This window comes from Coffea arabica, chromosome 5c (genome assembly GCF_036785885.1).
Source record: "Coffea arabica cultivar ET-39 chromosome 5c, Coffea Arabica ET-39 HiFi, whole genome shotgun sequence".
Lineage (NCBI taxonomy): Eukaryota > Viridiplantae > Streptophyta > Magnoliopsida > Gentianales > Rubiaceae > Coffea > Coffea arabica.
Window position 1 is genome coordinate 41697004 of NC_092319.1, and position 72089 is coordinate 41769092.

The following is a 72089-nucleotide window of genomic DNA, read 5'->3' on the forward strand; positions in this document are numbered from 1 at the left end:
GGAATTCACTATTATTTGACCATTTCAATATTCTTTTTTGGCACCTTTTACCATACTAGAACTACCCGTTTGGATTAGTTGTTTTTGGGGGTGTTTTTAAAAAATTTTACTGTAGCAGAATTTTTATAGTATATTTTGAAATATTTTTTAAATATTAAAAAAAATTAGATTACTTTTTGAAGTACATTTTAGAATACTTTTAGAGTATTTGAAAAACTCAGCAATCCATTTAATGTAACTTATCTTTACGCCTCACAACTAAAATGGATTGATGGGGTTTTCCTGATCTATGACTTTTGAGTTCAACATTTTGCCGACTTGCTAAATTTGTTAAGACTTAAGAGAATTGTCTTCACTTTGCTTGAAATATGTTGCTGTTGTTATATGTGTAGGTTATTAGTCAAGATATGGAGACTAAAGGACCTCATTTATAAAATCTAACACTTCTTTAGGCTTTGTTGTTCTAGGCCCAATCAGATATCATTATACTTACTGTTATTTGATTGTGTGGCCTGAGTTCAACTTAAGTAAATTATTTGAGAGAATGTTTAATGATTTGTTTGGCTTGTTTTGCCTAGCAATGAGTCAAAGCCCGAAGAGTGAAAGAAGATCGGAGTTATCTCTCTGTCTGTCCTACGGACCTGCGATGATTATTTATTAGCTTCATTTTTGGATACATATAATTGGAGACATTATGCGCGCCCCTTGCATTTTAAATAAGAGGTTTTGTTTGTAAAGACAGTGAACAATTTCTATTTCAATGCTTCATATTATGTATATTGGACCTATTATGTGCTTCCTAATTTTGTCCAGCTATGGTGAGTTGTATTCTTGATGACACTGAATTGCAATTTTCACTGACCTCTTTAATTCAATAATTCTTTTTTACTAATTACATGCCTCCTAATTGTATGGCCCCAAATAATTCAACATCCATCATCACAACAATTTGTCTGTTAAATGGACCGGATTGGACAATTTGCATGCTTTCACTGTGCATTGCACAGAGTTCCCCTCCCAGTCCATAAGAAGGAGACGATGAAGCCCTCATTAAACATATAGATAAAGAGGGGAAGCTCCCTGCCACCTAGGATGGTCGTCCGCCCATGTGTGGCGTGGGGATTGGTCAGTGGTGATGATGTGGAGCTGATGCTGGACCGGTTTGTCTCCTTTTTTTTTTTGCCCTTTGATCAACCAAACGGCGTCGTATGTGGATGAATCTTCAACCACTTTTTTCTCCGCTTTCTTTCTCTCTCTTTTATTCAAGCACAGAAGCATTTGTCTATGTCAACAACTCTAAAAGACCGGTTCTTATTGCTATTATCCTCTGGACAAAATTCCCTCTTCTTTCTTTCTGTCTTTTATTCAAAACATAGCAGCATCAATCAATGTCAAGAGCTCTTGAAGACCGGTTCCTAGACAAAACTCCATTTTTTCCATGAGACCCAGAGGTCTCCCCTCAATTTCTGGCATTTGATTGTACTTGGCAGAGATTGCAATCTCAATTGGAAGGTCTAGATTTTTTTCTTCTTCTGAGGAGTGGGTGCTTAGGATTTGATGGACGATGGGCTCGAGACAGAAAATGGCTGGTAATCTTCTTCCCCTTCTATTCCCGGTTCTCCCTCTTGTTCTTCTTCATCTTCCTCCCTCCCTCGAGTAGTTAGGGCTAATTTTTTCTATTTTTCTGAAAATTTTCCTAATATTTCTATTTTCTTGGCTAAAAGCAGCAAATCTTTTTTTTCCCATCTCCTTCGTGTCCTTTTGTGAAACAATGAAGAAGGGGAAGGTCAATATTTCATCTCTGCTATCTGGTGCAAATTTCTTGAATGCAGATATGGTACTTTTTTTCCCCTTTCTTTCCATGATTAATGTCTCCATTTCATTTCTGTTTTATCATTGATTTTTTATTTTTAATTAGAAGAAAAACTTTTGATATGGTCTGTGATGATGAATAATTGATGATTAGCTGGCTTTTAGATATTTATTTACTTGGTGTTTTGTTGTTCCCTTTTTCGTTCTTGCCTTTCTTGGATTTTTCTGGAGCCGGGAGAAAAAATGGCCACCCGTGAAAAACAACTGGTAAGGAAAAACATAAGTTTTGTTGTATCATTCTAATTTAATTTTTTCCCTTCCACTCCCAATTTAGGATTTGATGGACGATTTTTTTTTCCTTTTTTTTTTTTGTTCTTTTGGTGTTACTTTTCTGAGTATATTATTAGTTGTTGTTACAGGAAGGAATATGAAGACTTGAAGTTGACATCTCTAAGAAGTAGTTAAAGCTGGTAATATTTATTTGTGTTCTACTATTTATGCTATAAACCATAGTCTTTTTCTATAAACAGTTTCTCTCACCTAATTTAGCCTATTTTTGTTTATTGAGGTTTTTGTCAGCGAAAGGATAAAGGTGAAAGTGATTGGAAGAATGAGCAAATTTCTTCCAGTGTTTTGTGTTTTGGGTTTTATTGTCTTTGTCAGAGTAAATTAGATATGAGTATCTTTTTCTTCTCTATCTTCTTTTTTTTCCTTGGCTGGTGAACATGACGAATCTGTTATTTAAACTACCTGGTATTCTTGGTAATGCCAAGATTTGGGAAGTTGTATGATGAAACCTTTATTTCATAGTCGATTTTTCTGGTTTTGTGGTTTTAATGTGCAAAGTGAAATCATTATTATGACTAAATTCCTTGAAGATGTTTTCACCAGTTCATGATTCATGAGATACATAGTTATATGAATTAGATAAATGAAGTTTCAAAAGCAAAATCCATGTAATCTACTATGAAGATACCGTCTTTGCTCTTTTAAATTATTGAAGAAACTTGGCTTGATCTTTGGCTGGAAAAAATATGTTCAGAAAATAGTATCCCTATGCTTCATAGTATTGACCTTTGATGTTGGACCCAATTTTGCATTTTTAGAAAAAAGAAAAATTGGAAAATAATGCATAGAAACTTCTCTAGAATTTACTTCCACATATATATACAGTATTTTGTTCCCTTTGGGGAAATTTCATCAGTGACATTATTTTTATTGTTTGATTTTTGTTGGTAAGACTTGCTTTTATACTCTCTCAGTAGATTTCTTCTCTTGTTTCTGTTATTGCTAATTTTTTTTTTATGAATTCTTCTTTCTTCTAAGCAACTTTAAAGGTTCTTTTCTCTATATGAATATGTTATTATTGGGGTACATCTAATCCTGATCCTATTTCTGTAGCAGGAAATGACCATACTTCGGGTTTTGTGACCGGTGGATCTGCTCAATTGCATGGTGCTGCCTAGACAAGTGCCTCACCCTGCTCTTCAGTATCAATTAATGATATTTCCGCCAGCCCTAGGCGTGCCTTCAAATGCTGAATGGAATGGGCATCAGGTAGTTTGTTTCTGACATCACTTCTCTATTTTACACTGCATTTGTCTGCTTGATGGCATTTATTGTAAGATTCATGTGTTTAATGTCCATCTGATGTTCAAATTGTGGTGGTATCTGACAGATAGTGTTATCTTTGCTTGCTGAACAGCGTATATGAATTTCATCTGATACATTAGATGTCACAGATGCATTTAAAAATCTGTCACTGTTTCCAATTTGTGCTTGTCAATGTGTAAGGTTTAACATATGGGGTAATAGTATAGTGAACAAGTGCATTCTTAGTTATAATTGAGGTGAAGAAACTAATTCTTATCTTTTTGTGCCGCGGTAAACTATCTTTTTACTCACCTTTACTGTGATGAAGATCTTCAGATGCTGTGTTTTTTTTTTTCAGGACTTTGAAGTTAACAGTGATTGTTGTTCTCTGTATCTCTTTTGAAAATTGATAGGAGGCTCTCGTTCCCATACTGCATACAAAGTCATCTTTAACTGCTTTGTTGTTCCTTTTTTTTTATGGTATATATGCATAAGCAAGAAATAGTGCTTTTAAAGTGGATTTATTCCGGATGTATTTGATCTCCTTTAAAAAATGTTCCCATGGCATGAAAACAGAAATCCATCATTAAATAAAAGGGGTTTGCCGACGGTTAGCTCTGCATGCGCTCCGGAGGCCAGGTCTTGTCCCCTATTTGTAACTTGTGATTTGTGCTAATAATATTGAAGTATTGTTTTAAAAAAAATGGGGGGTTTGTAGAAACATTTCAAACAATTAGAGATTAATATGGAGATAGGTAAGAGAAAATTATTGTGCTCAATTTGCAAAGAGGAAATAAATCTCGATTTTTGTTTGAAACACTATGAACCTCAGATTATGTACATGCAACTAACCAAAAATAAATAAATACATAAAACAGAGACAGAAAACAGTGAATAGATTCATAACTTTCATCATGCATGTGAAATTAGTTGGTAAATTGAAGGTGTTAATTATTGCACGAAGTATTTCCATTGTAAATATAAGCTGCTAGATGCTTGTTACTGCCTATGAAGCTCAAGTTTTTATATTTAGTTTTAGCTCTCTGGTACCAGTTTTTATTGCTTACTTCATGTAATAATGTCCGCACTTGATTTTTTTTAAGACTGATGTTCCTCCAACATTATCTGGAGGGTTGTTTTAACTTCCTTGCAAGGATGTCTCTTGAAATGGATTATGTTTGGAATAGATGTGTTTCCATCTGTTTATATGAATATGTTATTATTAAGGTACATCCTATAGTGATTTTTTTCTCACAAAAAAAGCATGTTATGTCTTTGTGTTTGTTTTCCTAAAAATTTTTCTAAACTTCTCAATCACTATACGGAATGCAAGTCATGGTTTTCTTTTCTTTTTTTATCTCTCTCTTATAAAGATTTAGCTGACCTTTTCAACATATTTTTTTAGTAGATTATGTTGGACTTGGAGAGATGGCTGTGTTTTTCATTTTCTTTCTTCAAGTGGAAGAAGATGTAGAAGAGTGAAGACGAAATGATTGTGATTTTAATGGATGTTCCAACATTATTTTATTCACGAAGTGATTATTAACTTAATAATTTTTTTTATAGTTTCCTTTTTTTCCCTCTTCTAAAACTCGCTTCTTGTTTTAATGGCAGTTATGTGATAGAAGAAGAATGAACAGCAACTATTGGTAGGTTTTTCCTTTTAGTTATTTCATGTCTTTTCTTCCATGCAAAATGTTTGTTAAACTCCTAACTCACAAAGGGCATTCCTTATCCCTGGGTTTTTAAGAACTAGAGAAGTAAGCATTTTTCATGTTTGTTTTTTTCTTTTGTCTCTTTTATCTTGTGCTTCAATTATTTTTTTTCCTAAACATCTGGTCAAGTAGAAAAAATGGAACAAGGCTTCCTTTTATGTGTATGTGCGGTTAAAAAGTAAATGATTATTTTGAGCAAGATAATGAACAAATGATAAATTGTGAGATTGGCATTTAATGGATGGGAAGATGTCTTGTTGGATTTATCTCATGTTAGAGTGTTCCAATCCTTTCTATCAAAAAAAAAAAAAAACTATTCCCTCTTCTTTCTATGCAGCAAACAATTTTTCCCTCTTTGCTGGTGGATGAAATATAAATTCCTATATCTGCAACAAAAATATTGGGCTCAATGTTGAGAAAACTAATTGATTCCCATTTAAAAATTTTTCCTAATCCTCTCCTACTCGAGGCTTCTGTCTCAAAAAATCCTTCTGTTCTTATCTTTCTTTCTTTCTCTCTAAAAACCACTGGATTCTCCATTCCTGTTTTATGTATACTTTTTTCTCTTGATTAAATTTTCAACTGTAATTTTCTACTACCTTTACCCCCATTCCATAGGTATTTCATAGGTAATTTTCTTTTATTTTTTTTGGATTTGGATCAACATTGTTTGATTAAAGCCTGGAATGTCATGCTTGCTTTGCTAAGCATGCTATCTACAGAACTTATTCAATGCTTGGCTTAAAACCTTAGGCTGTTAACAGTTGAAGTAGTTAATTTCAAACCATGTGAAGTGTGTGAAGTATATCCCAATTAACCATGATTAACAAACTAATACTGACTGTGACAATCAGGGAATAGTGTACTTGATGAATCTGCTTTGAAACCGGTGTTCTTAATAATATTGAGATTAGCAAAACCTTATAACCAACATTGGACTAATTTTGAGATTTTACAAAAAAAGATAAAATGGACAGCAACTCATAGAAACTTATTTATTATTTGCCTTCCCTATATATTTAGAGTTTTGCATTCCATTTCAGGGGTTTTTAATGGACACATGTACTTGTGTTTTCTTTCTATGGGAATAGAACATATATCAAAAGTTTGATTAAACAAGTTGTTGCAAAAGCCTCAACAATCCATGTAAACCCTGTGAATATTGAATAGGAGCAATGTTGAAATTAATTGAAGACCAATTTTTTAGATGAATATTGCCTTTACTGTTTTTCTTTACACTTGTGAATATTGCCTTCACTATTTTTCTTTACACCTGAAAATTTTATAGATTCTTGATGCTGGAGTAATATGAACTTTATTGGAAATAAAAGCTGAATTACATGACCTTATTTAGAGTTGCATGTATTTTGGCTTTTGGGTTGGAGTATGTCATTAGAATATAAAGACATCCTCTCTGGTGAAGTTTCTGCTTCTTTTTTACGTTTTAGGATCTTCCTAGCCTATTTGATTGCATGATCATTTTATTTCCTTTTTCACCTTATCTTCCATTGGCATTTTGTGTAAATTGCGCAGTTTCATGATCAAGTTGTAGAAAAGTTTACTTACATATCATCTCCAGGGATCTAGCACATCTAATACTTTCACTTTGGTAAGAACTCAGGTTACCCAGCAAGACACTTTAGCTTACCTGTAAGAATCTTTTCATTTCTGGACTTTGACAACTACTGTACCCAAAACAAGGTACCCAAAAAAAAAAAAAAGTTTCTTGCTTGTGAAATGGGTTGATAAATAGAAGGGGTAACGAATTTTGTATGAGACTATTAGTAACCAAAAGTGCAGATGTTTGTTGAATTTGTCCTGTGATTATTGGCATCATTCAAGGCTCTTGATTTACTTTGAACTTGGTTTTATAGCAGTAAACTAATTTTGATGGATTATATCTTACTTTCTTTCTTGTTATAATACATGGCAGGTTCTCAGTAGTTTCTTTCAAAAGTTGCTCATTCAATTCTGGGACGAGTACAAATGACAGAAAGTTGTTATTTTTGGTTAACTTAAAATATGTATTTATCGGAATCATGGAAGTTCAAGTTCATGTTTCGAGATTCTACAATACTAATTTTAGTGTTTTATTTATTTATTATGAATTCCTTGACTGTGAACAAGTGTCAAAGTTTACACAGTTAGACAAATTGTAAATGCAACTTTTTATAGTTTAAAATCATTTACAATTGCAATAATATTTTTTTCCATAGAAAATTTATCTTTAGAGGGCAATAATTAGGTAAGATTAAAATTTCACACCGTTCATTTTTTTGATCCTTGATTGCATTACAGACATTTTGTAAAAAGGGCATAATTGGGCATGTAAATTTTAGAACTGTCCACCGCGCATTTGCGCGGTGATCCCCTCCTAGTTTATATATGAACAAGGGATTAATTAGGACAGGGTGGTTTTTGTCCAAAAACTCTCACTGGTAGAAAGTGGGACACTTTAGAGTTTAATAATTTGTAACGGTCATGCATTGCTTTTAAGTGACAAAAGAAGGCAAAGTGGTTTTGACACCCAACATTAGGGGCAAACTGATTTTGAGAGGGCTTTAAAGGAGTTTACTACCACTTAAGCTATATGACATAGCTAAACTCTACTGAGATTATACCTTCTAGTAAAACTCATGGTTCGTGTTCGTAGAGCGTCCTATGCATAAATTTTTGTACCTAATGATCCGCGTCTCTTCCTGTCCACGAACTTCCTTGGACACTAACTCCAGCTGGAGGTACAGAGACAAGATCTGCATATCTAAAAGCTACTGTCACCTTACAGCTATCATAATCGTCAAGCAAACTTAAAAACATATCTAAGTGTGCCTTAGTTCAGTAGCAAACCCAACTGAGTCACAATTACTCGTAGTTTTTCACTCCACCCTATCTTTTCAGGACGTATGAGGTTACAACCAATTCTATCCAAGTGTGGAATCTGTAGGTCACTACAAAGTTCAAAATTACCACCCAGACCACGCAAGGTAACTTTTCCAAAGATACCAATCATCTACTCTAGTCAAACAAAATTTTCAACCTAAAACAGGGTTCAATTTATAAGCTACACACCATCATCCACTCCCAGGACTCTGTCCAACCAATCCCTAGCCCCATCAATGTCGGACAACTAAGAGGCTGATGAGGGATTACAAGAGGTTGCCGTTGGACCCACTTCCGCTATCAGCATTAAGGAGGTTTCACCTAGTAGCGAGTCTCGAGTTCCCAGATAGTAAGCTTCCATACCTTCTTTAATTACACAATTAACAATCTCATTTAATACAAATAAAACTCAGCAACCACATGGTAGACGACCATCCCAACAAACTCAAACGCAGACATAAAACAAAAAGACCAAATCATCAACAAAGTCTTTTGAGTCAACGACCACACCAACAAAAACCAAATCAGCAGCCAGCAACAAAGTAATTTCAGCATCTAAGACAATATTCCCAAGTGATTTCAGCAAAGATTCAAATCTCCACACACAGTGGCATCCACTCAATTCCCAAGTCAATCATGAAATTCCTCCTCCTTCAAATGCATTTGCCATCACCCTCGCATGGTTCCTACACCAAAAAAATTGGAACAAATAAGGCACTAGAAAACATTGAAAAATCCCCACAAAAATGAAGATAAACAACCACCACTAGTTTTACCTTTAACTGAAATAACAATGGTTAAATCATACTAAACTAGAAATATCTCATCTAGGGTGGGGGGGGGGAGAATGATCATCTCATTTTTGCAGCAGACATGGAATGAGCCTATACGGCCACCGATATCTGTAAGAATCATGTGCAACAACTATTTCAAGGGCTTTCTAGTTGAATAACCACACCATAACAACATGTTCTGCTCAACCAAACAATCAGTAAATCAGCTATCATGAGCCAACCATCTGTTAATTTACACCGTATCAGAATGAGAACCAGAATCAGAATATGATTCATTTACCATGTTGTGATCAGGCCGATTAAAACATGTCAATCTAATTGGTTTACAACTTAAAACCTTAAGACCAATTGAGACGGTCCAAACTCCAATCCTTAGGCAGCGTGCCCACATTATACCAAGTATTCGATTAGTTATTGCCCTGACAATTTAATTTAGCAGTCTCCACTCCCTGACAGAGGCCAGTTATTAAACTTGATAAACAACAAGGGCTCGTATCTTTTGCACATCTTATTTCTTTTTCCCCCACTTTTTACGAGGGAAACCCAAGTGCAGTTAATAGACAACAGCAGAAACCAAAAAAGGGCCAAAAAAAAGTGAAATTAGCAATATGCAGAGGAAAAAAAACTACCAAAATCGTGTCAGTCTGCAATGGGTGGTGGTGGCGGCGGCGGCGGCGGCGGCGGCGGCGGCTCCAGGCTGGTTGAAGGAAGAAATTAGGAGCATAGCGTTAATAATAAGAATTGGTTGCAACTAGCAGGTAGAAGTCTAGGTGGTATTGGTAGGTGGCAATGAAGGGTTAGTGAGTGATGGACTCGTGGGTATAAGAGTATCGAGAATGGAGACGAAAGAGAACGAGAAAACAGCGGATTAAGTTAAGGTGAAAGGTGGAAAGAGTGAAATTAGTGGAGTGGTGTAACTACAAACCCTATTACGGTAAAAAGACTTGTGTACCACGGTTTCCAATCATGAGAAAATCTCAGCTCAGCTCCTTTAAAATTCAAGCCCCATTTGGTGAGCTGAGGATGAGCTTACCAAAAATTGAAACCAGCCTTTGCTATGGGATCTTTGCAGCCCTAAAAGTCAGTGAATCTTTCAAGCTTTTGTTGTTATATCCAATTATGACACTACCGTTTAATCTAAAGCTTATTTCTTTTTTTTTTTAACAGATTATGACACTACTGTTTAATCCAAAACTATACATAATATTTTCATCAGTCCATATGAGACAAATCCTGTGTTTATAGGCCAACCATGCATCTTCAGTAATGAAACCAAATCTGAATTCAACAACTAAAAGATTCTGCTTAGGACTCCACACTCCACCCAGTACATGCTTAGGACTCCAAACTTACTTGCTGCAACCAAATGCCAGAAGCATTGTCAATATTGACAACTCCAAAATCCAGGGCAAGTTGCAGATTTATGTCACAATCTCTACTACGGTACAACTCATTTTTTGCCAATATATCTGGTGAAAACCAAAAAGTTTTCTTTTTACTATAAGAAACATAATTAACACCTAGGCCAACTACTTACTGTTTTCCATCCAGCAGGCAATGCACAGCCATTAGTGGCAACCAAGGCAAGAAAGTAACAAAATGGACAAACAACACATCCACACCATAGAAGCCGAAAAAGATCAATATAAAGCTACGATGGTACCTTAGGAATTTTAAGCCTGCAAAGGTTGACTCTCCTATCACCCCCAGCAGCAGATTCATACACACACGCTTGGAATTCCCGCACATCACCAGTATTGAAATCCTTGGCCACAAAGGTCAAATAAAGCTTAGCACCCCCAGCTGCATTGAGAACGCAATTCAAAATCTTGCCTGCTCTAAAGCCAGTTTGCTGCCAATTTAATAATTTTTTTCAAAAAATCATAGTTAAAAAAACAGCGGAGGAAGAAGAAGAAGATTAACATAACCAAAACGAATAAACAGACAAAAAAAAGGCAAAAAGCGTACATACATTTTTCTTGTTATAGTGAATAACAGCAGTATTCACCCTGTTCTTAACAGATCTGTAGAAAACGCCACCAGTCTTCAAGTCTTCAAGACAGTTAAAAAAACGGCCTCTTGTTTTCTCCAAATTAAATACCTGTGCAATTGTAAATGTGCAATTGTGTGTATGTATATAGGCATTTATAAGCTCTGGATTCAACAGATTGTATGGATGTGTCATAAAGAAAAAAGGTACGAAATTGTATACCACATCATAATATTTCTCCAATTCTTCCTCATTTTTTATAGACCATTCATCCAAAAAAGGGTCGAACAGGAAAGCGTGGTGTTCGGACCAGTCGGACTCGGACTCGGACTCGGACCCTGACCCCGACCCCTCGGGCTCGGATTCGGACCTGTCAGAATCGGCCTCGTCGGACTCGGTGCTGCGCACGTACTCGTAATCCTCTTCGGACTCGTAATTGGCGTCGAGGTCGTCAAACTGAAGTCCATCCCGGTTTAGGGATGACATTTCGCTGGAAGAGGATGACTTTCCTTGGTCGGCGTCTTTGTCCGCTACTTCTTCTCCGTCGATTCCTCGATCCTCCGCCGCTGGTTGATAAACTCCAAGTTCTTCGTCGCAGGAAAGAAACTTTCCCGAAGCCAACTGAAGAGCAAACAAACCCTAATTCTTTGGATTTGCTTTAAGAGCGATTTCGAGGGGCTGCGAATCCGCGATGTATATATAAACGAACTTCCTTGGTTCCTAATATTTTGTATTCTTTTAGCCCCTGACTCATAAGATGGATTCTTCTTGGGCCCCGGGGTATAATCTAAAATACTACAATTTGGTGCTACACCTATCTTGGATTGCTTTTATGGCGCAAAGCTGAGTCATCTCTGCACAGTGGCTAGAAGTAATAGGAATAGGACAACACAGCTAGGTGGGCCGGATAATAGACAAAAATGAAAATTGTAACTGAAGGCAGGCTAGAACGGATAATGAACAAGAGGCCCACAGTTTAATTTTAGAACTTCCCTAAAATAAAGCCCGTCTTGACGGAGGAACAAAGATGCCACTTTCCTTCTGATTTAATGCTTTTTTAAGTATCCAATAATTTATTGTCACGTAAACTTTTTCAAATATTCTATTATAATAACAATACACCTACATTCACTAAGTATTATTTATTAGTTAATAGCAATGGATTTTATTTTTTTTGTTGAATCCCATAGAGTGTTTTATAACTAAAAATATAGATATAGGTTTACATTTTTTTTCTTTTTCCTATTCTTTTTTTTCTAAATTTTCTTTACTCTCTTAATTTCTTCTAGTATTTGTTAAATTTTTATTGTTAATTAAAAACATCAATTACATTGGTGAATAAATATTGATTCCCCATTAAAATAATAGTCAATCAAACAATGAGCTTACGATATTCATTAGCTCATTCCAATTAGCCTTAATCAAATGATAAGTATCACTATGAATAGTTTTGAAACTCATTCCTTAAGGAACCAGATTACCTAATGCCTTCTAAGTACACGAAATAAATTGACTTGTGCTAAACTTGATTGATGGTATATAAATTTTTCGTGAAGATTCATGAAATATGCGATGCCATTCTCAAACTGAGTTTTGTTTTTAACTTAATGTTTTGAGAGTATGCAAAATGAATCAATGACCAATTGTTAGTAAAGAAAAAGAAAAATCAATGAACGATTGGTACTTAATATTATATTAGTGCATAAGATACATTCTAGGTCTGTGAAATTAATCAAAATTATGGTCTTTTGTAAAAATATTATTCATGAAAATTAAGTTTTGTAAAGAATATTTATGATGTGGCGATTAGTTATTTGGTAATTAATTTCAATTGGCCAATTACTGACATAATTTTAGTTCATATTTTAAAACAGGAGGGTGTGCAATTAATTAATTGACACAACTATCCTTGAAAATATAGTTTTTACTCTGGGGAAAAATTATATGCTCTTAATAATAAGGGTATAAATGAAAGTTTAGAAAATACTAAACATGTGTAAACACTAAATGATAATGCTCATAATCTTTAACTTTATATATTGTATAGATAGTATAAAAAGGTTTAATATTTTTTTATTGAAAGTAGTTCTACTAGTCTGAATGCATGTCACGTGTATTTTTTTTAAAGTTAAATTCAATTTTGGATTATTTTAAAAGTTTGTTTTTTAGATGTTTAGCTTTCTTTCTAATGTTTAACTCATTGAATTTTTTTAACACTTCGTTCAGTTGAACTCCCAGATTTGCAAGGTCAGCTGATGGCGTCATTGCAAATCTATCGGACGATTCAGGATGTGGACTTATGTTTACACTATTTTTCAAAACTTGACTACGTGGTCGTGTAATGATGGAGCTTCTTCGTTTAACTATGTTTACAATTACCTGAAAATTTAAAAAATCCTTTTTAAACTTCCCTCTTGATTAACTGTTGACAAAAAGAAAAAAAAAAAGAAAAGGATGTGAGTTAGTAAAAATTAAAGTAATTCGAATATATGTCCTATTGGGGGAGCCCTTTTTGTGCCAAGGGTTGGCCTAGAATGAGAATGCATCCTCTAGAGTAGCACTATACAATACCTGACGAACTTGATCAACTTATTGATATTCGAATGAAAAGTAATTTAAAAAATTTGATCAATTGTAGTGACAAGTCCATTTAAAACATGGTTTATTAATCTCATGAAAGTACTTGGAGCATTTGTTAAACTAAAAGGCATCATAAGTCACTCATAAAGACCATACTTTGTTTTGAAAGCAGTTTTTCATTCATCTCCTTCCTTTATCCTTATTTGATGATAACCAGATTTTAAATCAATTTTAGTGAAAATGATTGCTCCACACAATTCTTCTAACATATCATCTAACCTAGGAATAGGATGACGATACTTAACAGTAAGTTTATTAATTGCATGACAATCTGTACACATTCTCCAAGTCCCTTCTTTCTTAGGCACTAAAATGACTAAAACTGCACAAGGACTAAGAGATTCACGAACCTGTTCCTTTTCAAGGATGGAATCGACTTGCCTTAGGATTTCCTTTATTTTCTCCGGATTTGCTCTATAAGTTGGTCGATTTGGTTGAATTGCTCTAGGAACAAAGTCGATTTGATGTTCAATACCTCGAATTGGAGGTAATCCTTTCGATAGTTCCTCCCGAAACATATCCTTGAATTCCTGCAAAAGATGATAGATTGCACTAGGAAGAGAATCGGTTATGCCTAGTGTGTAAAAAGAAAAATAATCAGTTTCCCTGTACATAAGTACTATGAGAAGACTTTGTACATTCAAAACCCTATCTATCTCACGCATACTTGCATAAAAGTTCTTTTTTTTTCACTTTCAAACTCTCGGCCTTACTGAATCTTTTTCCACTCGAATTTTCTTTTTCACTCAACTCGGCCTCTACTTTCTTTTTCCCCTTATTCTCTCTCGCATTCGGTTTTTTCTTTGCCTCTCTCGACTGCATTTTCTCTCTCTCTTTTCTTAGATGTAATTGTTTTTCATACACTTGTGTAGGTGTCAAGGGTGAAAGAGCGATTTTGAGATTGTCCATAATGAACTTATACTTATTAGTGAATCCAATATGATCAACCTGTTTATTATACTCCTAGGGACGCCCCAATAAGACATGACTAGCATGCATAGGAATTACATCGCATAAAATTCGGTCCTTGGATGGACCAATAGAAAAAACAATTAAAACTTATTTGATCACCTTGACTTCCCCCCCCCCATCATTTAACCAAAACAAACTATAGGGTTTAGGGTGGTAAGTCCATAGAATGCGCTTTTGCTCAACAAAATCGGCAGCTACACAATTAGTATAATAGTCACTATCAATGATCATAAGACATATCTCATCTCCAATTTTGCATCTCGTATGAAAGATGTTGGTCTGTTGGAGATCATCTTCTTAAGCTTGTGTATAAGCACTCTCATAGTCACTATAGCTCGAGCTATGGGGTCCTTTTCTATTTCAACCATGTCATCATCCTTTTCTTCTTTTTCAAACGATGGCATATCAGCGTACTTCTCATCTTCTTCGCTTTGTCACACTCCATCTTTATTCATGTACATGATGTTTTGGTTAGGGTATTAAGCCATGAGGTGGCCAATTCCCTTGCATTTGAAACATGCTTTTGGCTGGTTGGTAGATGCATTTGCCTCTAGAAGAGTCGGCCGTGGGGCTGGTTTAAAAGAAGTTACACTTGGATTGGAAATTTGTTCAATCCACTTGTTTTTCCTTTCTCTATTATCTTGTCTTGGCCAAATATTGGATGTTGGCAATTGATTTCTTCTCCAAGGAGTGAAAGAGAATGTAGTGGTTTGGCAACTAGGTGTTTTTATAGGCAAGGTTTGCTTTTCCACCTTCTCTGCATAAGAAACCATTTGTTAAAGTGCAAAGTGATCTTGAAGCTCAACTTTCTTCCTGATTTCAGAATTTAATCCATTAAGGAATCTCGCCATGGTTGCTTCTGGATGCTCTTGTACATTGGCCCTTATCATCGCTACTTCCATTTGCTTGTAGTACTCATCAATCGAATTAGACCCTTGAGTGAGTCGTTGGAGCTGATTGTACAAGTCCGTAGTATAATGGAAGGGTATAAATCGTTTCCTCCTCACTTGCTTCATTTCAGTCCAAGTGTCAATCGATTGTTCCCTATTTCTTCTCCTTGTGGCACACACTTGCTCCCACCAAATAGATGCATAATCTTGAAATTCAACAACTGCAAGTTTCACCTTTTTCTCTTAAGAGTAATTGTGAATTTCAAACACTTGCTCGACTCGTCTAACCCAATCCAAGTAAGTTTCAAGATTATTTTTCCCATGAAAGGTAGGCATCTTGGTATTGATGGAACCAAGATTGTCATCGGTTCTCCTAGGTCAGTCTCAACCTTCCCTTGCTCCCCTTTGGTTTTTTCTTGATCGAAATGAGGTGTTAAATTGATATCCCTCATCATCTGCATAATGATCATCATTCTGAACACTCGAAACTCTATTGTGTGTATCTCCGGTACCTCGCATCTCAATGGTAGCTAACCTGTCGGATAATTGTATCATCACAAATTCATGTCTCTTCGCTCGTTTTCGAAGAGTTTGGAGCACCAGTTTGTTTGACACGTCTGCCTCAAGTGGCTCAGGTATATTCCACTCTTGAGACATATTGTCAAACCTGCAAAACAAGTATATCCTAATCTACCTTGCAAAGCACTCTTGAATCACTCAAGGAAAACACACTCACTCCCAATTTTCCTTCTCAAAATTCTTAAAGAAAACTCAAACTCTCAAAAATTTCAGAATTAAGAATTCAAACCAAACAACTCAAGACTTAACAAAAAATTGAATGAGTAAAAAAATGTGACACTAATAACTCCTAGAAAACTGGAAATTCGACTCAAATAGTGAAGACGCAATTTTAAGTACTGGAGTAGTGACTCTGGATGTACAATAGGTTAGTTAATTCACCTTGATTCCAAAGAGTTGGAGTAATCCGATATACCAGAATTTCAAGAAATTATTAATTGCCCTATAAGCAAGTAATAAGACACAAAGCAAAATTTTGCAAATCCTAAAAATCCTAGAATTCGTACCTTGTCTTGCTTAAAAATTTAGTTTGCTGTTAGGTAGGTGTTTAGGGGTAATGTCACGTGTGGTAGGTGGTTTTTCGGTGGTAAAAAGTGGATTGAAGGGGTGAAAAATGAAAAGTTTAGGTTGTTTAAGGTGTGCATACACAAGGGTAAGGATTGGTAGGTATGAACAGATGCGTTCACACTCGGTCCATCCTTTCCAAATATAGAAATTTAATCTTATCAGATTTTGGAAGTCCTTTTCAATTAAGATTTGGAATCTTTCTTTGGATATGATTGAGACTTTCCAATTAACAACTTTCAACCTTAATCCAACAAGAATTTGGAAACCAACAACAATTCGAATTTGGAAACGATTTTTTTTCTTTTTGTTTTGTACAAGAACTCCAAGATTCACGATATCTTGGTTCAACAATCTCAAGTTATAGTTCACACAATCAAGATATTCAAGAATGTCAAGAACTTCAAGATTGATTTCAAGAATTTCAAGAACTGATAGCGGATATTGCAAACAAAATTCTCAGCAATTAACAATCAAGAATTGAAAGATACGTGACACATAAACTAGAAACCCTAAGTTGGACAGCAAGAAATAGAAACAAACAAGAATGTTTTTTTTTTACTCGGATGAACAGTAACGATTAACAATAACATGAACAGTATGCTACAGTATGATGAACAGTATGTGCTACAGTATTTTTTTTTTTTTTTTTTAAACAAAAGACACAAACTAACAAGATATGAACAACTTCAATTGAAAGAAAATTAACCTGATGCTCTGATACCAACTGATGAACAACCCTAGGGGAAAACTATCCTAGAACCTCCCAACTCGGTAATATTAGAGTTGGACCTTTTCTCCCAACAGAAATTGAACTCAATTGTTCTCATGAACTCAAGATCTCTAACACACGAAGGTAATCAGTAACCTTAAGCAAATGATGATGGATGAAGAGACACCACAACTAGAGAACAAACTAATCGATAAAGTTTGATTTGAATCCTAATCTATGAACTCAAGAATTCAAGAGTAAGTTCGATCAAGAACTTGAAGGAAAAATACTCACGATTTCTGGTTGTAATTTTTCATCCCTAATTTCCGAAAGACAAAAGCCTTATATAGGCGTGTAAAAGACCTAAACTAAGCTGCCAACAAAACCTAATCCGACTTGGAATTTCCCTTGCTAAACTCGGCCCAAGTCCAAGTGCAACTTAGGAAAACCCTAATCAACTTAACACAAATAATAACATTGGTGCTTGACTAAAGCAAGCTTATGACCAACTAGATACTTAAGGACTAAAACTAGAGGACAACATGTCCTTTGTGCGATTAACAAGCTACTAAACTAGGCAGTTTTAAAATAACTACTAACTAAGCTAACAAGTATGAGATCATTCTTTCACTTCAAATGTACAAGTGAACAAGGTGATTTCATGGTCCACCAAATATTTTAACTTAGCTTGCTCCTTGCTTGTATGGTGAATGATCAAGACTCGTAAAGCTTCCTTCACCCTCTTAGATTTTGATCTTGTCATCGGACCACCAATGTTGACCAAAGAGTTGACCCCCGTATCTGCATCACTCTATAAACACCCCAGGATCAAACTCTTGAACCTAGGGCTCTGATACCACTTTATTCTGATACCACTTTGTTAGCACAAAAAATCACGGAGTAGAAGTGATATTAAATTCTTACAAACAGTGAATAGTAAGAAAGGCATAGGAGGAAACAAAATTTAGGATTTCAAGTCCTTAAATAAGAAAACAAATAATAAAAACTATTGTAATTCTAATTCCTCAACAATAAAACAACCATAACTTAACTCCACTATAATTGCTAAAATCCTAATTTGACTAAAAGGCTGCTAAATTATTATATGGAAATTTCTATTTTTTAGGCTTGATTTAATATGCCAATATTATCTAATCAGATTTACAGATTTTATTATTATTTCTGTTATGTGATTTTTTGTGCTAACAAGCAAGATTTTAAGGCGATGAAAAGAATAAAATTTCGTTCAGTGCAACTCAATAAAGAAATTAATTGTGCGCGTCAAAATTTAGGAGTTTCTTAGGGTGGAGAATATGTTTGACATATGAAACTCGTAGTGCAATTCTGAAAGGAAAAAGGAAATGCATTAATTAGCAAAATGAGTTAATTTGTAACTGGAAAATGGTTGTATCTTATGAACAAGCTACTTATTTTTGTTTCTATTTTCCTTGAATGCCTAAAATTTTTGTTACCTTTGGTAAATAGCAGCCATTCATGTTGTATGCTGATAACTTAGAACATGAAACATGCAGTCTTGTGATCATGAGCAAAGTTTTGTGTATTGAAAAGCCACTATATATACGCACACACACACACACTCCTCTACCACTACTAGACTGCATACATTATATTCTATCTAACTTAGATTACTTTAATTTCGTCAAGGAAAAAAGACTGTGAGTGGTTCGGGGATTTTTGCCAACTTGAACTCGAAATCGGTGTTTCCAGGCGCTCCTTCATCTTTCCATATCTTTAACCCTGTCAAAGATGGAAATGGCTATCAAATGGCAATCAAACGGTGATTTCCCTGTAGATAACTGACCTTTTGCAAGAGTTTAACAGCATTCAATGGATTCTAATAACTGCTAAAAACGATGATTCTATCTGTAAATCAAACGTTAATCCTGGAAGGAGAAGCGCATAGCTCGATAACGGAGATTGAACACGAACTTTCCTCAAATAAGGACGCGTGGAAATACGATAAAAGCAAATATTGACATCATGGCACTTACCAAAAGTAAAAAAGTATGTACATCATAGAACGCGCATAGAGAATTAGAAAGTCAAGAATTATTTGCAAAAAAACAAAGGAATTAAGCCATTTTTTTGAGATTAAAATTACTCGTAAATATTATAAAAATCTAATTTGACAAATATGCGGCGATGAATCAATTCTAGGGATAGTGACAGCAATCAGTAAGATCAAAGGATTGATCTTGCTTTCTGTAAAGTTAGACTAGAAGTTCGATTACATGCCTTAAATTTGCTAAAAGAGGGAGCAAACAATAATATCATCTAATCAAAGACTTCTTACCTTAGTTTCTTGAAGTAAAAAGGCTGGCCTGTCCGGTCATCTTCACCAGCTTGAACTTGAAAACCCTTTTCCCAAGCAGACCTTTGTCTTCCCACATCTTCTCCACTGTGTACAATCCATCGTAGAAGTAGGTGGTGGAGGCCCTTGGTAACTTACAACCGCGGATAACCCTAACAGGGTTCTTTGCCCTTATGCTATTCAGCAATGCCAAGTTTCCACCTTTCAGCTGCTGATCTTCATGCATTATTTCCTTCCTGACCACAGTATACAAGCGTATCTTGATCTGCCTTGTAGTTATCGTAAAGCCCAGAATCTATGATACTGGTCGCAATAATTCTTCCTCCATCCTGCACATACTCAATCCCTCCCTGAGACGGACGATGCAGCCCTAAAATGTACAGCTCCATTCTGTAGTGGAATTCATCTCCAATTTCCACTCCAGGGACTGGGCCAAGGAGGGGCTTATCTGGGTAGTAATAGAATTTCTTTTTAATCATCTTTGCTGCCATGAAATCAACCCTCTTCCTCTTGTAATTATCCTCTTTATCCATCCTCATGATTTGGTCACAAAAAGCTCGGAATTCTCTTACAATTTCCATCACTCTCTGCCTGGCCCTCTCAACATTTTTTGGGAGCTTTTTTCCCTGAGTAGAAGCAGTACTAGCAGCGGGTAACTGGGAATGATCCTTTAAGATGAACTCATTTTGCATTCTTTGGTGGTGATCCCCATCCTCTTTGTGTCTAATACTGCCAGAGACATTTTCTTCCGCCATTGATGTAGTTCCAATATCTTTTGGAGAGTTAATATGATCAATCTGGATTTCTGACCCATCAGCCTTGCCAGCATCAGCCGGTCTTCTGAAAACTCCATGTGGGACTTGAACTACCGGGAAAACCTTTCGACCCTTGTGAAATCTGGTGTTAGAAAAATGGCAATGGCAATGGCAATGATCTGTGCTTGTATTGCCAACCTCCTCCATTTTTCTCTTGTTCTGCCTTCTTCCTAGTGATGAAGGCTCCATGGTAGAAGTCTTGGATTATGGGCTTCTGTCACCAAACTCAAGCTGATCCCAATGGCTCCTTGGCCGAAGTATTGGAATTCAGCTTGAGCAACAGAATAGGGATGAGATGAAGGTGGAAAGAGAGAAATGTAAAGAGGGTACTGAAGGAAGAAGTTAAGGGAACTTGCAGAGAGGGAGGAATTATTCCATTCACTCCAAGGATTCTCTTACAAATCAGTAAAAGTCTGCCATTGCCATTCCCGGGTGCAGAGCCGCACTACTAATACTAGTGCCTGAGGCTGCATGTAACGAACTGCTGACATGGATCAATTCTGAAAGATTCTTTCTAACGACCTCACAACACGACAATTACGAAGAAAACGACACAGTTTACAATTAAATGTAAACTAGTAAAATCATATTACAATTATAGAATAATCTCGATCGAATTACCAATACTTTGGTGTCACCTTCAAGGGTAAATGTCAAAAAGAATGAGCACTGTTATTCTTTATGCACTCATACATAAATGTGGCTTAAATATTTATGCTAACGCCAAAAAGAAGTTCCTTAAAGTTGAATTGTTAACATGCCTATGGGTTAATAAGATTACAGCTATAAAAATATCAGCAGGATGTCAGTCACACTATTTGAGTATATATATATAATCATATTGTCTTGCTATCAATTTGCTCTTTTTCGGATAGGCAAATTGATTCCAAGAACTTTGTTTTTACGTCCCAATTCAGTACCAATATAGATTTATGTATCAAATTGCAAATTTCTCAAGGCATGACCATTTTCATAAATTAGCAGCTAATTATATGTGGTCCCCTATTTTCATTTTTCACAGGCTATCAGTTTGGGCAGTAAATTATTTACTTCTGCATTGTATTGTATAACCCTCCAAGAAAGTGCTAAGAAAAAATCAGAATCCGAAGATCCATTCAAGAATAACTAGTTCTTTATCAGAATATTTTACCACAAGCTCACGTTCACTTTTATGTGTTCCTTTGCTAAAGAAGAAAAATTCCATGATGATGGAGTCCACCATTGGCCAACAAATTGGTCCACATGAAAGAGTTAAAGAGCACAACTTTTGTTTTCTAATCACCTTTCATCTATAAACCTCGGATTGCATTCAAGTATGTCCAGTAAGAAAAGGCTAAAAGAGAGCTGGGGTGAAGCTTTTTCCTTTTAAGTAGGAGTGGGCGGCATTTTTGTCAAACTTTTCTCTTCTTTATCTGCATCAACTCTTCATTTGAATCCCATAATGAAGGGGCTCATTAGTTTAAGCTCCACATTTTTTAAGCTCGTTTTTTGAACGCTCAAAGTACATGATTAATTATTAGGCTGATTGTGGTGCTTATACATATATACTTAAAGCATGAATTACCAAAGATTTTAACACGTTTAGCAACGCTATAAAGAGAGAGCATGTGAAGGGATTCCATTTATCAATAGAGATTAGATACGCGAAGTAATTCTTTAACTAATTCGTCTACTTATATTGTATTGAATGCATCTTTCTGCATCTTCAACATAAGGAGATTTCTATGAAGAGCTATTTTCATTTAAGTGCAGATTTGGTGAATCTCCTTGGAATTGGAGGAGGTTGGAGGTAAGTTGTTGTCTCGCTTTTCTCCTTGGAATTGCAATGTTTTTCAGGAAATGTATTGTTTTTGCGTTAAAAGAGAATTAAACTGATCATATTCTTACCAATCATCGTGATATGTAAGTAAATGATTGTAATGATATTGTGTGAATATGGAGTTTGAACTACGAATTTTAATTTTTTTTGATTAATAAACTTTCATTGATCTTAAAAGAAGTCGGCACTAGTAACAGCGATTACATACATCATATATGAAATGAAAGAAATCTTCTTCGCAGACCATAAAATCAGCAAAACAAATAACTCATTTATAAACTATGCAATTTTAACAATCCATGCTACGGATGGTAACTGAGACATGTCCATGTGTAAGAGGAGGAAGGGGGTTGGAGCGAAGGAGGGGTGGGTTAGGGGAAGGGGAATTTTTGCCTTAAATAGAGCGGGAGTGTCTCCCCATCAATTGCATAAATATAAAAATTTATACATATAACATAAATTCCTGATTATTCGTGAGTATATAATCTATAAATCTGATGTTGGTGGTCTCTTGAATATTTGCTTGTTCTTAATCCTTGAATATACATACATTAGAGGGTTCTAATTGGATTTTTGCTTGTCCTTTAATTCTTGAGTTCATATACCATTAAAGGGTTCTTATTTATGGGTGCTTAAGTTTCTGGTTCATAGACCAGATGGTTTGGCTCCAGTAAATCTGATAGACCCTAACGTTGTTGATGCAGTGACGTGGTAGCAGAAGCGACTTAATAGTATTCGTTCAAAAAATTAAGGTCCGATTTGATAACCCAATTCGGTATTTAAATTTAATGGATTTATATTTTAGACTGTTTGAGAACCAAAAATTGAACATCTGAATTAATTAAGTGGTACTGAATTTTCTAGGCAAAACTTGCTCCCAAAATTAAGTGATAAGTTATTCACTTATCACTAAATGTGATATGCACTCAAATGTATTATATTTAATATTTAACAATTCAATAAATTAATGGATTCAGTTTTCAGATTTCAGACTTCAATTTTTATCAAATACACCCTAAATCCATAAGAAAGAATCAAGGGTCGATCAAACCTTCCAAAGATAACAAGATTCAACAAGAACCTAAACAACTCAGTTAAGCCACTCCAAGGGACATGGTAAAGCCAACAACTCAGTTAATTTGATTCATTTGTAGGTTAATACAATAGCTTTAACTAAGCCCACCACTACTACCAGATATGTATAAGGAATAAGAAACTATGAGATAAGGAAAATACTTAATAAGAAACTCCTAAATACATCTAATTAGAATAGGAAACAAAATGATTAAAAACTGATATAAACTTCAATTATCCACTAGGTAAGGATCCGCTCGTGGATCCGTTTGGCGAGTCACAGATCCCCGAAGTAGATCCAAATAGCACCTTCTAAAATCTTATCTAGGAAGGGGATCCGTTGCAAACTTCTATGAACTAGTTTAAAAACCAGTGCTATGCACAGCTATAAAGAATGTTATCAAAAATAAATAAATAGTTATGGGAATATATAACACATAACAATTTAATAAACAATAGTTTAACCTATGAAATGTTAAACATTTTTTAGCTACCCCTTACTGCTTCTGCCTTTATAAATCCAATCCTTTTCCTTGCTGAAATTTTTTTTTTATAAAAAAAAAAAAAAACAGTTTTTAGCTACCGTCAACCTAGAACAAACATGCATTACCAAAAAAAAAATGGTATAACACTTGAAACATGCCATATCAAATTGTAATAGATCCAAAACCAAATTATGTTTGCTAAATGCCAATTCATTTCTCATCCATCATGTCCAACATTCAGAAAATTCAAAAAGTATTTTGCCAAAATTTTAATTTCATTTCTTAATGATCATATCTATTACCTTTGGCATAAAATTCATACAGTAGTGGATTTCTTTCAAGAAGTTAACATTTTAAATTTCAAAATTTTTGTTTGTTTATTTGGCCTAAAAATATTCAATAGTCCATGATTTTACAATTCCTCATATTTGTAAACCATTAATGTAATGCTTTAAATATATGCAATTTAAGTAATAGAACATTGGTGAATAAAGGTGAGCAAACTTCTTAATCAAGATATAGAGTATGACAAATAGAAGCATGCACAGAAAATAGAAAAATTGATAAAATTATTTTTACTGTTTAATTTTCAAAAAAAATGTGTCATCAATGCAATATAATGTATAATTATCACAACTTTTTTTTTTGCTCTCCCACCCCTTCCCACACCCTTCCCATCCCCTAAATTTATCAAGACTAATTACATATATAAACTTCAAGATTGCCACAAATTTCTTAAGGAAAAACAATATATAATCTTGTATTGGTATTTCACTTGACATAAGAATAAGAATTAAGTTCTTCTTTTAGTGAAAAACTCTTTTTTTTTTTTGTTTACTATTCCATATCACAAATAACCTTCTTACATAAAAATGGTTAAAGGCTCTATCTTTTTTTTTTTTTGTGCAACCAAAATTAGACCATTGGTTGACTGCATTTTATATTTTTATTTTGAATGGGAATTGAATTTCCTTCCCATAGCAAAATCAAAAAATTGTACATTTGTTGTTTCATTTACTAAATTTATTAGTCATTTTTAGCCTAATAATTGGATAAGTTGCTTTCCATCATAATAGTTTAAAATGTTGTTTCATTTTAATTTTTATTATTTCACGTACTTTTCTTTTAGTGTAAGTGAAAGATTTCAAATTCAAGATCTCTATTGATCTAAAATGTACAGATATAGAAATGTAATATGTAAAATCTAGCATTTGTCTAAATAATCTCATGATCAGAAAACACGAATAATAAATATAGAAACCAAAGTAGATCTTGGAGATAAAGAAAAAAAGACTCACAATAGTAATTTAGATTAGTATAATACATAACCAAAAATATATGTGGATCAAAAAACTCCTTTTTTTCTATCAAATGTTAAAGTCATGTGCATCATCAAGGTGTTAAGATTTGAAATAATTTAAATTTAGAAATGATGAGAATATAGTCTATAATCAAGATTTTGAAATCAACTCATTACATTTTAGGAATTAAAATAAATAAAAAAAATCTACAAAAAAGGAATTGAGAGCTTGGGAAGAATTTGAATTTTGAAATAATGAGAATATAGTCTACAATCACGATTTTGAAATCAATTCATTACATTTTAGGAATTAAAATAAATAGACAATCTACAAAAAAGGAATTGAGAGTTTGAAAACAATTTAAGTTTTGAAATGATGAGAACATAGACTACAATCAAGATTTTGAAATTAACTCATTAATTTTTTGGAATTAAAATAAAAAGAAAATCTACAAAAAAAATGGAATTGAGAGTTTAGAAATAATTGAAATTTTGAAATGATGAGAATATAGTCTACAATCAAGATTTTGAAATCAATTTATTACATTTTAGGAATCAAAATGAATAGAAAATCTATAAAAAAGGAATTGAGAGTTTGGAAATAATTTAAATATTGAAATGATGAGAACATAGCCTACAATCAAAATTTTGAATCAACTCATTACATTTTAGGAATTAAGATAAATAGAAAATCTACAAAAAAAGGAATTGAGAGTTTAAAGGCTTAGGGTGGCTTTTAACCAAAAATCCCTTTTGTGATTTATATAGATATGGATCTACGCACGGCTCCTTTTTTTTTTTAACAAAAATTTGTATAAACTAGACTCCAGTCACTACCATGAGTCAGGGTATAAGCCGCTCACAGAGATGCTTGTATTCGCCCACCAACAAAACTCTCATGTCGGTAGCGAAATTCGAACACACCACCTTTTATAAGAAAATTACCCGTCCTTACCAACACAGCCCTCATATTAGCACGGATCCTTTGTGAAAACAGGATTTCGTGGCTTTTTTCTTCCTCTTTCCTCGCACTTCCTAAAACTTCCAAACGATGCTCCATAGACTCTCATGTCGCCAAAGGACGTTTCGCATCAGTTAAAGGACGTTTCGCATCAGTTATAGCTAGAGATGGCAAAATGTGCAGTAGCCATGCACAACAAAAAGGCCAGTTCTATTAGTACTAGACTAGTAGAAATTGTAGTAGTAACATGAATAGCTCCATATCCATAAGAAAAGTGTAGATCTAACATATATAACCAAAATCAGAGAATTCTATGTGAGAGCTGACAGGAAAACAAGAGAGAATAAGAACAAAAAAAGAGGGATAAACTCTCGTTCAAAAATTTTTTAAGCGAGAGAAAAGTTTCACTAGTTGTGAATTGATCATTGATTGTAAATGGATAGGTGCTAAGGTTTTTTTTTTCGCCTATTTCGGGAAAAAGTAGCATTGGTAAAATCGGGACGGATGTAATTGGACTTTGTCCACCGGGTATAAACACGTTTTCTTTCTTTCTTTTTTAATTGATATGTGTGGAAAGCAGGATTAAACTGAGACATAATTATTCGAGATTTTTCTTGTCATGGTTAATGTGAGAAATTACAAACTGTAAAATTTGATTTTTTTTTCTAAAATCGACAGTGATTTTCAAAAATAAAAATATTAGACAGTTCCGTAATATTATTGTTCATGGAGGTTTGTTGGTTATCCATGGATCCTAATTGAGTTTTAATCGTAGCGATCCCAAAGACAGGTTTTCCAAAATTATATGCTTCTTGTAAGTACTAATAGAGAGAGGCATTTCGGCTGCTTGCTTTGTGAAGGCGCTCAATCTATCTATTTCTTTAAGTATCCAACTAAAACTCATTAAGGACACCTATCTATGGACAGGGCTACAATCAAATTGAATTGAGTTTGAGTAGCGCATGGTGACTTTAAAGAAAAGGTTCTTCAAGAATTATTTAATTGAGTTTGAGTAGAAAGGCATTTTGGCTTCTTTATTAGTGGTGGCGCTCACTCCATTTATCTCTCCAAGGACCAAACTGAGACTCATTTAAGGGAAGCATATCTATGAAATAGCGCTACAATTGACTCAAGTCAGCTAATAAAGGGAAGCTTACCTATGAAATAGCTATGTTTTCAGAACCGGACCGGGTATCGACTCGATCGAATTCAGAGATTAGGGGTCAATGGGTTCAACCGAGTTCGATTGGAGTTGAACTGGATGACGTCATAAATAAAAATTATTTAAAAATTAAAATATTATATGTAAAATACTTAATAACATGTTAATAGTAATAAAGGTATATTCATATATATATTTGATGTTTCAAATATATTTAACAAGAAAATACAAAAAAATTAGAATGATCAATTAGCAATTTATATTATTCAATGAACATTAACAAGTTTAGAATTAAAATTATGGATTTGATTGAAAAATAACACCAAACTTTAAGACAATATTTATAAAGTATGAAATATTTGAGGTATATTAATAATTTTTAACAACCTAGGGAGTAAAACATAATATTAAAAATGTTTTGACCTTTCAAAAAAATATTGAGCTGCAGGACTGAGGCTGAGGTCTCTGCTGCCATGTCAGGTATGTGCTTCAATTAAGAAGGCTGCCGGTATATCTTTCCATCGGGCCCACCAGGATTCCCGCCGTTGGTACTTGCAAGCCGGCCTTGTTCAAAATGCAAATTTTCCTCTCAGTGGACTGTAGAGGTGGCAAAATAGGCGGGATGGGCGGGATTTGCTTGGGTTTAAGATAGAACCGAATCATATGGGTTTGGGCCCAACCTTATCCATATATGTTTTGGGACTAACTTGGGCGGGATCACTTTGGGATGGGTTTAGATTGATCCCGCCCAATACCCAAATCTATTTTCTACATATTTTTTTTCTTTAATTTATTTTTTATTTTTTTATATAATTTTAATATTTTTTATTTATTAAATTTCTTTTAGTTTTATTAAATAAACATGCAAGTGCTTTATACTCAGGATTATCACCAAAAATTGGATTAACAAATAAAGGAAAAGATAAATATACAATCATGACTATAAAAATTGTTAAAAATAATTTTTGAATCTAAGACTCCGTTTGGATTGGCTATTTTTTCAAAAAATAAGTTTTTCAAATACAATATTACAGTAATATACAATAACTCAAAAAACATCTCATCCATATTAGTATATCAAATATTTCAAAAAAAATTTATAGTAAAAATTTTTCATATACACTACTACAATAAAATATTTCAAAAACACCCCCAAAAATAGTTAATCCAAACGGAGCCCTTGCTATTTGAGCCCAATGGGTACCCAAGCATTTTTCAAAATTTCCCATCAATTAATGGGTACAATTGGAATTTGTCCCATTTTAAACCCAATATCAAATTCCAATACCCATCCCGCCCAAAATCTCAATGGGCATGGGTAACCCATTGGGATTTGGGACAAATTGCCACCTCTAGTTGAAAACCTACGAGTTAAAAAAGGATTGATCAGAAATCTTGACAAAGCCTCCAAGGTTTGGCAGTGAGTTGTGAGTTTATTGTTTATGAATCTTGAGCTAACAATAGTGTAGAGTATTTTATTGTCAGTTTATTTGTCTAGAGTCAAGTTTTAGTATCTTTGGCTGTGATTTTGTTGTGCCTACATCTTTGGCATACTACAACAACTGCCTTTTCCTTCCCATGTTAAGAGAAAATTCTGAAGAAGCTAAAGTACATATGCTTAAAGTAGTAAAAAAAAAGTTAAACAATCACACTTAGAACAAAATGGCACATTGCTATTAATTTTCACCGCCCTTTGCCTCCTAAATTTTGCAAAAGTAATCATTGATTAGATTTGTGCAAAGTGCCAAAAATTAAGAGTTTAAAGTGCAAAGTGTTCAAAATTGAAATTTATGGTATAAAGTGAAAATGATATAAGTTTAGGGTGCAAAGTGAAATTAATCCTATTCTTTTATTCTCAACCCTTAAGTTCTTTTTTGTAATTGTTGCTAAATATCAAATTTAAGAGCACCAAAACAAATTTTGGTCCTTTTTATATGCTAAAGTACATATGGTTTAAGAATTTCACCATTTATTTTTCTTCTTCCTAGTCGTGTCATCTCCATATCTTTTTGAATTTTCTACTGATTATTAAGAAGCACTAATTAGTATATACTCCCTCCGTCCCATTGTTATTGTCATAGTTCACCTTTTTTCATGTCCCAAAATTTGAGTCACACTACAATTTTTTTCTCTAACATTCCATTTGTACCCTCAAAAGAGACATTGATAAAACAAAAAACAAGTATGATGGAACCCACAAAAGCAATAAATAGACATCCAAAAAAAAGGTGCGTGGACAGCACCAAAAATTTTGATGGCCACAAACAGGCGCGTGCTTGGCAACAGCATGAAAAAGAGCTTACATTTTATATGGACCCACAGATTCTTTTCACATCACCATAGACAGCAATTAAGATTTGATATCGGTCAAAGGGGCACGATTGGAAAAAAATGTCTCACATTCAAATTGATTGAACTGTGCATAATAAGTTAGAATCCCCAAAAACGTCCCTTATTTTGGGACGGAGGGAGTACAATTCAAGGAATTGGACATAGTAACATTTATGGTTCCCTGGATTTTATACTTTTCCCTGATATAAATTACCATTAAAAAAAATAACATAATCCTTAAACAATCCTTTTCTTAGAATTTTCTTTAATGCTACCATTCAATGATTCAAAAGAGATTTAAACGGAAATTTTTAAAATTGCACGCATCTCCCTTGCCTTTGTCCACATGATGCCCAATGAAATGTTTTCCTGAAGGGGAATTCTAATGAAAGTATTTGAGCAATAGTCTCTACTCACTTTTTAGTTTAATTTGATGCTGCAAATAAGCATCCAATATATCAATTACAACATTATAAAATGCAAATTTGTTAAACAAGTCATTCACTAGTTAGGTTCTAATGAAAAGATTTTAGTACCTTAAAGGTACTTTGGATTGGCTATTATTTGCAAAAAAAAAAAAATTATTTATTTGAATCACAAACATATTTTTTTAATCATCTTCTTATCTAGTTAATCATTATCACACATACATCACATTACAAAAAAAATGGTAGAGCAATTATTCCCAAAAAAAATTATAAATAATCTTATATCCAAACACACACTTTGTTTGGCAAAATACCTCATTTAGTGGTGGTACTAAACCTTGTTTGGATTGTGATTTTCACAGAAAAATTTGTACATTTTCCGTGAACATATTTTCCAATTATCTTTTTACCTCACATATATCAAATTACTACAATATATTCTTTCTACAAAAACTCTGAAAAATAGCAATCCAACTGGTTCAAAGAAACGAGTCTATGTGCAACCTAGAAAAGAATAGAAGTATCAATGAGTCTAATCAAATCGAGGATTCTAGTGTTAAAACTTGTTTATTATTTTCACAAATTTAAAATTATGTTTAACCTTGCATTGTTATATTTGTCAAGTCCAAATCAAAAACTTTTACCTAGTCAAAATGAAATAAACTTTTACCAAGTCGAGTTCACATAATTTGAATTTTTTACATATAAAATTAAATCTCAAGTAAATCAAGTCAGGTTTAAATCAAGTTTGAAACTTTAACACCCAAAAACTGTTCATGTTTGGCATGATTCATTGATAAATCAAGCTCAAACAAATTTTTTTCTAACCGAGCTCAGCTCGAGTGTTGGTTTGTTTTTCACCATTAAGAAAGAAAGGCGAAATCGTTTGTTGAAAAAAAAAAAAAAAAAAAAAAGAAAGACAGGCGAAATGCTAATGCCTAGAAGTTAATTGGGGCAAAATAAATTTATCTCAAAAGAAAAAAAAAACCCCACTAAAAGGAATTTTTTAATTATCTCCTCTCAAAAAAGACCCCGCCGCAATTGGATTTCAAAATCATTCAAACCACCCTGGACGGCTGGACCAGATGGTCCCCACTCAATCCAGCCCTGCTCCAACTACAAGTTATATGTGAGAAGGAGCTGAGTTGCTAGTAGCTGCTGCACAAATCAACTGGTGAGAACTTGAAACCAGAGAATACAGATGTTCAGAACTTTTGGCACAAAACTGAAACCAGTTCTCAACTTGAGTACCAGAGTAGTCAGTACTCAGTAGGACGAAGGTGCTGCCAGCAAAGAACATTAAACAGTTTTGAAAAAAATAAAAAAAAATAGGAGTAGGTGTCTCAGTTTTTTTTTTCTTACAAAAAAAAGAGAGAGATCGATGAACATTAAAGTTTTTGCATTTAAATTGGAATGATCAACAAAGTTTTGCAACTGAACATGAAATTCAGTTACCTAAAATCATTCAATCTTTTCATCAGATAAGATGTAATCTACAATCTCTTATCTTGTCCACAACACTGAATCTATTTCATTTCTAGCAGCCTTGTACAACTCCAACTTCCTAGAGCACTGCTGCCTCCTTTCCATTAACACTGGATCTTCATCCAATAACTGAGCAAGCTGACGACAAGATAAAAACAATTAAACTCAAAGCTTTGTACAAAATCCTCATTCTATGACCTATCATTAGCAACTTTGTGTGTAAAATTGGCTTTGATGCAAATTTTTTTAACATGTAGTAACAAAATTTGACTGAGATTACGCCCAATGAGTGAAAATATGGAATTCCAACTCATGAAAAGCTTTTGAGAAAACTCGTTTTGGTCCACTGCGTAGTTCAAACTGTCAAAAGTGTTTTGACAGCAGTGATTCAAAGACCAACCATTTCCTCCAAGTGGTTTCAGACTAGATTTAGTTCCGATTACTGTTGCTTCAGCAAAAACAAATTAGAGTCCAGTGGAAATCGTCCTGATATCTCCCCCTCCCCCTCCCCCACCCCAAAAAAAAGATAAACCAAAGAAAAAGAGAAAAGCAGAAGAAAACAATCAATTGACCTCCTGTAACTAAGATGTCAGAGAAGGATATATACCTCCTTTTTGCCAACTTGTGTATAGAAGTGATCTAGTAAAGTTCGCTTCGCCTCTTGAACTTGACAATATACTACAGCTTGGGAATCGTGTTCTTGAGAGTCTCAGACACCATGCCTACATAGGAGGAATCATTTGAACCTATAAAGTGCCCCTCACTGTAACGGTCAGCAGCAGAGACATTTGGATTTCCACCTTTTCGGCTTCTTGCGGGAGTTTTCTAAAGAAATCCAGTGAGGTATGAGGCCTCCATGTCTACCATTCGCAACACAGTCTTCTTGCTGTCATCACGAAACCTTTCCAATGCCTCATTTGCTGCAGCTACTATTTCTGCCTGGAGAGTTGGAAAACGTCTAAGCGCCTGCATTTTAGAGTTCCATCATCAACTCTCTTTTGACGAATAAATGTTCACAAATGTCACCGGGATGGACTTGTGACTTTCTACCTGTGTTTCTCGAATTGACTTGCGGACAAGCTCCTTCAAGATGAAGTGTATCTAAGAAAAACAAGCAATTACTTTTGCAAAACTATAGATACAGACACCATCTCTTTGCATATAAGAAAATTTGTTTTGCCAGCAGTATTTTCATTTATTCCAGTTGTACACTTGAAATAAATCCATTGATCCAGTCTTCAAACTTTGACCTCAACCCAAGTATAATGCTAATGTGTTAGTCTTCTTATCATATGCCCATTTACTGCCAATGGACTGCTAATTCTTCCTTACCAGAAATGGTCATTAATCCAACCAAAATAGGCATGCTTAAGCAGTTAATGAGAATCCATTATCCAAGTGATACATGTAGACTGAAGCACTTACTGCATCAACTGAAGCTTCAGCCGGACCTCTGAAATAACTGAGAGAACTCTCAATCAGGCGTCTGTAACCTTGTTCTGGTGCTATAAGATGAGGTTGGTATCCATCTGCTTGACAGACACTTTCTTTACATTTTGTAGTGAGAGATGCCAATCAAAAGGGAGCTTCCTCAAAGCAATAGGGAGTTGGTGGTCAAAAACTACATAAATCCGATCTCCCCCTGGCCGCATATCAAGAGAAGTAATAGATGCTTAACATAACCAATATGGGAGTACAGATGCTTATTACCGTGAAAAATGCAAAAGTAAAAGCGGTACGCCTATTTGTGGAGATTTAAAAATCTCATGGTCAAACTTTTAGTGGAAGTTAGTATAGTGAGATCACAAATTCTTGTAATCCTCATAAGGGTTTCAAAAAATTCAATGTAGTCAACAGATGTTGAAAATCATTCAATTTACTCCATCTACTTCACAGTTTTTAAGGATAAGGTCCTAAAATCAATTTTAGATTGCAATTTTCCTAAAACAATTTATACCTCCATCTTATTCGACTGCATGACATGGTTTCTTTGCACGAAAAGGACCTTAAGTTGCAATTGAAAACTCTGGTGCAGCAAATATTAGTGATAGCGAAAGGACTGGTATGATCACTTTAAATTTGACTGCATTAGCATTTCTGAAAACTTCACAGTCTAGCAGGCATAAACAAATTTTCCTATAACAGCTGAGTTGCTATTTCAAACATCATGTCGCCATCAATTGTATAATCTAAGATGTTTAATGCCCAAACTTAAGAAACATCCAGCCAGCAGGACGTGCAATGACTCAACCAAATGGCTGGTGTTACATGGTCTTCAGTCGTAAGTGGCTGCAACTACAAACTGCATGCTTGCACATTCTTTTCTTGGCAAGTGATAGTGTTATTGCCAATTAATTATGGAACCAAATGGTTTCTAAGAAAATCAAATATTCAAGTTGATTTAATTCTCTATTTGATGCATTAGACTACTTTTTAAGTGAAGATAAATTTTCTTTATACATTTGTGTACTTCTCACCCCCCCCCCCCCAAAAAAAACCCTTTTTTTTGTTTTCTGTTTTGTAGGCCATGGGGGTGGGTGGGGGGAGTGAGTAGCAAACAGTTGCACGAGGTGAGGCTGGAAGAAATACGTACCCTCCTTCAAGGTGTTCCTTGAATACTCGATCAAATGCCCGACAGAGCTCCAAGATTGTGTATAACTGGGCCTACAATATTGAACAAATTACTCAACACAGAAATTGGCAAAATGTTTAGACAAATTTACCAAAGTAGGTATATGTCCTCACCCCTTCATCTATTGAAACAGGTCTGCCAAAATGGGTAAGATCTGATTTAAGTTCATCGGTAGTTTTGTTGATCAAAGACACAAGACTAGGTATGCGGGCCTTTATCACTGATTCTAGGTGCTGACACCACAGATATTTTCAAAATAACTATTAGTGAACTCTAAATTATTCTAAACAATGGAAAAATATTGCGGCATTTGTAAGCAAAACATAAGTGCAAACATGTACCTTGGAAAGAAGTTTTGCGAGATACTCTGAACCCATTCTGCTGGCCAAGTGCCCATATTCAGGGCTAGTTGCAAAGAATTCCCGCTCCCTATGCCTGGTGGCAATCATGTCAAGATTTCTGTTTATGTCAGCTTGTTAACGGTTAATGACCCCAACCCAGGGATGTTGCAATCGGTATGATCTTCCTTCAAGTACCTTGATGGAAGAAAGGTGAACCTTGAGTGAGTAATCTAGAGGCAGGGTGGGGAGGAATTCTAAATCCTGAAATGGCATCTAAATAAAGACATTGCTAGTCGCTCAAATAGAACAGAATAAAAACTGGAAATTTTTTTTTTAAAAACTGTAAGTTAATAATGTTTGCATACTCAGAAATCTTACTGTAGGATATAGGAAAAAAGAAAAACAAAAAAATAGAGTGGCCATACTACTACATTCCCTGAGAACTACAGGCGAAATTTGCAGAGATAAACAATATGGTATAGCTTTAATAACCAACTGGCATCTGCAGTGGTGACACTTAGGTGTGGGTAATGAAAACAAGTAACCAATCGACATTCTTCACAGGCTCGAATGGAACTGCATCCTAATGAAATATATCTATAATACCCTTGATAATTATAACTTCCAAAAGTATAAAGGACTCAAGTGTCAGTTTTTGTCTTCGAAAGGAAACTACATATAATCATCCAACTCATGCCTGCTCTAACTTCAGCTAATTCAAGAGCAATTCCCTGAAAAACTAAATAACCTGCAACAACTCCATCTAGTTTGGAGATTCATCATGTTAACACAACAATCATGAAGATCCAAAGAATTTAAACGGTTGCTTCTAAAATCCCTTGTCAATCTTGAGCATATCTAATTAGAAATGACCTAAAAAAAAACATAGAGCTTGACTCTAAAAATGCTGATGTTAAACTCCAGATATTGAGAAAGATGACAACAAAAAGAAAGTTGAGTAAGAACCAACCAGAAAACTGGCTAAAACCAAGTTTATGGAACAATGTTAGGCACAATACCTAATATATTGGTAGAAGCTATCTTGCCAAACAATAGATTGATATAAGCAGTCACTTTCAACCAGTCTAAGACAAACTTCTTGGAGAAAGTAAAGACACTTACATCCAGAGCATTTGTTCCTTTATCCATCAAATCAAGCTTTGTCAACACGCCAAAGGTCCGTTCTCCGGTATATAGGATGCATCAATAGTGAAAAGAACCAAAAATTATTTCCAAGAATACAGCCAATAGGTTAAGACGAGAGAGTGACGAAGCAAGTTTGTTAAAACTCTACCACAGAAATTACCTGCTGGATCAACTTCTCGTGCAATCTTGATAGCATCAGATGTTGCAAGATCTTGATTGGCAGGAGTTATGGCCAAGATGATTGTATTTGGCTACAACCAGAAACAATATGATCAGCAATCAAATGCAAATACAAACTGCAATTTTGTCCAAAATCGACAAATTCTGTTCTTCAATTCCAGTTCAAGGGTGTGCTAAAGGTTAAGAAAATTCCAGTGAAGAAGAATCTTCTGTCATTATATAAAATGACACTTCATGCTTACAAGAAGCTGCTTATCATGTCTCCAAACTCAGAAGTTACCTTCATATGCTTCCAAATCTTATAAGGAGAGTCATTTACCGAATCAAACTAGATAAAAAATGATAATGAGTGGCACACCCAAATCAAAGTGCTTCAGTTTTAGTATAAGCATCAATCAATAGGATCAGAAGAGTTCTCTGAGATTTAGCTATTCAATGAGAGTATTTTCCACAAAATATGACAGCATCGTTCTACCTTCTCTACATATGAGCGAACCATATTTTCAATTTCTTGGACTATGCTTTCATGCTGTCCCTCTGCAAACGCAAACTTGTAAGTAAGACATAATGATTGTGCAACAAAGAATAACAGAAAATTAGCAAAAAAAGAATGACATACCCACAGCAGCTTTGGTTAAACCAGGTAAATCTACCAAAGTTAAATTTACAACTGCAAGTAAAGAAATTAAGCGAAAGGAAAAGATATTGTTAGTGAAGGAATGAGATAATAATATGAAGAAAACCAGAACTGCAAAATTAAGGATCACCAAAGTAAGAAATCAATATCTTAAACCATAATCGCCAAAAGTTAAGAAATCATGAAAGATTTCTCAAATTAAAACGCACCATTAGGGGAGTAGATACTGAGATTAATGGGCAGCGCAGAGATCTGCTTAGCTTTCCCAGTCACCCTGTCAGTTTCTTCCTGAATCTCTTTCCCAACGATGGCTTCACAAGAAAAGCATAATGAATCAAAATGAACATGCTACTAGTGTACGGGTGTGCAAAAATGTCTTTTATGAAGGTTTTTCACTCCACTTAAAGAAATGGAAAAACCACTAGGAAAAAAATCTAAGATGATAAAATGTCTACCAGTGGTAAGGCACTGTTACTTTCAAATGACGCAGATATGGCTATGTTGCCACGTCACCAAGGCAAAAGCTGACAGCTAATCAGAAAATAAACAGATCATCCTATTCTGCAGTTTAATGAATAAAAAGAGGCAATTCATGCAGCCTTACACCTGCAAGTTAAGCAGCTTCGTTGCATTCAACTAGTGATTTTCATTTCACTCTCAAAACTATCCAATGCATTTACAATATTCACAACATTACCATTTAAAACAGCAGAAGAAAATAACTTACAAAAGTCTATGAATTTTTTCTCTCCAGTATGAAGAAACTGTGCATAATCCTCTTTTCCAGGATCTATCTTGTAGAGTTGCAGTATCAGAGGCCTTCTCGTTACAATCCCTACAAGCATTATAAATTAAAAACCCATAAGCATAATTAGTCGCTCCGAAGAACACTAAAATCAGGAAAATTGAAGCAAGGGGAATAAATGATAGACATTTGCTCTGTTTAAGAGCTGTGATGCATTCAAACTTCATTCTTAATTTCCTCAAACTCCCTCAGCAAGAATGACGCTGGTAGTTAATGATGTGAAATCCATTAACAACACGCGATGGCCTCTCGCATTTAGTATTCACCACGAAAGCATTTCTACTCCAACATCAAACTTGTAACATTCGATCATCATAATGCAACTAACTTCTCTTAATTAGCATCAATTAAATCACAAAATTATACACACAATGACAAAAGGCAACGAGAAAGTAAAGATAAAGAGAATAAACAAGAAAAAATAGAGAAAAAAAACCTGATCCTCTAGGCAGAAAATCACGCCCAACGAAGCTCTCCAACACCGATGACTTCCCCGAACTCTACACGTCATGAGCAAACCAAATGGCAAAAAGAAAATTCATATTCTTTTCCAAAAAATATTAACTAGTCATCTACTTGCATTCCTAATAAACTCTGCCAAAGAAATCAATATACATTAAAATTGAAGTGCATAGAAACGCACAAATGTTATGCATGTTCGCTGTACGAATTTATATAATCACAATTTTACTGCTACTCACTCTAAAAAAAACCTTAAAAAACATTAAAAACAGAAAACACTTCAAAATCTTCCACCGGCAACTTCTGAAGCCTCGACTCCTCCTCGGGTGCACACACAGCAAGACACAGCAGTATGTGATGCTGTAAAAAGTATATATACAGAGAGAAAGAAGAAAACCTGGCCGCCGAGGACGACGATGGTGGGGAGAGAGTCCCAAAGAGTTGGCAAAGAGCCATCATCGCCATAATCACCGAGAAGAGTACAAGCTTTCTGGAGTGTATTCACAAGTCCGATCACACTTTCCATCTCGCTACATGTACCCAAGCTAGCGGGTGCCTGAGGAGTTCCGGCGTTCAAAAATTTTCCGACGCCGGTGAAGAAGAGAAGCAGTAGGAGGAGCTGGAGAAGAGGTAGGGGTGAAGTAGAGGGGAGGTAGAGAAGGAAAATGAGACAAGTAACGGAAGCTATTTTAAAATTATTATATTTTGACCTGTCAGGAAATTTTTTGTTTAGTTTTAGAGCGAGAAAGTAGAGAGTGGGCCTTTTTGTGCGGCAGTTGTTGGAGCGAAGGGATTGTGGGATAAGATGCAACTCATCCGCATATGTAACTGAGAATTTGCAGCTATGGTGGTGCCTCTCTCCATTTCGCCTCCTCTTTGTACAGATCTGAGCCTGATTGATCATTGCGTATCTCTTCTTTATATCTTTTAATTACTCGATTATTTTTGTTCCAGTCTTGTGGCACGTTGATTTATTGGTGGATGAATTCCATTGGAAACAATACATTGATAGGCCTAGAAACATCAGAAGGAACCCGGAAATTTTATGCAGCAATTATATGTTACGAAACATTAATTTTGACTTTTACTGCATTGTCATGTTACTGCATCGTCAATAAGTACAGTCTGCAGTGAATCAGCATTTGTTTGATATAATGTAATTTCTGTTTCAATTTTGGTTTTAGGAAATTGATATTGGTCATGCACTGATTAATTTCTGGCATTGATAAGCACTTCTAAGTTCCATAACTTGGTTCTTGAATTATTCACTGGACAAATCCTTACTGGGGAGACGAAGACTTTAACACATTTCACTCTTCATTCATTTTGCAAATTATATTAGTTTCTCTGATTTTGCACATGCACTTGGACTTTACCTTAATTACCCTGCTGCTATAATGCTTTGCTTTAATGGATATAGCATCAACATCTCTAAGGGCACTTTGAGCTTTGACACTGCAACTTATGATTAACTTCAAGTACCAGGTGTGCTATGTTTCTCCTCTTCCCCCTCTCCCGAGAGCTATGTTGCAGGATTTTGATAGCATTTTACTCAGCGCAACAAATATCAGTTCCAAAGAATTGTAGGATCTTCAGCATTCACATTTGGATAATCTCCACTATGGTATATCAAAAGAGAGCCGATGTCAACATGTAGTAAAAAATTAGCAAAATCCTTAGTTATGTTGATTTACATTTTTTAAAGAAGACGGAGCCCAATTGTTCATTATTGCTATCCTTTGCTGTTTAGGTTTCGTTTTAAGCACATATTGCTATCCTTTGCTGTTTAAGTTTCTTTGACTCTATGGAGCATGTATCATGATATATTGATTTATGCCTTTTAATGTGCTTTGCTGTTTAAGTTTCTTTGACTCTATGGAGCATGATGTATCATGATATATTGATTTATGCCTTTTAATGTGCCTTTGCATTGCAAAGCTATCAATCATCATACTCTTTTGAACTAAAATATTCTCGACTAATATTCCAAAACATATATAAAAAATATCACAAAAACAAATACGACTTTACTAACAGGTCTAAAGTTCCATCACATGGTAATACAAATAAAACTCAGCAACCACATGGTAAACGACCATAACAATAAACTCAGACGCAGGCATAAAACAAAAGGACCAAATCATCAACAAAGTATTACGAGTCAACGACCACACCAACAAAAACAAAATCAGCAACCAGCAACAAAATAATTTCAGCATCTAAGTGGACAATATTCCCAAGTGATTTCAGCAAAGATTCAAATCTCCACACACAATAGCATCCACTCAATTCCCAAGTCGATCATGAAATTCAACCTCCTTCAAACGCATTTGCCACCACCCTCGCATGGCTCCTAGACCCAAAAATTGGAACAATTAAAGCACTGGAAAACATTGAAAAATCCCCACAAAAATGAAGATAAACCACCACCACTAGTTTACCTTTAACTGAAATAACAATGGTTAAATCATACTAAACTAGAAACGTCTCATCTAGAGGGGGGGGGGGGGGGGGGGGGGGGGGGGGGGGGGGGGGGGGGAAGAATGATCATCTCATTTTTGCAGCAGACATGGAATGAGCCTAAATGGCCGCCGATACTTGATATCTGTAATAATCACATGGAACAACTATTTTCAAGGGCCTTCTAGTTGAATAACCACACCATAACAAAATGTTTTGCACAACCAAACAATCAGTAAATCAACTATCATGAGCCAACCATCTGTTAAATTACATCATATCAGAATGAGAACCAGAATCAGAATATGATTCATTTACCATGTGATCAGGCTGCTGAAAACATGTCAATCTAATTGGTTTACAACTTAAAAACTAATGACCAATTGAGATGGTCCTAACTCCAATCCTTAGGCAACGTGCCCACGTTATACCCGAGTATTCGATTAGTTATTGCCCTGACAATTTAATTTAGCAGTCACAACTCCCTTACAGAGGCCAGGTATTAAACTTGATAAACAACAACGGCTCGTATCTGTTGCACATCTTCTTTATTTTTCCCCCACTTTTTACGAGGGAAACCCAAGTGCAGTTAACAGACACAGCAGAAACCCAAAAAGGGCCAAAAAAGTAAAAAGTGAAATTAGCACCATGCAGGGAAGAAAAAACTACCAAAATCGTGTCAGTCTGCAATGGGTGGTGGTGGCGGCGGCAGCGGCTCCAGGCTGGTTGAAGGAAGAAATTAGGAGCATAGCGTTAATAATAGGAATTGGTTGCAACTAGCAGGTAGAAGTCTCGGTGGTATTGGTAGGTGGCAATGAAGGGTTAGTGAGTGATGGACCGGTGGGTATAAGAGTATCGAGAATGGAGACGAGAGAGAACAAGAAAACAGCGGATTAAGTTAAGGTGAAAGGTGGAAAGAGTGAAATTAGTGGAGTGGTGTAACTACGAACCCTATTACGGTAAAAAGACTTGTGTACCACGGTTTCCAATCATGAGAAAATCTCAGCTCAGCTCCTTTAAAATTCAAACCCTATTTCGTAAGCTGAGCATGAGCTTATCCAAAAATTGAACCCAGCCTTTGCTACGGGATCTTTGCAGCCCTAAAAGTCAGAGAATCTTTCGAGCTTTTGTTATTATATCCAATTATGACACTACTGTTTAATCTAAAGCTTTTTTCTTTTTTTTTCTTTCTTTTTTAACAGATTATGACACTACTGTTTAATCAAAACTATACATAATATTTTCATCAGTCCATATGAGACAAATCCTGTGTTTATAGGCCAACCATGCATCTTCAGTAATGAAACCAAATCTGAATTCAACAACTAAAAGATTCTGCTTAGGACTCCACACTCCACCCAGTACATGCTTAGGACTACAAACTTACTTGCTGCAACCAAATGCCAGAAGCATTGTCAATATTGACAACTCCAAAATCCAGGGCAAGTTGCAGATTTATGTCACAATCTCTACTACGGTACAACTCATTTTTGGCCAATATATCTGGTGAAAACCAAAAAGTTTTCTTTTTACTATAAGAAACATAATTAACACCTAGGCCAACTACTTACTGTTTGCCATCCAGCAGGCAATGCACAGCCATTAGTGGCAACCAAAGCAGGAAAGTAACAAAATGGACAAACAACACATCCACACTACAGAAGCCGAAAGAGATCAATATAAAGCTACGATGGTACCTTAGGAATTTTAAGCCTGCAAAGGTAGACTTTCCTATCACCCCCAGCAGCAGATTCATGCACACACGCTTGGAATTCCCCCACATCACCAGTATTGAAATCCTTGGCCACAAAGGTCAAATAGAACTTGGCGCCCCCAGCTGTAGTGAGAACGCAATTCAAAATCTTGCCTGCTCTAAAGCCAGTTTGCTGCCAATTTAATAATTTTTTTTTTCAAAAAATCATAGTTAAAAAAACAGCGGAGGAAGAAGAAGAAGAAGATTAACATAACCAAAATGAATAAACAGACAAAAAAAGGCAAAAAGCGTACATACATTTTTCTTGTTATAGTGAATAATAGCAGTATTCACCCTGTTCTTAACATATCTGTAGAAAAAGCCATCAGTCTTCAAGTCTTCAAGACAGTTAAAAAAACGGCCTCTCGTCTTCTCCAAATTAAACACCTGTGCAATTGTGTGCATGTATATAGGCATTTATAAGCTCTGGATTCAACAGATAGTGTGGATATGTCATAAAAAAAGGTACGAAATTGTATACCACATCATAATATTTCTCCAATTCTTCATTTTTTATACACCATTCATCCAAAAAGAAAGGATCGAACAGGAAAGCGTGGTGTTCGGACCAGTCGGACTCGGACTCGGACCCTGACCCCGACCCGTCGGGCTCGGATTCGGACCCGTCAGAATCGGCCTCGTCGGACTCGGCGCCGCGCACGTACTCGTAATCCTCTCCGGACTCGTAATTGGTGTCGAGGTCGTCAAACTGAAGTCCATCCCGGTTTAGGGATGACATTTCGCTGGAAGAGGATGACTTTCCTTGGTCGGCGTCCTTGTCCGCTACTTCTTCTCCGTCGATTCCTCGATCCTCCGCCGCTGGTTGATAAACTCCAAGTTCTTCGTCGGAGGAAAGTAACTTTCCCGGATCCATCTGAAGAGGAAAAAACCCTATATTTTTTGGTTGATCATAAAGTACAATATGCCGACATCACCTTAACGGCTTAACCATAGCACCTTATAAGTTGGGCTAAGAGACAGTGGCAAGGTGATTACCTGATTGTGTATCCTTTGAGAGAGGTGAATTGGAAATTTAAAGACTAAATATGGACACTCAAGAATTCCCCTAAGATTTTTGACAATTTCACTGAGCTCCCCTAAAGTTTGAAAAATTACACTTATCTCCCTTATTTTGATAGTTTTAGTAACAAAATATTAAAATAATATTTTGAATAATTTTTTAATTGAACGCCCAAACATGCCCTTATGGAATGAGTTTTAATTTATTTTCCTATACAATTATAAGATTATTTAGTATAATTATAAGGAAAAGGTGCCAAATTTTTCATGTTCATATCTATTATTTGATAAATAACTATAATAATAATTTTATTACTATGATATGATATTTTTTATGATATTTTATTATGGATTTAGATTTATAAGATAGAAAAGAAAATATTAAAATAATTCATTTTGAGTTTATAAATTTTTGGAGTAGTGGGATTATCATAATTTGGTAGTGCTTTTGGGTAATTTTTTTTATTTATTATTAAGTTTAATACCAATAAATAGAAAATAAAGATCAGCAAAAACATTGGACTACATATAAAATTAACTCGTAAAAAAAAATCACTAGTTCGACATTTGGTTATAATAGAAACCTAGAGATAATAGTGATAGTTCTACGGTTTTATTGATGAAAAGTTTAAAAAAAGGAAGAAGAAGGAAAAAGAATGAAAAAATAATTTTAAAAATCATTCTAAGTATAAGCATACCAAATAAGAGAATTTCATTAAAATATTTAAAGGTAAAATTATTATTTTAAATGATAAGGGAGGTATGTGTAATTTTTTCAACCTCAAGGGAGCTCAGTGAAATTATTAGAAATCTCAGGGGAGGTTTGTGAAATTATCCCATAACTTTTTTACCAAATATTATCACACTACTACAGGAACTTTAGATAGAATATAGGAGTAGCTATTAGCCAAATACTAAGGAATAAGCCTAACAATAGATTCCCTAGGAGATCATTGTGATTTACCCATTGTCAAAGCGGGAAAGGGACAGAAATGATTTTCAACACAATTATTCTTAAACGGTGTAACATCTTATAAATAAGTTATAATTCATTATTAACTATTTGTGCAACATCGTGACAGATACGTAATTATTATGTATGAGCGTCATATGAGCTGTAATTAAATGTCGCACCATTATTATAAAATTATTAAAAAAAATTTGAATAAGTTATAATTTGTTCAAACTGTATTACACCGTCCAAAAACAGTTATACCTGCTCCTTTTTCCTTCCCCTCATAGATGCATGGTAATTAGTTTTTTTTTTTTTTTTTATCTTCAATGTATTTTCCTGTCAAGTCCAATAATAGTGATTCATGTAACTCTGGCATCCTATAATGCCCATGCCAGGTAAAGTTGTTTCTCCCACACAGAGGTGTTATGATTAGTGATGGCCGCATGCTCTTCCCCAATAATTTTTCCCTACATCATTGCCCTCAATTTAGCAATTGAAATGAAAGTTGCTCGAGCCAACGAGAGTAGAAAGTAACTTCAGTAAAAGATTGAATAGTTTCAAGATAATGCCTTTCAAATTTACTAAAGAAAAGTTTGATGCTTTTAACAAAAATGGACCACATCCATATGGTAGCACTTATTAGCTTTGTTATTCCTTTAATCACATCTTAGTTGAGAAGATGCGCCACATCTAGAGCTTTTATATAGGGATAAAATTTACAAATTCGTCACCACTAATAGCTAGTTTGGGGGGAAGGAAATGGATAGAAAAGAAAGGCTTTGAAAGGATAATAAATTCTTTCCATCGTTTGAGAGCCAAAAAGAGAAGGAAAAGAAAGGATTTGGACTTCCTTCACTTCTCTCTGTGTACTGGAAAACTTTCCGCCCAAAGTTGGGCGGAAAAGGAAGGAAGGGACTGTGCTTTAAGTGAAATTTTCAATATGACAATATTACCCTCAAAATCATGATACAAAAATTTTTAATTCCGGATGAGTCTCTCAGCTTACTTGATTCACATTTATTTTCAAAAAGGGCAATTTTGTAAAATAACCTATTTGAGCATCTTTTCTTTTCATCTGTTTTCAACTCCCAAACAAAAGAAAACCACTTACCTTCTTTTCTTTTTTAAAACTCCCAAACAACTTAGATAGAAACTTAAATCCTTTCCCATCCTTTCTTTTCTTTTCTAACTAACCCTTTCTCTTCTTTTCTTTTCTATTCTAAACTCCCAAACTAGCTATAAGACATAAGATGATATGGGAAAGCAATAATAAATATGCATATAGAAAACCAGTAGTCACAAGTCAATCTTACAGATCATGATATGACATCTATATATCATTGTTGATTTGTTGTCAAATTGTCACTCCCTTTTGGTAGGTATTTCTAGTTGTGAGTCTTAATATTAACTCTTGAGATTCCTCCTACGATGACTGGTTTTAAAATGCAGGGTGTGAAAAAAAGCTATTAATTTTGATCAAAGCATTCATCTTCTAGTAAAAAAAAGTTAACAAATTTTGATAACTGAAGTTTAGACCAAAATGAAAATGTTGAGAATATAAATTAAGTATCAGGTTCAAATGTATCACCTGTCACGCCAGCGTGCACCTACCTACAAAGACAGTTATGACAGCCAGACCATTCTCATTCCCATGATTCCATTTCATGCCTAGTATTCATATTCTTCTTCTTCTGGTGCGACTGAATCAAAATTCACGAAGAGATTAAGGTGAGGGAGACCAGAGAATTGATCAGAACAACGATGGCAGTTGCTAATGAGAAACCACCAATGTCTGAAGTTAAGGTTTGGAGTTTCTGTAGATTGCCTTTCTGGCAATCCACCAATAATGCAGCTGCCGGTGGTGGTGGTGGTGGCAGTGGTTCTTCATCCTTGCAGCAAAACCATCTTGCTGCTGCTGATCATCAACCTTCCATCAAGGTCGCTTCTGTGGCCAAGTCCTTTCTTCCTACTCGCCGTAGACTCGGTCTTGATCCCCCCAACAAGCTCTATTTTCCCTGTATGTGGGCTAATCTTTTTTCATTGATGCACGCTTCATTCTCTCTGATGCTCTACATATATGTGCGTGAAGCTGAGGTAGTACATTTTGATGCGTGTCTTCATTGCGAATGAATCCTGCGTTTTCAACCACTTTGGTGTTCTCTTTTTCTGTCAGTGAATTGCTTTCTTTTCCTGCTATTTGTCAGTTTTATGGGTTTACCAAATTTACCAAAAGATGTATGTTTGGTTATTGGAAAACTTTAGAAGTCTCTGCTAGTGTACAGGGGCCTCTGCTTTCTTGTTTTCCTCGCTGATTTTCGTGTTGGAACTGTTCTTGGTTGATACAAGATGAACCGGGTAAACAAGTCAAAAGTGCAATTCGGATTAGAAACATCAGCAAGACTCATGTTGCCTTCAAGGTATTATATGCAGCTTTATTTTGCTTTTGCATTGATTTTATTGTCACAAGAACAAAATTTGTGATGCATCAATTTTTTGAGTTTCTATGCAGTCATCAAACTCTGTAATAATAAAAGATTTCATGAATGTATCATTTGGAAATGCTATCATCGGATCACCAGCTTGAGGCTAATTATATTCTTGATTGGATTACTTGTTGCAGAATCTGGAAATGAAAGTTTGAATTTAGGCGTTGTTATTCAATGATTAAAGAAAAATGGCGACTAAATTTCAAAGTAATGACGACCATGTGGGATTAAGTGTAGGAAATCTTCAATTCAGAAATGTTTGCATCAAATGAAAGGAAATCTTCTAAACCTTTTAGAAGTTTATGTAATCAGATATGGTATAAGAAAAGAGAAGTATTCCTGAAAAGGAAATGTCAATTGACAAAAGAATGAAGACACAATGTGCAACTTGCTGAGTCTGCATTTGGTGCTCATCGAATTAGACAAAATCGATTTTGCAGAAAAGGAAAAGATTTTGCTCCATTCATCTGCTGAATGCTAAACCAATTTTAGCGAAAGAAAGTTTTCGTTTGCCCTTGAGAGTTATATAGTTCGAATGCAAGAGTTCAGTTTGGAGGACATAATCCATTCCCTATAGTAAAAAAACAACAGATATGTTGTGTTTTTCATTGCACGGTAATCTAACTGCAATCTTGCTGTTGCTTTAATTAGTTCCAAACAACTGCACCAAAGAGTTGTTACATGCGTCCTCCGGGAGGCATACTTGCTCCTGATGAGAGTCTAATTGCCACAGGTAATTTCACCCTTGATCAGTATCATTCTTCATTTACTTTGTGCTACACATGGATTTACCAGCATTTGGACAATAAGGGTGTACAGATCTTCTCTTCATGCAAAATTCTGAGGTGCTTTTAATCTCTGATTGAACAGTTTTCAAGTTTGTGGAGCCTCCAGAGTCCAATGACAAACTGGATGGTCTAAAGAGCAGGGTCAAGTTCAAGATAATGAGCTTGAAAGTAAAGGGAGACATGGATTATGTACCTGAGCTGGTAATTTGTTTAACCTTCCTTCATCTGTTATCAAGTTGGTGTTTTTGGTTTCATAGTTCCACTTGATCATGATAGTAACTTAATCGCTAAGAGTCGTCAGATATGAATTATTAGCTTCAAGAAAATTGTTGATTGGCAATAATATGATTGCATACCTGTTTTCTGTACTAATCTGCAACATGCTAACTCAATTGTATTGTCTCCCCTCTCCTTTTAATGTTTTTCTAAATTATGGTATAAAAAATGGAACAAGAGCCATGAGAGCGTCATTTAAGGTACATTATTGTTACCAATCACCAAATGTGTACAGATTCTTTTTCCCTGTTGCCAATGGTAACCTTTGCCAGTAATTGGGAGGATTTTTATTAACCATGAAAAAATTCCACTTGTGATTGAAAACTAAGGATAGGCAAAACTGGAAGAGACTTGAACAGGGAAGAACTTTCTGAAGACCTTTAGTTCTAGTTGAGTTGCAAAAGAAATCAAAAGTATTCCTTTCTTTTTAAACTAATATGGGAAGGTAGGTAAGGCAAAACATTCCCTTTCATGATTCATTACAATATTCAAGAACCTGAACATGATGGTTGGGAATTTGTTTCATTGCCCAGAACCTGTAGAATTTTAAGGAAGAATTTATTACATTGTCACATTCATAGATGAATGCTTATTAAATTGTTTATTTGTACCATATCTGGATGCTTAGTGGTGATGAACTGTCAGTGCTAATGATTACATTCCAAAAGATCCCAATCATCTTAGCATCATTTGTTTGCCATTTTCTTCCATTTTTTGTGTCTATCTTTAATTATTTAACTCTTTACAATCTTTTGGCATGTATATACATTAGAAGTTGACGTTGTAGTTAGTTTTAAGCAGGAAGAGAAAAGAATATCCACTTTGATTAATTCTTCTTAATTACCTCCTTCGGTGATAATTGAAGTCATTTGCAAAGTTACATGCCTCATTTTCCCCACTTTTCAAAAGTTATCACCCATTGGTCTATGCTTCCAAGCTCAGATTCCAGTAACAATGCAAAAAACTGGACGATTCAACCAAAGGATAATTTATTCGCTTAATGTCCATATTATTACAATCAAAAAGTGCCATCAACTCGATGCAGTTCGATGAATGGCTGTGTAATTTTGTTGTCCACTGAGTATATAATCCAGTTCTTGATAATGATATGTACACAACAGTAATTTCCCGGACGAGTTAATCATATTGGTTCTTATGTTTATGATCTTTTTCCCTCTATTCTCCATTTTTGCAAATCCATTAACTTGCCGTTACTGATAACAAATGCAGTTTGATGAGCAAAGGGATCAAGTTGCAGTTGAACAGATTCTGCGGGTTGTTTTCCTGGAGCCTGATCATCCTACCCCACTAAGTACATTTTTAATTCATCAGATCAAATTAGCTGTATCTTGAATCAATGAACTCAGATCATGTTAGTCATTTCGAATCCGTATAATCACATTCTGATTCATTGAGAGGTTAAATTTTTCTCTCAAGGCACTCGAAAAACTGAATCGTCAACTAGCTGAGGCTGAGGCTGAGCTTGAGATACGTAAAAGGCCTCCTCCAGAGGACAAAGGTCCAAGAGTTCTTGGGGCAGGTCTTGTCATTGATGAATGGGTAAGTTGTTTCAACAGATTGATGTTTTGCTACATTTGTGGTCTTATAGCTTTATCTGATTCCCTTATTTGTGTGATCTGTGCTGGTTTTTGTAGAAGGAAAGGAGGGAAAGATATCTTGCAAGACAACTGGTCGAAGGAGTTGATTCAGTATAAGCTGCTATACTTTCTTTCCACTGATGCAGAACAGAAAACTGGAGTGAAAGTGAAATCACAGGCAACAGAATCCGGAATTTATGAGTTCAACATGCTATTTCAGGGATTCAATGAAGCATAATAGAGAGAACTATTTTGCTTCCCTTTTGATATCAGAATAACTATATGATTCAAGGATTGTCTCCTGGCTGAGACTTTTGTTACATGTATATAAAGAGGATTAGCAAGTAGGATTGTTCTTCATCTATGAACATTGGTTTTCTCCTCCAAATTTTTGCTTCCTCCAATTTGAAAATCTTATGTGCCTATTTTTCTATGTTCCTGTGGTTTTGGGGCCATGCAACAGGTTATTGTCATGTGTGGAAAATGCACCAAAAAGACCTAAACAATTCAGGCAAAAAGAAATCATTAACAATAATATTGCAAATGGTATCCTGTGCTAAGCTATGGCCTGACAACTTGAAAGCATGAACAGTTGCTGGAGATTTGATCTACCAAAAATCTTTCATCTTTTTCACTTTTGTTGTCACTAGTTGATTCGTATCAAATACCACTGGTATGTTATACTTTTGAACTCATGCTACAATATGCAAGTCTCTTTCTAATCATTATGTTTTGCAATTGGGGATAATTTCAAAACCTCCCTTGAGGTTTTTGATAATTGCATGTGGCTCCCTCAATGTTTCAAAAATTACACCTACCTCCTTGCCTATTTAAAATGACAATACTAACCTTAATATTTTAATAAAACTCTCTTGTTGCCATGTTTATACAAAGGGATGGATTTTATAATTTTTTTTTCGTTTTTCATTCTTATTCATTTCTCTTATATTTCATTAGAAGTACAGAATAACTATTAATGTTATCACTAATATCTATCCAAGTCAAACATTAAACTAGTAATTTTTTTGATGACTTTTAATATCATCCAATTTTTTTGTAACTCTTTTTATTTGTATTAAAATCAAGAATAAATCAACAATAATTAAAAACAAATTGCCCAAAATCACTACCAAACTATGGTAGTTCCATCACTAAACTAGTCCATAAACTTTTATTAAAAAAATAGTCCATAAATTTAAAAAACACAAAATAATACTTTTTTCTCTACCTTAAAAAAAATCTATATTTCCAATAAAGCACTATGAAAGATAGCTTATCATAACAACAGATTTATTGCTATAGTTGATTATTAAATAACAAATATTGGCATAAAAAACTCGATACTCCTTTTTTCAAAATAATTATGTCAAATTACTTTACAATTGTTTTGGAAAAATGAATTAAACTTTATAAGATAAAGGCATTTTAGGATATTCATTAAATTTTTGACCTTATTTTAAGGTTTAGTTACTAAAATATCAAATCAAATGAGGTAAGTGTAATTTTTAAAACTTCAAGGAAATTAAGTGAATAGTCAGAAACCTCAGGGAGGATTCTGAAATTATCCCTTGCAATTGTGCGGTTAGTGCTTCATTTATATAATAGTACTACTTTGTGGAACTGATTAACCATGTCCCATTGAACTCCACTGGATTTGTTGAAAAAGTTCCACCACCCTTTTTCTACAGACTAATGAGAGAAAAAGGCAGGCTGCCTTACTTGTGCCAACATTATGCTTGTTTTTATAGCACTTTAATTGGAGATCTTTATCACAATAAGATAAAATTGAGTTTGGAAGCTTTTTTCATGGGTAGGCACAATAAAATTGTAAGATTGTCACCTGCCCGAGTTGATGATATTATAGCGTCAAGCATACTTTCTATAGACAAAGTTAACTCCAAACTCACATCTTATCATTCGTCATAAAGAGCATAGAATAAGAATCCTATTTTGGATTATAATTAGTTCCATTCTTGACAAACACATGTTGTGCTTAGATCACACCACAAAATATCTTGAGAGGTAACTGCTAATTTTGTTCCATTCTTTTCTAGGGATTCTTTGTGAGAGTTTTTGATAATTTTTTTTTATTTTTTTTATTAGATCTGAGTTTTTTTAAATTTTGATTATCAAATATGAAATTTCCTGAATCTATTCGACAGATCTCACCATAATATCTAAACTTGAAACAGCTAATCAGCAGATCTGACGATTGGAAGCATGCACAGATGTTCGTAGGTTACAACTATTTTATCTTATTTTTTAAATTTGGAATTTAACAATGTAATTTTTATTGTTCTTCAAATCAGAATATCCTTTTTTTCAGATTTATTTTTTGACATCTATGTATGTCTGACGATGTAATTTCTATCATTAGTGCAGATTTTAATGAAATTATTATATTTTATATTAAAAAAAATTTTGTTCGAGCTTAGGCTTACGTGCTTATGTGACAGATTAAATTAAAGTTGAGTTAAATTGCTAAAAAGGAGAAGATACAAGTCGTCCTTATCATTTTCTAAGGACAAAAGTTGTCATTGTCATCACATCACTCCATTTCTTAATTACTATTTATTGAGTATCTTGGAGACTTTTGAGCGAGTGGATGGAGTTGCATACCTAATTTGCATTAAATATTACCAAAAAAAAAATCAAATCGTATCCTTCCCACAAGTATAGAATAAGCCCAATAAGCATCAGGTCATTTTCACTTTTGTTGGGTCGGATCTCATTTGATTTTTATTTGTTATTTTTAACTCTTCCAGGCCCACTTCGCCACGAAACTGCTTGAAGGTGGCAGCCTCATCTTTGTTCTCGTGGGTCCTTAAGTTGAATTGAATGAATTATTGGAAAGTTGAACACATTTATCCTCTAACAATCTAAGCTTAATCCATACAACATGATTATATAATATATACTGGGAGGGGAGTGCCTGCGCATCGCGCGGGTGTTTGGTGCCTGTAGGGAACGAGATTTTTTTGTTAAACAAACAATAGTACATTGTGAGAAGAAATAAAATTTAATACGAAAAAATAAACGATATAATCAATCAATTCATACAGAATTACAATAAAACTGTGTCAAATTGAAGGTTGTTGAAAATGCAGAAAGGCAAAGCAACACATAAAACTAACCTTATTCCAGAATCTCCACCGAAAGCTCTTTCTTGCTGTTGCTTCAAATCTATAAGATTATAATCAACCCAGACCAATTGGAGTTAGGCGACAAGAAAAATGCTATCTTGTAGCTAGGCAACGTGATAAGAGTCGCTAATTATAGGTATTAAAAACACATCGACAAAATTAAGGAAGGAACTGAAAAATTGGGAGGGTGAAATCTAACCTCACGCTGAACCACCAGGTAGCTGTGATTGAAGAGCATTCTGAGTTGATTAGTATGAAACCAGGTAGAATTATCTCAATCCTAGAATGCGAACAGGGAGAAACTGATAATCAACCATTTAGGCATTAACATACCAACAGTTCGGCAATTGAATTGGGTGTAATTAATGATGAAATAATAGGTAATTTCAGAGTTGAGATCGGATGGAAGAGAAAACGATGAGGCAAATCATTGTAAACAAAGGCAAAAAGAGAAAACTTAACTCCTGAAACTGAAAGAGATAAACTAACCAACGTTTGTGGCTCATAAATGCAGATTATAAATGATAGAGAAATCGTTGGCACATTTCATAAATCCGATTGTCATTCAAACGTTTCAAACAAAGCAACATCTCAAATAGTTATCTGCGGCTGAAAAGGGGAATTATTGGTTGTTAAGAGTTATTCCGGTAATTACACCAACACACAAACATATATGGGTTGTACAAAATGTAAAAACGGTTGCACATTAATTACACATTCCATCAATACCCAGATGGCTCATCAATGACAACTTTAAATGTATTAAATGGGGCCATTTCAGTAAACATACCCAAATACATGCTTCCTTAACTTGTACCTAAAGCTTTTAAACTAATACACAATATTTTACATTCCCAGAAAACCCCCACCTATGCGGTTGAAATTCAACCTATTCTTTGACCAAAACCCAATCTTATATAATATGAGGATGTGTATATATATATATGTAAATACGTACTTATTTTTTATTTTTTGGAATTAAATTACCTACTAAAATGAATGTTTATGATGAACAAATTGTTGAATTATATATGTTTTGTGTATGTAAATGTAGACACATAAAGGCACTTAAACAGAAACGACGACACATTCAAAAATTTAATTATCAACCAATGTATATAATTGTTTAGCTTATAATCAATTGGGATAACTTAATTAACTATGGCTAAAACTTCCACAATGTATTCTTGATCTCATCCTATAGTTTCTCATGAAACAAAATACAGGCAACACTGTTCTATGAACCTCTCATGAGACATCTGTCCATCATATAGGTTTGCTTAGTACGTTTTATCTTTTCGTGTGATTGACGAACTATTATATAGAGTGGAGTTTACCTAATGTACACTCTCGAATAGCAGATTGCAGATTCTCTTATCAATATATATATATATATATGGTAAATTCTGTAGTGTATTCACATATTTCAAATACAGGTGTGGAAAGTAAATTATATGGCAAAGAAGCAGGCACGTGGAAAGGTAAAGAATATGTCAAAGAAACTGACATGTACAGATGATGAAAGAAATATGTTTACAAAAACAAATGGTGACCTATAACAGGCACGGGCCGGTTTGGAAATGTTGTGTATGGCAGAAGCTGAAAATGTATTGGGGTGTCACGGAATTAACATATGTATAATGGGTCTAGAAATAAAACACCGTAAATGTAGTGATTCAGAGTAAAATGCCCATAAATAGCTAGTATTTTGTTGATGTAATGCAAAAAAATCCATAAAGAGCTGGTATATTATGGGCGCAATCTTTTTTACTTTCAAATATTTAAAATTTGTTAAATGCAAAATCTACTAGTTTTCCTTTCGTAAAAGTATAAGTATAATACTTTTTCAATTTTAGTTACAAACATATATGTATTTTATATAAATGTAATAATTCAGAGTAAAATACCCATAAATAGTTAGTATTTTGTTGATATAATGCAAAAAACTCATAAAGAGCTGGTATTTTATGGGCAAAAATTTTTTACTTTCACATATTTAAAATTTGTTTAATATAAAATTTACTAGTTTCCCTTTCGTAAAAATATTAGTGTAACACTTTTTCAATTTTAGTTACAAATATTTATGTATTTATATAAATGTAATGATTCAGAATAAAATACCCGTAAATAGCTAGTGTTTTGTTGATGTAATGCAAAAAAAAAAAATTTATAAAGAATAGGTATGTTATGGGCAATATATTTTTTACTTTCATAAAAATCAGTTTATGTTAAATACAGGACAACCAATTTTCCTTTCGTAAAAATATTAGTGTAACAGTTCTTCAAATTTAGTTACACATATTTATGTATTTTACATAAATGTAATGATTCAGAGTAAAATGTCCATAAATAGATAGTATTTTGTTGATGTAATGCCCGTAAATAGATAGTACTGCTTATGCTTTTTTTTCGGTGTTTTATTCGTAGGCTTCCTTATGCTTCCTTAAAATTTATTTCATAGAAATTTTTGCTATATCTCAATATTGACATTAATGATACCTCTTGCTAAAAAAATGGTTGAAAAAAAAGTAGCAACTACAGTCACAAAGCTGCTTTTAGCAACTTTCTTGCAAAAAAATCATCTTGCTGCATATGATCGTCTTTGGTAAGGGGTCGATGGTTTCTAATTAAAGAAGTTACTTGTTTATGACAAAATGGGCACTCTTTTCTTATAATGCAGAAAAGTCATAAAGAGTTGATGTTTTATTGAAAAATGAGTTTATTTTTATTTTATCCGATAAACAAATTTCTTTTTGCCTTCAAAATGGGTACTCTGTTCTTATAATGGAGAAAAGTCATAAAGAACTGGTGTTTTATTGAAAAAATGGGTTTATTTTTATTTTATCTGATAAATAAATTTATTTATGAGAAAATGGATACTCTGTTCTTATAATGGAGGAAAATCATAAAGAGTTGGTCTTTTATTAGAAAATAAATTTATTTTTATTTTATTCGATAAATAAATTTAGCTATAAAAAAATGGGTACCCTGTTCTAATAATGGAGGAAAATCATAAAGAGCTGGTCTTTTATGGGAAAGTGATACTTTATGAAAATAAATCCATTTTATAATAAAAAAATCAGCTCTTTATGACTTTCCTATATTATAAGAACAGAGTACCCATTTTTTCATAAACAAATTTATTTATCAGATAAAATAAAAATAAACCCGTTTTTTCAATAAAACACCAGCTCTTTATGACTTTCCTCCATTATAAGAACAGAGTACCCATTTTGACGGCAAAAAGAAATTTGTTTATCGGATAAAATAAAAATAAACTCATTCTCCAAGCTGGTGTATTTGCCATCACCGGGAAGAGAATGAACATGGCGTGTCGCGAACTGCCTTGTTCCTCTTTGGGTGAAGGCTGCTAGTTAGAAATTCAATTCCTTTGAATGCGTTTTTTAAATTTAGCTATAAAAAAATGGGTACCCTGTTCTAATAATGGAGGAAAATCATAAAGAGCTGGTCTTTTATGGGAAAGTGATACTTTATGAAAATAAATCCATTTTATAATAAAAAAATCAGCTCTTTATGACTTTCCTATATTATAAGAACAGAGTACCCATTTTTTCATAAACAAATTTATTTATCAGATAAAATAAAAATAAACCCGTTTTTTCAATAAAACACCAGCTCTTTATGACTTTCCTCCATTATAAGAACAGAGTACCCATTTTGACGGCAAAAAGAAATTTGTTTATCGGATAAAATAAAAATAAACTCATTCTCCAAGCTGGTGTATTTGCCATCACCGGGAAGAGAATGAACATGGCGTGTCGCGAACTGCCTTGTTCCTCTTTGGGTGAAGGCTGCTAGTTAGAAATTCAATTCCTTTGAATGCGTTTTTTCCTTCCCCCCCCCTCCTTCTTTTTTCCTCTCTTTCGCGGAGGAAATTTGAAAAATCTGATTTCGCTGATGGGTTGAAGTGCTCGGCTCTCCTTGTTTGATTAATGCGCTAGGGCCTTGGTATTTTTTGCTTGTCATGGCCCACCAACTCTCTCTCTCTCTCTCTCTCTCTCTCGAGATTGTAATGGGAGGTAGGATATGAATGTTTGATTTTTTTTATATATATATATTAAGCCTGTGGAAGTTTCTAGGGGCGGCTGCCTTTAGCGTACAATAATGCATACCTTAGTGTACAATCTGCAGTGAAGCTGCCAAAAAAATGCAAGTCGACTATCCCTGTGGTAAGACTTGGATATGGTGCAGCATCTGATTTTAATGCGCAACTTACAAGAGCGGAAGCTTTTTGTCATCACATTTGAAACTACAGAGTAACATAGGGATGCTCTTAGGTACCATAGAAAACAATTAATATAAAGGCCGCAGAGAAAACAAGTGTTTCAAGTAGAATTCCAAACGCAAGTCCTAAAAATGTTGCAATGGATATCCCCGCTAGAATTCGAGGAACAACCAAAGAGTCCCATTCTTTGTTTGGCCTTGGCCATGAGCAAACAAGTTACAAGTGTTTAAGAACTAGAATTCCAAACCCAATTCCTAAAAATGTTGCAATGGATACCCCAAATATTCCTGCTAGAATCCCGGGAACAACCAGAGTGTCCCATGCTTTGGCCTTGGCCATACCACATGCTGTTGTAGGACCTCCAATATTAGCATTTGATGCCAGAAGCAACAGCTTTAGATCGACGCAAAATAGTTTTCCTAGTCCGAGTATCAATATGAGATGGACGGTTACTTGAACAAATGCAAACATAAAAATGCTTGGAGCAGTATTGATGACATTCCATATGCTCCCTCCAGCGCCCACAACAGCAAAAAATACCTGTTCACAGTTTAACCCCAATTGGGAAAAAATTAAAATTAAAAGAAAGAAAAAGGAGTCATTGATTGAACAACTACGCAGCGGATTAATTATCCACAACATGGAACTAAATAAATCTGACCCTACTCACAAAATGAAGCAATTCATTGAGCTTATGACTTGGATGGGGCTTTTGAGTTTTCACATTTAATGGCCTTAAACTGAGCCCTGGATAAAGTACATTGGAAGTTGGATCAAGTGACCGAGGAAGAACGTGTCTGAATAAAAAGTAATGACTTTGCAAATAATATGTCATTCAAAGGCAAGATGAAAAAAACACTTGCAGGACTACATGTTTCCCCTTCTTTCAATATTGTGGAGCTCAAGAACACTTGTTGCTCATATTAGAAGTTACATCTCCTTCCAGAGAACCAAAAGCATTTCTCAATGGAGTATTGACATTCATAGGTTGGTTAATGTTTCAAGCAATAATCCAAAGAGGTATGCAAGAAAAAGGAGACTACTTAGAGTAGCTTTATGTTTACCTGCATTAAGGCCACAGCAATAGCATCAGCAGTAGGTGCGATGGGGCGAAAATAACCAGGGAAAGAAGTTGCTAAAATCACAACAATTGTGGTGATTACAGGAAGATCACAATTTTGAATTCCAAAAAATCTGGTAAGAGAAGTGGAAGCCTTGCATATAGCGAAGGAAACAGCCAGTGATGTACCCATCTGCAGCACTGGTAATTTGCTTGCAGAATCGGACGGCAAATCTGTAGTAGCATCTGCCACAAAAATAGCAGTGACAAAAAGAATCATTCTAGCATTGATGTTAGGGACATCATATTGGGTTAGAGAAAATATGAAATGAATAGAAAATGACGAGGTTCCACTTCATATGATGATGATAAATCCAGAGGAATGTAGCAACAGTCAGCATACAGAAGTTTTTTTTTTTTGTAAAAAGAACTACTCATTCACTTTTAAGATCAAACTATACGTAAGTATAAGGTCTTCCAGTCTCAAGCCTCATCACATAAATCACCATGTAATACAATCTGTTTTGATAAAATTTGTTACGAATCAAGACATCTAAATTAATTAAGCAAGTAAACTGCGAATATAAATTTTCACAAAACTCCATCTTAGCATAGTCCATTTTGAAAAATTATACCTAATAGTGGACTCCCTTCAGATGCAGGCTGAAGCTCAACAATTTCCTGTCCAGGATTTGAATTTTTTATTACGGAAACCTTGGTTCGACGAAATTTAACCCTTTGAGTGTTGGAAACTCTAACAAACTCCATGCTTTTTGCAAAACCCAATCCATTTTCCCTGCTCTTTAGACCTGTAAAAGAAGCCGGAACTGCTCCCGTCGCCATTTTATCTCCAAAGTCTGAACCTTTTCCCTTCCTAAACCATCAAAACAAAGGAACTCCATTACTTTTAGCCCAAAAATTTACCTTGCGCTCAATTAAACGTGTAAAACCCATTAAATTCTGTAAAATGGTTTTTATTTGAAACTTAAAATCAAGCTTAAAACAATCAAATTCACAGAAACCTTCAACCCCACAAAAGAAGCTTGCATCAAAGATAACTTCAGCAGTAGAATTCAGCAAAGGATAGTTGCAGAGAAAAAACTTACCAGAATCTGAAAAAACTGTGCTAAATAGCTAATCAAAAAAATGTATGATTTTAAGACAAAGCCCCTCTTATTATGAAGCTTGATTCCGTTGGAGATGGAAGAATCAAGAGGGGGAAAAAGGACAGTAAAGTTTGGTGGTTGGAGAAGTTTTGAGAGGAGGAAAAATCAGCAACGGGTTTCAGACAAATTTGGAGGCTTGGACTGTACTTATATTATTCAGTAGAGTTGGAGGGAAGCTTTCCCGCACTTCTTTTGGCAAAAATCAGTATTTGGAGGGAAGATTTCCCGCACTTCTTTTGGCATTACAGGGGTGGATTTAAGGTGGGGGCAGTGGGGCCCCCTTTAAATTCCTATAGTACTTGTACAATTTTAATATAATTTTAAGTGTGTCTCCAGAGTTTTTTTAGAAAGGATGTGAAAGAATTACGTGATTTTTTAAATTAGTTCATAAATTAAAATTCTAAAAAAATACGTGGGGCATAAATTCCATTTAAAATAAGCTAAAAAAAACCTTTTTATTTTAACTAGCAAGTACCAATCATATCATTCACTTTCTTTGGACCCTACTTCCCAATTTCCCTTCCCTCCTCTGGTCCCTCATTTTCCCCTCACAACCGAGAGCCACTACCTTCCACAACCAAGCAGCTAGCTACTCTTTCTCTTGATCAATTCATCCAATCATATCATTCACTTCCTTTATCCTCATTTCCCAATTTCCCTTCCCTCCACTGGTCCCCCATTTTCCTCCACAACCGAGAGTCATTCTTACTTCCACAACCAAATTAGTTATCAAAATATAAAACTCAAAGTGAGCAATTGTAAATAGTTTAATTTGTTTTTGAAATAAAATTATTATTACATTAATAATTTTGAATTTGTCTTTTTATGTTTTTCATGGAATATATGCATCATTTGTACTTGTTGGTGATTTTTTTTTTGCTTAAAAAACTAGAAAAAGAGTAGGTAAAAGATTTTAGTGTTACTTTGCCCCCACTAAGAATTTTTTCTGGCTCCGCCCCTGTTTGGTAAGAATTTTAACCGAAAAAAAGTCCTTGCCCTCGCAGAGTATATGATGGCTCCAATTTTTGGTGAAGTATTGTCCTTTTCCTTGCTATAAGCCTCTTAATAGCGTCAACCTTTCTACTTCTTGCTAAAGTTGTTGTCGCTAATACCCTTTTTTGTTGTAGTGAACGAAAGAAAACTATAAAGAATTGGTGTTTTATTGAAAAATATATTTATTTTTTCAACCAATAAATAAATTTATTTATGAAAAAATGGGTACTTTGTTCTTATAATAGAGGAAAACTATAAAGAGTTGGTGTTTTATTGAAAAAATAGGTTCATTTTTATTTTATTCGATAAATAATATTTTTTTAGAAAAATGGGTACTATATTCTTATAATGGAGGAAAGTCATAAAGAACTAGTTTTTTATTGAAAAAAGAGTTTATTTTTATTTTATTTGATAAACAAATTTGTTTATGGCAAAATGAATACTCTTTTCTTATAAGGGAAGAAAGCCATAAAGAGCTGATGTTTTATTGAGAAACGGGCTTATTTTTATTTTTTCGATAAATAAATTTTTTTATTTGATAAATAAATTTATTTATGGCAAAATGGGTGCACAATTCTTATAATAGAGGAAAGGCATAAAGAGTTAGAATTTTATTGAAAAACGGGTTTATTTTTATTTTATCCGATAAATAAATTTTTTTTAGGAAAAGGGGTACTTTGTTCTTATAATGGAGGAAAGCGATAAAGAATTGATTTTTTATTGGAAAACGGGTTTATTACAATTTTATTCCAGCCAACTGTGACCCATTTTCCCACTAACCTAAGGTAGACGGACTAAATCATTGAATTCGTTAACTACAGTCAAAATTAACACAGAAGCAACTGACTCAAATCACTCAATCCTTTATGGCTTATACCAAATTAATACTAGAAAGCTTATTTGAAATAACAATAAAATATTTTATAAATGATTAAAACTTAGTACATTAGTTAGTAAGTACTCGTAACATACTTGTATAATGCATGATTATATGTATAATTTAATATTCTTTTGTACTTATATATTTTAAAATATTCTGTGAAAAATATTTTGACCTTTCACATAACCTTAGAAAATAATAAAATTTTATCATATTATAAAATAATAATTTTATTTTATTATATTCATAGGTGTTAAATTATAAAAATTGTGATATAGAAACAAGTGATATTCTACGTGTAACTAGGAAGATTTGTTGTTATTGTTATCCAAACTTTCAAACTTTTCAAAAATTGAAAATGAATACAAACTTATGATAAGACAAAATTTTATTATATATTTTACAAGGTTACTTTTCATAGTATTTTAAAATATATAAATACAAAAAATATTAAATTATACCTATAATCATTTATTATACAGGTATATTATGAGTACTTACTAACTAAGATTTATCCCCACATTTGTATAGTTTGTTGTGACAATCAGGTTTATCCCCACATTTGTTTGAGTTTTGATTACAATGGATATAAGCTATTCCCTCCAAACCCCAAATTTTGAATTATAACATTCAACCAAAACATGCTCAAACTCTCAGGCTCGGTCATACAAGGACAGCTAGTGTGAATATCGTAGCACGGTGCTTACATTATTAAAATAAATCAAAAGATTATACCATTTTAATTTGAAAAAAGTTAAAAAAATTATACCAACATAATTAAAATTTAAGATTTATCTAACAATAGTTCAAAGTATGAAAAAAACTGTAAATCATTCAAGAATTGTGTTTTTGCAAAAGATGGATCTTAAAATAATAATAATAATTTATATTAGAAAATGAATGATATATAGATAGAAATAAATGTAATTGCATGTTTTTTTTATTTTAAAATGAAATACTTACCAATATTATGCATTCGATTTGATAATCTTATATATATATACATTATGAGAATATATATATATATATATATGTATATGTGTGTGTGTGTGTGAATTAACTACCTTTGAATTAATTTTTATTAAAAAAATTATTTATTTTTAATGCCTTTATAATTTGTGAATGATTGTGAGAGTAAAATATATTATGACAATAAGATACGTTGAATTGTGAAAATTGTAATTTAAGCAGGCTCCTAAATTTTGGATATTTGACTTTCGTAGTTGCGAATTTCTTAAATTAACGGTTAGTTATTACTCTAAGTGATATGATAAGTGTCAGTAATAAATGTGAGATGTGAATTGGAATTTGCAGATATCATTTTACAGGGGTGGTTATTATCCGTTAGTTAAAGTTTAGCAGTTTGAATTTTATGGGGTAGTGGAAAAAACATGAGGGAAATGTGGAAAAAATATAAGCATGATTATAGGATTTGTAGGGCCGGTTACATGATTAGTTAAGAGATAAATATTTTTTAATTATAAAAATGTAAAATTCTATTAAAATAGCACTCAGACTTTTGATAATTTTGGAAGCTCCTTATCCAAAACCCTCCTCAGCAATACATATAGATATAGATACTAAACGATAGTTATGATAGCGAAATAGTTTTTACCTGATATAACATGTTGTTGCACTTTTAACGATCATTTGATTTATTGTTGGACCTATTCACCTAAATAAAATAACTCCTAAAATTATGGAAGTAAGTTTCCTATCTAAAACAGTAAGTTAAGTGTAATAGATTAGTAACTTTTATACCTCAAAGGTAAATTGGAATAAATATTAAACTTAATTTTTAAATAAATAGATTACTACTTGATATCCCAAACTTACTTTTAAAAGAGTAAGTTTAGTTCAAATAACAGTAAGTTTTTATACATAAATAGTAATTCTTACTAATAATATGGCAATAAAAATGATTAAGGATCAAAATTTACCATTTTTTGGAATGAATGTACAATTTTTACATTAAAACCTTATCTCAAAGTAGTATTAGGAAGTTTATTTGAAATAATGATAAGATGTTTTTATTAATGATTAAAACTTAGATGTTTTTTTTAATGATTAAAACTTAGTACCTTAGTTAGTAAGCACTCATAATATACCTTAGTAAGTTTAATTCAAGTAATAGTAAGTTTTTATACATAAATAGTAATTATTACTGATAACATGGCAAATTTGATTAATAATCAAGATTTATTGATTTATGGGACGCATGCACTATTTTACTTTAAAACTTATCTCAAACTAGTATTAAAAAGTTTATTTGAAATAACGATAAGATGTTTTATTAATGATTAAAGTTTAGTACCTTAGTTAGTAAGTACTCATAATATACTCGTATAATACATGATTATAGGTATAATTTAAAATTTTTTGTACTTATATATTTTAAAATACTATAAAAAATAGTATGAACTAAACCTACTCTCCAAAAAGTAAATTTCGGATATGCAGTAGTAATTTATTTTTAAAAATTTTAAGTTGCATATTTATTTCAATTTACGCTTGAACATACATCGATCGGTGCTCTCTGGATACGTCCAAATTCCAGTGAATGTCTTTAAACTAAATTCTAATCAAAGTAGTATCCAAAATGTAATGATTCAGAGTAAAATGCCCATAAAACTCAGTACAAGGACAACTAGTGTGAATATCCGTGCTATCCAAAATATTTATGTATTTTACATAAATGCAATGATTCAGAATAAAATGCCCATAAATAGATAGTAGTTTGTTGATGTAATGCCCATAATCAGTGGTCCCACGATGGCTTTGTTTAGTAATTAGTACTGCTTACGCTTCCTCACAAATGTTTTATTCTTAGCCCCTTTATATTTATATTAATTTCGTGACATCCCAACACATTTTTAGCTTCTGCAGTACGCAACATTTCCAAACCCCGGTTATAGGTCACCAGACTCACCACTTGCTTTTGTAGAAATATTCTCTTATTGATCCGTGCATGTCAGGTTGCAACGTGCCGCCTTGTTTACCATATGTTTTACTTTCCATACCTCTTCTCTGATTACTAAACGTACCGCAGCAACATCCATATATATATATATATATATATATATATATAGGCAACACTCCATTGTGGGATTGTAATGAGTGGCAATAATTACAGACAATTAATTGTAGCTTGAAAAGGACAATAGTCTATAGCCTATTTGTTTTTCTTTTTGCTTTTGGAGAAGTTTGGTCTTTTCTACATATAAAGTATAAGCTTGTTGATCAGTTACCAAGTGTTTCACTCGACCATTTGATAATCTTTTGAGCACAAATCCAATAATTCAATCACTAGAAAAAGAATGATTTGTCACTTTCATTTATGAGCATCATCATTTACTAATTCCGTTTGTTGAAAAAAAAAAATTTATGAGCATCATTATTTTTTCAACTGAAAAATGAAAGATTCCAATGTCAATTCAATTGAGGTTATCGCCATGGAATCTTTGGTCCCCTATGATACGATGGATTGATGGGCAACGAAGACTTCCACTCCAACAAGGAAAGATAAGATACAAATCAATAATTGAAGGTGTGTATGTAACGGGTATCAACAGGACTTAACGGGTATCAATGGGACTTATAGAATAAGTTAGAAAAAGTGGCAGAAAAGGAAAATATTTAACATGGATTTGGCTATAATAAAACAGAAATGGATCATTCTAATACAGGTGTCCTTAGACTAGAAACAAAACCCTTAGATGTATGCTCTTCCCTCGTGCCATTCTTCACCTCACCCCCTACCCCAGTGGACCAGGCCAGAGACAGCCACTGGCTAAGGGCTTCCCCTCCCCACGTGACGGTCTAGTCCTTTGTGTCCCACACCCACGACTCTTCCTTCAAAAAATACTGTAACAAAATGAAAAATTCAAGAAATAAAAAAAATACAGAAATTAGAAAAATTAAAGAAGGGTGGGGCCATGATGAAGGTGAAAGATTGGAAAATTGGAAAACCCCCTGTGGCTGGTTAGTGGGTGGATTTTGATGAGTCAACACATACTCACTCCGATATGGCTGCCACCTGCCCTACTACTATAAAGAGTGATGCTTCCTGGCAGACACGTTCTTTCATCTCGCGGTATATCTCGTTATTATCGTGGGCTTGGATTTTGTGTTGCTATTATTGGGAGAAACGTCATCCAATTGCGCAATAGATATTTTATCCCGTACCACTTTCTGTCCAACTTTTTATTATATTGCTATTTCTTCTACATAAATAATATGTTTTAATTCTTTTTTGCTTCCTTAAGATCCAATAACTATTAATTAAGTAATACACAAAATTTAACAAACTCAAAAAATTAAAATGCATAAAAAATGGGATTTTTTATGAATTTTCTGCTGTATTTTTTAATTTTCTATTATATATTGCTTTTTTGAAGCTATTATATTTATTTTTTACTTAATTAATAGTTATTGGATCTTAAGGAAGCAAAAAAGAATTAAAACATGATGTTTATGAATGAGAAATAGCAATATAATAAAAAGTGGGACAAAGAGTGGCACAGAATGTGGGACAGAAGATTCGTTGCGATCCAATTGTTTGTCCTTGTGCAAGTTAGTCGCTGTGGTTCGGCCAAATAAAAGTTAGTTACCAATTTTTTTCTTTTATTTTTTTTTTTGTGTAAGCAAGTGATTATGGATACAAGTTTATCAACCGAATTATTGTGGTTTGAGAAAATTATACTTATTTTTTAATGTAAATTCTTGAGTTCATGATAAGAATAGCTCTCGCAAGAGAGTTTTTTTTAGTCATTATATTTTCCGTTTTAATAAATATATAAGTTTCACTAAATAAACTTTTTTGTTTATTTTGTGCATGAACTTGATCAAAATATACTTGCAAACAAATTTATGTTTACATACTTGTCAAATATGTGTATTTAGAATTAATTGACATGAAATTCATTGTATGTTAGAGAAAAGTTACTTTTAAATTTCATTGTGAATTCTTAACTTTAAAAATAGAAACAAATTCCTCAAAAGAATTTGATTTAAGTCAACATACAGGTAACTTACATTATGAATTACCGTAAATGTCTTTTAAATCTAAACTCAATGTTTGAGTAAAACAAGGTTAAAAGAAATTTTTTTTTTCATCAAATCAATATTTAAAAAAGGTGACAGAAAGGCAAACATTCTTATTCTCACTCTTTTTGCAAGACAAAAAAAAAATCAAAGAAAAGATGAAAGAAACTACCAATTTTTTTTTTTAAAAAAAGAAACTGACATCCTACACCAAGCACTTTCCCTTTTCCTTCTTTAAATCAACAAAATCATTCCAATAATGCATTAATCTTTCTCCCTATTGCCAATCTGTACATGTTTTTAATTTTGAAACCTCCAGTTTACCCCATGACGATAATTTCAAAAATTATTAAAAGAATAAAGTCCAAAAAAAGTTGATTATTATTATTATAATCTTTGAAACCTTTTAGTCTACACTCTGACGATCATTTGAAAAAATTGTTGCAAGAAAATACCCTAGAAAAGATTGCAGTTGGTTTCCAAATCCACTGGCCATGTAACTTCTTTCTCCAAGAAAGCAGCTTGTATGAGCATTTTGTCAATTTACCTGCCTAAGCTTGTAATACTAAATCCAAAATTGTTAGTAAAACTTTAAAATTGTACAATATCTAATAAAATGCCATCAGAAAAAGCTTGGTTCTCTTCTCTTTACAAAATCTCACGAGAAAATCTATTTTGGACACAATCAATGCGTCCAAACTCTCCTTGATAATAACCCCAATTCAGCCCGCCACTTGCATTCCATAACCACCCGGTTTTTTGGCCCCCGGTTCAACCAAAGCCCCATTCTCAACTTCCTATAAAAGGCCCCTTCCCATCTACCCTTTATCCTCGGCTCTCCCCTTATTATTCGAGCCTATCAAAAACCGCTTTTCATAAATCGCTTTGTGAAAAACGCGTTATCGGAAAAAATGAGTTACTTCAGCCAAGTTAGGAGGGCCGCCAGTGTTGTCGTGGTAACTGGCCACTCCGATCAGGGGCATAAGTGGAAATCCGGGATTAAGACTCTCCACCAGGGGAAGAAAAGGTTCTTTAGTTCCTCCGGTGACGGAGCCGATTTCCGGCCGGTGGCCGTTGTTCTTGCCTCCGACATGGAAGGAGCTTTTACGAGCGGAAAAGGAGAGGAGCGGAAGAAGCAGACAGATGACTCTCTCCGGCAAGTTATGTACCTGAACTGCTGGGGACAAGGCTGAGGAGTGAGGTTGAGTTCTCCGGCGAAGAGGTGCTGGAGGCGTTTGTTTTTATCTCCGGTGAAGCGATCGGGTATTTTGATGCTCTGCTTTAGACGGGATTGACTTGCTGGAGAGTTGCCGCTGAGTACGGCGAGTCGAATGCGCCGAGTTGACTAGGTGGTGAAGGAGAAGGAGGAGACCGAGTTGACTCGGAGTTGCAGAAAGAGGAAGAGACCGAGTTCAGAAGGCTAATTAAGTTCTGGCCTTGACTGAAATTAGTACAAAATGATGTGGATGCAAATGTAAATATATTGTAAAGTTTGTAGCCGAGATAGAGGAATAATAGAAGAAAAAAAAAAAAAGAAGGAAGCTTTTATGGCAGTTGGATATATCTTTTGTCCTTACTTGAATGAATTTTTTTGGTGATTGCATTTGAATGATTATCTCTTTTATGGCAATTGTATTTGAATGAATATTTTTGGTTCTTGTTATGTTTTTTCATTCTACTTCAGACGATAATACTCGATTTATCTCAATAATCCCAGAATATGCCTGCAACATTAGGGTAATCCTTGGTTAATTTTGATGATTAATCAACTTTTCTTTTCTGGATGATTAATTTTGATGACTAATCCGTGGCTAATTTTGATGATTCAACTAAGCAATCCATGGCGCGTGTATAACATTTCATTTCTTCAAAAAAAAAAAAAAAAGAAGTGTACAATAATATTTTACTCTCTTTAAGATGTTCAATGATTTGTACCCTGCTGAACTTATCCTCGAGTCTTGTTGACATTTTGCCCTTATCCGCTCTACTTTTCTTTATTGAAGAGTTGGTACTAGTTCTGACAGAGCATTTGCTGGTGTTTAAGGATATTTGCTGATTAATGTAACTCGAGGTAACAAGCCCATTGGTTTCTTCTCACCCAACCAAAAAAAAAAAAAAAAAAAAAAAAAAATCTCTGCAAGGATTGGTAATATTGCTTTTTACCTTTCAGGCAGACCCTAAGAAAGATTGTAAGGAGTTTGCTTCACACAAGGAGAAGATGTTCGTTAATTTTTCTTAGACCATGCCGGTAATTATTTCTTAACTCGGCTAATTCTCCAAAGATTAAGATTGTTGAGTAGAGAAAAAAGTTTAAGTTCAAGAATAATTTGCTAGTGAGAATGGTGGATAGCTAACTGCTAATAATAGTGATGTTTAGCTCTTTCATGTTCCTTAAATTAAGCAGCTGAGTGAAAAATGTGTGTTTGTGGTTTGCCCTCGCCTTGGAATAGGGTAATATTTTCCTTCTAAACTTTTGTTTTTTCAACCAAATGAAAATAAGTAATTGAGATTACTTAGCTACTGCATCTTATTTACTTTTTATTTATTTATTACCATTATTAAAGAAAGGTGATGGGCAAGATGATCAAGTCTTTGACAGTTTGATTGAATTTCTGATGGGCTTCTTTGTTCATCTTGCAGGCTTGATGGGCTGCTCTCTAGTGGGATAGGTCTCATTTAGGCGAGCCAGGATTTTCTTTCCAGCATTGAATCTGTCCTTGACTCTAGAAGAGACAACTTGAATTCAGCCTAAAGCATTTTATGTCTCGCCCGGTGTTGTTCTTGTTCAAATGCTGCTCTTGAGCATTTTGATTCAGAGATAATTTCAGAAACCTCGAGGGAGGTTTCTGATAATTTCACTAGCCTCCCGTAAACTTTGTAAAATTACACTAAGGTTTTAATAACAAAATTAGTCCAATTAGAAAAATAAATATTAAAAAGTATTTAAGGAGAGAGATGATACTTTTATTTCATAAATATCCCTTATGCATGCCATGTATATACGTTGTATTAGTAAAAGAATGAAAATAATTAAAAATTAGAAACAATTAATGCACATATTTAACAAATTAGACAACACAAATAAATAACAAAACTATACTAATGATCATAGGATTCAGCAAAACAAACTAATCATCTCTTTTGACATGATGTTTGCTACAATTCTTATAATTTTGAAAAGAAAAATTTTTAAATTTTGTCTTTCTTTTCCCTCCTTTCTCCTTTTATTAATATCAAATGATTAAGTAATTAGAACACTAATTAACTATTAGTAACTAATTAACTGAAATAACTGTTAAAAATTTCTTTAATGATGAACAATGACTTGTAATTACAAATTACATCAATTGATAAATCTAATGACGCTATTTTGTGATTGATAGAATTTGACAATGACTAGAAATCAGTTGTACACAATGTGAGAAGAAGGATTCTGGTAGAAGAAAAAATATAGGCCAAAAGAAGGTTGTTCATGTGGATATTTTCTTTGAAACTCTTAAAATTATGATAGTTGTAAAATAATCTCGTGGAAGTAAAAGAGAAAGGATGAAAAAGGAAGGCAAAATTCAAAAAAATTTTTTGTTTAAAATCACGAGAATCATAGAAAATATCATATTAAAAAAGATGATTAATCTGTTTTGCTGGATCTTATGACCATTAGTGTAGTTTTGTTGCTTATCTGTATTATTTAATTTATTAAATTTGAACTTATTGAGTGATGAAATGTATATATTAATTATTTTTAACTTTTAATTATTTTTATTCTTTTACTAATATAACTTATATACATACATAAGGGGTATTTATGGAATAAAATTTTTATTTCTATCTTTAAAGTACTTTTTTAATGTTACTTTTTCTAATTGAGCTAATTTTGTTATCAAAACCTTAATCTTAGGAGAGGTTTGTGTAATTTTACAAACTTCAGGAGAGACTAGCGAAATTATCAAAAATCTCAGGGGAGGTTTCTGAAATTATCCCTTTGATTTATCAAGTAGTTAAACCTTCAAAAAAAATAAGAATACATTAGATCTGGTTCTAGAAAAACACAAAAAGTACACTTCCTATACATTTCAATCATTAAGGAAAAGTTGGCTACATGGCTGCATAGCAAACTACACCAATTCTGCTGAGAGGAAGAAAATGCAAATTATTCAAACTGAAGGACTTGTGTTGGCTACCATGAGATACAAATTTGACCTAAGTCAAATGATTTTTACACATCCAAAATTTAATGGCTAGTGCCTAAGATGCTTGAAGTTTAAGAACACGTAACCAAAAAACCAATGTAGAAAAACCAAGTTTTCTTAATTTTTCTTCCCTCGTTCTTCTTTTGTAGATGGATTGTCCCATCCTTTCTATCTTGTTCTGACAAGGGAACGCAAATGATCAATAGCAACATGCAATTTTTTAAAGACCTCCTAGTCCTAAACCTGCTCACTTTCGCCCATTTTTGCAGTTGCACATAAACTATCATAATAGCAATTTTAATCCCATCTATTTCGGAACCAAAATCAAAAGGGTTGTTGGTGGTCATTTTTAAAACTATTTATGTTGGTATTATCCTTACCAATTACTTTCTGATTATTTTGGCTTGGTTAACAAGGTGCATAGTTTATTTGGATCTATATGACCAAAATTTTGTTGAAAACTTGTTCAATTTGCAATATCAAATAAAAGACAACGAAGATCAGATTATGTAGTGTCTCAAACAAAGAAAAATATGTATCTGTATTTTTGGGTTAGAAGTATCGTTGCTTGTAAACTCTGTTAAGCATATATTTCGATTTTGTGCATGTTTCTCAATATTCCATGGATCGACTCAGAGTCAGAGAATATGGTATGTAACGAGGCTAGCTGGCCACCTTGTGAGACTCAGATAAGCTCTGTTTGGATTCTTCATTTTTTGTCAAACAAAGGGTGTGTTTGGATCCCTTGTTTTTGGGGTTGTTTTTGAAAAACTGTTTTTCACATTCCAAATGCTACAGTAAATGTGTATTTTCAAAACAACTCCAAAAACACCATATCCAAATATTATATCAAAAACAACTACATATGTATATTTCAATTATGTATATTATATATATAAATATATATATATTATATTAATATAAATTGAAATATACAAATTGAAAATTATATATATTATATATTATATAAATATTTATATAAATTAATATTATACATAATATTGTATATTATACATAATATAATATAATATACATAATATGTAATATTGTATACATACATGTGTAAATATTTATACATAATATATTATGTACATTATATTATAATATATACATTATTAATGTATAATATTATTATGTACATTATTGTGTATAATAATGTTATGTATAATATATAATATACATAATATGTAATAATGTAATAATGTATATTATGTATAATATATTATATTATGTATATTATGTTATATATACAATATTATGTAGATTATACAAATTGAAAATTATATATTATATATTTATATAATATATATTATATGAATATTTATATAATGAAATATACAATAAATATTACAAATTGAAATATTATATAAACACCATATTTATAATATTATAATATTTATAATTAATATTAATGTATATAATAAATTTTAAATATTTATTTATTTATTTATACATATTATAAATACTTTTATATATTTATATGAATATTATATATTATATAAATTATATATCATATAACATATATTATATATTATATATATTATACATTTATATAAATGTACATTTATACATAATATATATATATATATTAATGCATATTTATAATATACATTTATATTATGTATTATATATAATATAATACATTTATACATTTATATTAATATACATAATATTAATTATATATTTATACATAATATTAATACATTTGTACATTTATATTAATTATATTAATACATTTATACTTAATACTAATATATATTATTAAAATTATAATTTATACATTTATATAATATTTAGTTGTAATTTATACATTTATAATAATATAGACTTATATGTTTATAAATATATTTATATTATATATTATATATTATATAATACATTTATATATTTTTATATAAATACATAAATATATTTATTTATAAATATTTATAAATGTATTATAAATGCATAAATGTATATTTATATAAAAATATAAAAATTATAATTTATAATTTATACATTTATATAATATTCAGCTATAATTTATACATTTACAATAATATACACTTATACATTTATAAATATATTTATATTATGTATTATATATAATATAATAAATTTATAATACATTTATATATTTTTATATAAATATGTAAATATATTTATTTATAAATATTTATAAATGTATTATAAATGCATAAATGTATATTTATATAAAAATATAAAAATTATAAATTATAAATTGTAATTTATGCATTTATATAATATTCATTTATAATTTATACATTTATAATAATATACACTTACATATTTATAAATATATTTATATTATGTATTATATATAATATAATACATTTATATATTTTTTAGCGAATATATAAATATAATTATTTATAAATGTATTATAAATGCATAAATGTATATAAAAATTATAAAAATACCCAAAAATATGTTTTAAAAATACCTCTAAAAACAATCCAAAAAATATCTACAATAAAAGTTTTTCATATAGTTTTT

The 72089-nt window shown here is 33.4% G+C and overlaps 3 protein-coding genes, 1 long non-coding RNA gene and 1 pseudogene across 6 annotated transcripts; 2 read left to right on the forward strand and 3 right to left on the reverse strand.

Annotated features, from left to right (window-relative positions):
• Positions 1-1237: 1237 nt before the first annotated feature.
• Positions 1238-7305, forward strand: LOC140007757 (uncharacterized). The gene is made up of 6 exons (XR_011815148.1): positions 1238-1589; positions 1728-2079; positions 2232-2282; positions 3217-3369; positions 5020-5054; positions 7054-7305. It is a non-coding gene; the product is annotated as an uncharacterized lncRNA (long non-coding RNA).
• Positions 7306-8339: 1034 nt separating this feature from the next.
• LOC113690799 (uncharacterized) lies at positions 8340-11610 on the reverse strand. Of its 2 annotated transcripts, XM_072050948.1 has the most exons (5): positions 11007-11610; positions 10767-10895; positions 10458-10646; positions 9424-9491; positions 8340-8686 (listed from the first exon to the last, which is right to left on the reverse strand). In XM_072050948.1, the coding sequence occupies exons 1-5, from the start codon at positions 11268-11270 to the stop codon at positions 8635-8637; spliced, it is 702 nt and encodes a 233-aa protein (XP_071907049.1). In that variant the 5' UTR covers positions 11271-11610; the 3' UTR covers positions 8340-8634. The 2 variants fall into 2 exon arrangements, with proteins under 2 accessions (XP_071907049.1, XP_027064677.1); XM_027208876.2 differs by lacking the exon at positions 9424-9491 and having other exon boundaries at positions 11007-11598.
• Positions 11611-31226: 19616 nt separating this feature from the next.
• LOC113689696 (phragmoplastin DRP1C-like) lies at positions 31227-42776 on the reverse strand (annotated as a pseudogene).
• A 2388-nt stretch (positions 42777-45164) lies between these two features.
• LOC113690002 (vesicle-associated protein 4-1-like) lies at positions 45165-49284 on the forward strand. 2 transcript variants are annotated; one of them, XM_072050947.1, is made up of 7 exons: positions 45165-45741; positions 46071-46141; positions 46862-46943; positions 47081-47199; positions 48505-48581; positions 48711-48834; positions 48930-49284. In XM_072050947.1, the coding sequence occupies exons 1-7, from the start codon at positions 45486-45488 to the stop codon at positions 48987-48989; spliced, it is 789 nt and encodes a 262-aa protein (XP_071907048.1). In that variant the 5' UTR covers positions 45165-45485; the 3' UTR covers positions 48990-49284. The 2 variants fall into 2 exon arrangements, 1 of the variants encoding a protein (XP_071907048.1); XR_011815149.1 differs by having other exon boundaries at positions 45169-45741; positions 48505-48586; positions 48712-48834.
• Positions 49285-56414: 7130 nt separating this feature from the next.
• On the reverse strand, positions 56415-57565 carry LOC113690125 (uncharacterized). Its single transcript, XM_072050205.1, has 2 exons — positions 57326-57565; positions 56415-56801 (listed from the first exon to the last, which is right to left on the reverse strand). Exons 1-2 carry the CDS (start codon positions 57512-57514, stop codon positions 56478-56480), a joined length of 513 nt encoding a protein of 170 aa, XP_071906306.1. The 5' UTR covers positions 57515-57565; the 3' UTR covers positions 56415-56477.
• Between the last annotated feature and the right edge of the window lie 14524 nt (positions 57566-72089).

What these genes read in the sequence shown, in the direction of transcription:
- LOC113690125 (XM_072050205.1), bottom strand. Translation starts at nt 57,514, where the DNA reads ATGGGTACATCACTGGCTGTTTCCTTCGCTATATGCAAGGCTTCCACT. An exon ending in TTGCTGTGGCCTTAATGCAG is followed by an intron (nt 56,802 to 57,325) that starts GTAAACATAAAG and finishes AACTGTGAACAG; the next exon opens with GTATTTTTTGCTGTTGTGGG.
- LOC113690799 (XM_072050948.1), bottom strand. Translation starts at nt 11,270, where the DNA reads ATGTCATCCCTAAACCGGGATGGACTTCAGTTTGACGACCTCGACGCC. An exon ending in TGGAGAAATATTATGATGTG is followed by an intron (nt 10,896 to 11,006) that starts GTATACAATTTC and finishes ACAATTGCACAG; the next exon opens with GTATTTAATTTGGAGAAAAC. An exon ending in TTCACTATAACAAGAAAAAT is followed by an intron (nt 10,647 to 10,766) that starts GTATGTACGCTT and finishes TTAAATTGGCAG; the next exon opens with CAAACTGGCTTTAGAGCAGG.
- LOC113690002 (XM_072050947.1), top strand. Translation starts at nt 45,486, where the DNA reads ATGGCAGTTGCTAATGAGAAACCACCAATGTCTGAAGTTAAGGTTTGG. An exon ending in TGGATTATGTACCTGAGCTG is followed by an intron (nt 47,200 to 48,504) that starts GTAATTTGTTTA and finishes TAACAAATGCAG; the next exon opens with TTTGATGAGCAAAGGGATCA. An exon ending in GTCTTGTCATTGATGAATGG is followed by an intron (nt 48,835 to 48,929) that starts GTAAGTTGTTTC and finishes TGGTTTTTGTAG; the next exon opens with AAGGAAAGGAGGGAAAGATA.